Source organism: Heteronotia binoei, chromosome 6, assembly GCF_032191835.1.
Source record: "Heteronotia binoei isolate CCM8104 ecotype False Entrance Well chromosome 6, APGP_CSIRO_Hbin_v1, whole genome shotgun sequence".
NCBI lineage: Eukaryota > Metazoa > Chordata > Lepidosauria > Squamata > Gekkonidae > Heteronotia > Heteronotia binoei.
In genome coordinates, this window is record NC_083228.1 from 122,177,199 (window position 1) to 122,238,981 (window position 61,783).

A 61,783-nucleotide genomic window follows, 5' to 3' on the forward strand; every position below is an offset into this window, starting at 1 on the left:
AACGGGGCTCAGGGCAGGGAATAACATTTCCAATAGCATTCACAAATGGTTTAAAAATTCAACTAACAATTTCAGATGGCACCAAAGACGCAGAATTTAGTATCCTTTTACCAATGGGGAACAAGGAAAGAAAGACCCAGGCTAGCTAGAAACCATTGCTGTCCTTAACCATAGACCTGGTGGCAGTGGTGGACTGGGTCTAAAAATATTGCCTGGAGACAAAGGGAGCCCACCCACAACTTTAAGGCTATCATTTCATTTTTATAAGAAATAAATGAAATTTTCAAAAAATACATAAGTGGAAAAAAGGTCCCCACCTGGTAGCTGGCAACCCTAAATACAACGTAACTTTTAGTTGCATTCCAGTAATAATACTGGGACTTCTATTTTTCAAGCTACTAAAAGGATATTAACCTTTTTAACATATTGCCTAATGTTTAAGGGGGGCCCACTTTATCAGGGGCCCACTTGCCATCGGGCAGGCTGACACCCTGGCCAGTCCACCACTGCCTGGTGAAACTGGCTCTGACTGAGGACAGCCAGAAACTTTTGGGGCCAGGGCCAGGCTTTCCATTCCCCAGACAGGGGTGGAGGATCCCTTGCTTTTCAGGGCTTCTGCCTGCCACCAGTCAGCTGGGGAAACCCCACCCCCAAACAATACAACCAGTAAAGAGCTCGTTACAGTTCGACTGGTACAGAACTCCATCCCGGTCCAATGAATGTGAAACTCCAATCCAGTCAATAATGTCACAGTCCAGTCAGAGAATTACAGAATTCTGATCCAGCAATTCAGTGACAGGGTGCCAGCTCCTCAACTGTTTCAATACAAAATCTTCAAAGTCTAACAGACTTCGATATATTTCATTGTGAAATTCAAGGACAGCAGCTGTCTAAAAGTTTTTTCCTTAAAAAAAATTGTAAACCTGTTGAATGGTATCTGCATTAAATGATGAGTTTTGTGATCTGGCGGCTTAAGTGTCAGAGCTCAAGGTTTCATGCATATTTTTGGCAATATATTTATGGCTATCGGATTGCCATGTCAGTGCCTAGCTGGGGCACAGCCCTGCCCAGGCCATCCACTGGTGCATCTTGGAGATATGCTAGTGCAGGGGTGGCCAAACTGCAGCTCTTTCACACATATGAAACCCTCACTGCCCCATTAGCTGACTTGGAAAAGGCATTTGTCTCTTTAAATCACTGCTCCAAGCCAAGCCACCCAGCAGCTTGGAGAATACATTTCAAGTTGTTTTCTTTCTCCCTCCCCCATCTTCCTTCCTTCCTTCCTTCCTTCCTTCCTTCCTTCCTTCCTTCCTTCCTTCCTTCCTTCCTTCCTTCCTTCCGTCCGTCTTGTGGCTCTCAAGCATCTGACATTCATGTTTATTCTGTGTAGCTCTTACACTAAGCAAGTTTGGCCACCCCTGTGCTAGTGCATCTTGGAGATACAAGGCATAGCGATTAGCCCCTGTGCACTTTCAGCTCCCAGGATTGCACTGTGAATGCTGCTTCCAATTTTGCAGCCAAAGTCATTGCTCATTGTTTTGGGGAAAAAAATATTCATAATCATATAATAATACATTTGCCAAAAAAAAGCTGTAAGAACAAAACAATTTAAATGAGCAATGATGTCTACAAAGTAAAAAGTGGCCATTCATTTCCTCCCCTGTCCCCACAACTGATAATTAATTAGAGTTACAAGCAGGCCTCAGATTCAGCAGGAGCTCCCAGGACCTCAGCTCCTGAACCTTTCTGATGGTTCCCCCTTTTCCTCCCCACCTACCTTGTCCAATGAATAGTAGGTGCAGCTGCATAACAATTCCTGGATTAGGAGAGTGGGCAGCCAGCCACCAAAGGCTTTGCTATGCCCCCAGCAGCCCTCTTTAACCCCTGAAGAAGCCCACACCACCCTTTAATAATAATAATAATAAACTTTAATTTGTATCCCGCCCTCCCCGCCGAAGCAGGCTCAGGGCGGCTAACAAGATATGGTATCCCATGATTTACATAAAACAATTTTAAAATACAGTTGATACATACATTTAAAATGGTTACATAGAAGTTAAAACTACATAAAAGTTAAAAACTACAATAAATTAAGGTGCTATTCAGTAAATATATTTCAATGGCAGGTATCGTCTTCAGGACTCCTTATAAAGAGGGTAGTTTTGCAAGCCCTGCAGAACTGGCTAAAGTCCCGCAGGGCTCGCACTTCCTCCGGTAGTTGATTCCACCAGTGGGGGGCCATTACGGAGAAGGCCTTTCTCTACTTCCTATGTGATTTTGGGTGGTGAATGGCTTGTTGGCCTTTTGACTGTGGGGGGCAACACAGGAGAGCTTGCTTGAGGCTCTCCTTTCTTGCATCAGGTTGCATTTGGCAGGGGGGGCAGATCCCCTCGTCTGATGAAGTGTGCTTAGAGAGCACCCGAAAGCTTACATTCTAAATAAAACTTGGTTGGTCTTAAAGGTGAAACTTGACTCCTGCTTTGTTCAGTTGCTTCAGACCAACATGGCTGCCCACCTGGATTTATCTGACTAAAACCACGGTGAAGATAAATTGGAGTAGTTTTGTCTAGATTAAATGGGAGGGACCAAAATCTTTTCAAGAATAATGTTTCCAAAATGTTTGGAACAAGCTTTTCAAGAATAATGTTTCCAAAATGTTTGGAACAAGCTGTTTTTAGGCTATTTTTAATACGCTTCATTGAAGGTACAATTTACCATTCATATTCATCCAACAAGTTTACCTTGTTTGTTTTGCCATCAAGTGACATCTGACTTATGGCAACCCAGTGGGGTTTTCAAGGCAAGAAACATTCAGAGGTGGTTTTGCCATTGTTTGCCTCCTCATCAGAACCCTGTCATTCTTTGGTGGCCTCCCATCCAAATTCTGGCCAGGGTCAACCCTGCTTATTTGAGGAGATCAGGCTAGCATGGACTACCCAGATCAGGGCAAGTTTACCTCAGGTGTGTTCAGTCAGGGAAAGTGAAAGCATTTGCCCAGGTTAATGGTCATATTTTTCATCCCTTTCTCACTAGTCTGCTGGAATTTATGAATGAGATCCAAGAGCTTCATACTCATAATGTTAATTCACAATTCTCCAATGGCCCTCCTCTTTTTTTGCAGTTAGAAGTAGAGTATAAAATGGTTGATATCCCCCAGCTCTGCTACACCACTCCAAGTGACGAAGTCCCAGATACTAACAGTTCCATTGTCGACAGTTTGTCATTGCTACAAGCGTCACGCTATAATGACATAAACAAGAAGCCACAAGAGGAGGTCCTCATTCCAGTGCAGATCACAAATCGAATCTTCTTCCTTGATCTAGCCAATAAAAAACAGACTGCCATCCCATTGCAAGTTTTTGAACTGGAAGACATGGAGGAATTGCATCTGGAAAGAAATATGATTGAGACTGTTCCAGGAAGCATCTGCCGGCTTCAAAACTTGAAAGTTCTTTATATGAATAAGAACAACATCAGAGAGATCTGTGAGGAGCTTGGAGAGCTGAAATCCCTCCAGAGCTTGGATTTAAGCAGTAATCCACTCTCTCCCAATTCCCTGGATATCCTTAGTCAGTTGAGGGCTCTCCGTCGGCTCCGGTTATATGATGTACACCTGCATGAGTTCCCAGTGGAAATCTGCAAACACCTGCACCACTTGGAGCTGCTTGGACTCTCCTCAAATAATTTGAATCACCTTCCCAAGGAAATAATCAATCTGACCAAACTTAAAGAGATTTACTTACAAAGCAACAGATTTGAAGATTTCCCTCCAGAACTTTGTCATCTTTATAATCTAGAAATAATAGATCTGGAAAACAACAGCCTGAGTGCCATTCCAGATGAAATTGTCTCTCTGGAAAATTTAGCCCAGTTCTTTCTTGCGTTCAACAGTCTGACGGCTGTGCCGGATGCCCTGAGCCAGTGCTTGAAAATGGTGATGCTGGATTTGTCCCATAACCGCCTGTACAAGCTCCCTCGAAGTTTAAAGCAGCTGACAGAAATGAAAGAATTTGGGCTATCTGGGAACCACCTGGCTGCGTTTCCACGTCAGATCCGCCGCTGGAGGTCACTCATGGTAGTCTACATGAAGAACTGTGCCATTCAGATGGTACACCCATCATTTGCCAAGCTAACAGCTATGAGGATACTTGACTTAAGTCAAAATCTCCTGGAGGAGTTCCCAAGAGAGATTTGCGCAATGGAAAACTTGGAAGTGTTGTCATTAGATGACAATACGATCTGTGAGGTATGAATCAGTGATGTAATTAGCTGGCAACAGGCAGGGGAAGGGTGACTTACCAGGAGCAGCAGAGAAGCCCATCTGATGTACAGCAGCATGTCTACGTCCCTGTCCATGTGACCTGGGAGTGACATTATCATGTCTGGGATGTTGGGGAAACGTTCTGGTCATTGGGCAAAACTCTCTGGTAAAATTGGCTTCTACCATAGAGGTTTTGCCCAAATACCAGAGTGTTACCCCAATGTGCTGGATGTGATAACATCACTTCTGGGGCATGTGAGCAGTGATATCGACATGTCAGTACCGATCAGATGGATTTCCCTCTTTTTCAGGATAAGTTCCCCTTCTGCTGGCCACCTCATTGGTGGTGGGGAAGTGGGGGTCCATTAGTGGGAGTAGTGTTCCCTCTAAGCTGAGTTAGTGTGAGTTAGTTCAGATTTTTTGCCTCCGGCTCACACATTTCTGTCTTAGCTCAGGAGAACTAGCCCCAGAGCACACTAATTTATGCAGTAGCTCACAACTTTAATGTCCGTAGCTCACAAAGTAGAACTTTTGCTCACAAGACTCCACAGTTTAGAGGGAACATTGAGTGGAAGACCCCTGCCTCTACTAGGGGGGCAACCCTAAACTAGAATAAATTAAAAATCAGTTAAAATCTACTGAAATGTATCAAAACACGGGAACTAAAATATACCTTGTAGCAGCAGAATTATGGCTTTAAACATGAGCCTTCAGTCATATACAAAATGGTTGGGGGGGAGCAGATTATAAGCAAAGCTGTGTTTGCAAGAGGTAATTAACCTTCCTTTTCCCCACCTGCTTTTCTTTCAGTCCTGTTTCGCTCCATTGGAGCCTGTCTGAGGGGGTAGGCAAGACCTTGGGAGATGGATTTTAAGGAGCACAGAAACAGAACGGTGATGGAAAGCGCTGCCAAATTGCAGCTGAATCACGGTGACCCCATAGGGTTTTCAAGGCAAAAGACAAATGGAGGTGGTTTGCCATTGCTTGCCTCTGTGTACCAACCTGGTCTTCTTTGGTGATCTTCCATCCAAGTACTAACCTGCTTAGCTTCTGAAATCTGATGAGATCAGGCTAGCTTGGACAATCCAGGCCAGGGCAGGGATAGAGTAGGGTTCAGGATTCTCCACTTACATGTCTCTTTTGTGCTTTGAATTACCTCAGAGACTGTTTACCAGCGACAGTCCTCACTTTCTGGTCTCCATCTCCGGTAGATAACACTGTCCCCGTTTTGTTTTTGTTTCTGAGGACATCTTTAGAAAAAGTTATAAGTCTTTGGGCTTCAGCTCTATTCCCATAGATCCTAGAAGTTAATTCTCAGATCAGGAAGTAACCATACTGGGGGTAATTCCGCACTCATGTTGGTCCAGGGTGGACTTCCGTTTTGGGGTGGAGCAAGCTGGCGATTTCACACCAGTTGCTCTGCACCGGCATTTTGCACGGGGCAAACCCACGATTTGCCCCGCCGCAGCATAAACCTGAAAAAAACAGATTTACACTGCGGCAGGGCAAATAGCGGGTTTGCCCCACGCAAAATGCCGGCGCGCAGCAACTGGTGCAAAATCACCAGCTTGCTCCACCCCAAAAAGGAAGTCCATCCTGGACCAAAATGAGTGCCGAATCACCCTGGGTTAGATCCTCTGGATCTGTTCCCGCTAATGACAAAGCTTTCCTCTTGCATAAGGCTCCTTGGTATGAGAACTGGAGTGTCACAAGCATGTCCCTAATGATGTCTATGAAATTTTGGGGGGAGGTTGCGTTTACACATGTTTAGGCTTATGTTTAAAAGCCAAGGTCTGCCACTATTGTGTGTATATTGGCCACGAGTAGGGTTTCTAGACTATAGGTGGGGGTGGACAGAAGCCCAAAAACCTGGGGAACCCCCACCTGGACTGGGATACTGGCAACCGTATGACTAACATGAATTTATTTTTAATTACTTTTTTGGGAAACTGTCCAGTTACCTCCAACAGTGGCCAGGCTTTCTCAGTTGAAGTGTCTCAGCCTGACTGGTAACAAATTCTTCTCATTTCCTGAGGAAATCTTTCTTCTCCAGTCATTAGAGAAATTGTACATGGGGCAAGACCTTGGGACCAAGTTTACAGAATTACCCACTGACATCTGCAAGTTACAGGTAAGAAAATAAGGAGGGCTCAGATCTCAGCAATAGTGGAGTGATGCAAAATTGATGGAGGATAGGAGGGTTTATGGTAACATTACAAAGAAAAAAGGCTATAGGAACTTGTTATCCTACATAACGATACAATGAAGCCTCTCCCATTTCCTTTCTGTCTATATGCATTTATATTTTTGTCTACTTTCCTACATTTTGCTGTTGATATTGTAGATTTGTAATGATTGCACATATTGTATATCTTGTATACGAAATGTATATGGAATATGGTATTTATTCATGCAACATATAGCATTTACGCATACAGCATATGGCAGGCGTCCCCAATCTTTCTGAACCTGCAAGCATCTTTGGAATTCTGACAGAGCATGGTGGGCTTAGCAACAAAATGGCTGACACAAGAGGCATAATGGCTGCTACCAGTGGCTGTGGCCAACCACACAATGTCAGGGAGTAAGGTTATGCAAATCTATAGTAAAACTCTGTTTAACAAGATGCTTTTAAAAGAGAATATATAAGGGGTTTTTTATATATACATACAGCTTACCTTCAGTCATACCATGAAGATCCTTGTGCTGTGGTGGCAGCTATTGCCAAAGCAACATTTTTAAAAACCTGCACAGCCAATTAGATCTCCAGTGGCCGTTTAGAAGCCTTGCTGGGCAAATGCTCTACTTGGCCCTGATCACTTTCTGGCCGTTTTCCCACTCACGTTTTACTGGCGCCACGACCATCCTGACGCCGGCGAATCTGCCTGGATTTCGCAACAGAAGCGCCGGCGCTCCCAGAAGCGCCGGCGCTTTCCGTCGCTAAGCCAGCGCAAACGTTTTCCTGCATCTTTGCGATTTCCGTTTGCGCTGGCTTAGCGACGGAAGTAGCCGGCGCTTCTGGGAGCGCCGGAGCTTCTGATGCGAAATCCAGGCAGATTCGCCGGCGTCAGGATGGTCGTGGCGCCAGTAAAACGTGAGTGGGAAAACGGCCTCTAAAAACACTTTGACCGGCTCCAGGAAAGGTGTCAGTGGGTGCCATGGCACCCACAAGCACCACAATGGTGATCCCTGCAGTAGCCAACTGGCACCCATCCACAGCAATTTTAATCTTAACCAAACAGACCAATTCCAGAAAGCTGCAGAACAGCTTTCTTCAGAACTTGGCATAGGGGACAGATATTTGGCTCTCTCAAACCAGCCCACTAAACAAAATGGTACCAATATCTTCACCCTCAGATAATCAGTAGCCAAGATAGATACTGGAAAGGAGGGTTACTGCAAGCACACGCTTGTGAAAATACACGTGTATTTTTATTCCAGAACCTGAAAGAGCTGTACCTTGAGAACAATGAACTGGAGTATCTCCCATCAAACATAGGCCTGTTGAGTAACTTGGAAATACTGGACTGTCGTGACAACTTTCTGATTGAGCTGCCTGACTCCATATGCCAAATACAAGGTAAAGAAAATGATGGATGTCCTATGCCAAGGCAAGAGTGCTCAGCGATTACGTCAGAAGTCCTCCTCTCAATCTGTTCCCTTGTTTGTAGGCTTCTTGGGTTCCAGGGCCTGAATGGGGAGGGATGGCTGGATGCCTTAATGGCACATGCTCATAAGCCTCTGATTCTTAGTACTGGAAGTCACAGTGCAATAAGTGCGTGGATAAGAGCCAGAGAGGGAAAGCAAGTGAGAGAAGAGGGATTTGCTGGATCCCATGCCAACCTGAGATGCTCTGAAATATGTATAGAACTTGCTTTTCTTAAGAAAATGAAAATTTTGGTTCTCAGGGCACCCAATTCTTCTTCCCTCCCACCTTCTCTTAACATTTGTTTTTTCTTCTGTGGAGGAAAAAAAGACTGGGGTAGGATATTCCCTTTCCTTTCTTTCTGACAAGAGCCCAGCTTCTGCTTTAGCCCTATTGCGGAGGGCTGAATAAAGGAAAAGGCTGAGAACCGGCCAAAGGTTTGTTTTAGCTTTGCTGGAGTAGGACACTGTAAATGGGAAGCCCACAATACTGCCTTGCATTTTTCAGGCAGTGGGAAGGAGCTAACTCAAAGTTAGGAATACCTGGAGATTTTTTTTGTGGGGTATGGAGCCTCGGGAGGAAAAGGTTATGGAGGAACATGGCCTCAGTGGGGTCAGGGCTTTTTTTTTTTTAGCAGGAATGCACAGGAACACAGTTCCGGCTGGCTTGGTGTCAGTGGGTGTGGCCTAATATGCAAATGAGGTCCTGCTGGGCTTTTTCTACAAAAAAAGTCTTGAGGACTAACGCCATACAGTCCACCTTCTGAAGCTGCCATTTTCTCCAGGGGAACTGATCTTTGCCATCTAGATATCAGTTCTGATTTCCAGGCCCCATCTGAAGGTTGGCAAATCTAGAGCTAACACTGGCCGTAGTTCTCACCTGCCAGCCACATAACTGCTTCTCTGACAGCATATTGTTCAGGAAACACTGTTCTAGGAAGTCGTCAAGCTGCTTGACACTGAAGCCATCTGTTAGTTCAAGTTGACTTTAACCAGGCCTGTTACTGAAAAAACCATGGGCATGGGTCATGTGGGCCATTTCAGTGGTGCGATTCTATATGTTTAGGTTTGCAAAAAATACTGCTTGAGAGGAATCAGCTATTTCAAATCCCGGAGAACTTGGATAGCCTAGCGAAACTGCAGGTCGTTACACTGTATGGAAACCCGATGATGGATCCCCCCGTGGAAGTGTTCACTCAGGGGATAGAGGCGATATTTAAGTATTTGCAGGAGGAAAGGAAACACAAGGCCATGGCAATCAAGGTAGGAATCCCCAAAAAGCCACAGAAGAAGCATGCGGCACACCCTATTGAGCATGTGCTGAAATGCCGCGGGATGCCCTTAGAATATTTGGAAGCAGTGGGCACAAACCAGCAAATGCACCATGCCAGTGCTTTTATAGGTCTATATTAACACAGGGTGTGTGGGTGAGGGATCAGTGCTTTTGGGAAGAGGAGAAGGAAGGGTCTGAACAAAATCTCTTCATTTGCCTTAATTTTAGTCCTTCCTGCTGGTGCTCCTAAGTCGCATCCCAGTTCCTACAGGGTGCTACACAAATGACTCCTGTAGTTCTGGGGTCATTGTAAGCTAGGTTTATGAAGACCCATGTACAACAGTAAGACAAATGCTGGGGAATTCCAGGCCCTCTTCTGCTCAGACTGCAGTCGGCACCAAGATTAATCACCTCCTACTCCTGCTGAATTAAACTGAAAAAAGTGACATGTCGGAGGCAAGTGACCTGTAACTCATGCACAAGCCAATGGTACTCCAAGCCACTTTCCTCTGCACTTAAGATGGATTGATATGGATGCCAGCCTCAGGTGGCAATCCCTGGAAGCATTGAAAAGGGCAGAGACTACTTGGAAGTCAGGAAGTGACTCCCTTGAGCTTCTGCCACCATTCCATTGAGCGAGCGCAGGGGACTGGGAGTATCATAGGGAGGTCCCCCTCCATTACTGGGTAAGAGGCAACGCTGCTGATTCAATGCCCAGGAAACCAAGGTGAGCGTTGCTGAGGCCAGTGACATGGAGAAAGTGATGAGTATGACTTATGCCTGTCATTCCCTTCCAAACCCATAAGCCTGCTAACCATCTCTGAGATGAGACCCTGAAATGCCAGTGGCAGCAACACTGAGTCTTAGTCTGAGTATCAGAGTATCTGCTTGGCATGCAGAAGGTTCCAAGTTCAATCCTCAGCACCTCCAGTTAAAAGGATGAAACAGCATGTGATGTGAAAAACCCCTACCTGAGACCCTAGAGAGCCACTCCTGGCCAGAGAAGAGTGTACAGGATTAGATGGCTCTAAAACAACTTCATGTGTTCACTGCCTACCGCTACCGCTCACCTTAGGAAGACAGCAGGATGTAGAATCCATTGCTCACCAAGTATTTGTTGTGTAGTTTGTGGTGGGGGAGGAAACCGCAATATAAGTTTTTGACAATTTTAACATCAATTTGGCTTTTCCAGGTTCAGGCTTGTTGGCGTGGCTTCATGGTGCGCAAAGGGATTGGCGTTTTTGCTGAAGTCTTGAAAATGATAAGGAAAGTCAAAAAAGAAAAGGAGAAGAAAGGCAAGGGAAAAGGGAAAGAAAAAGGCAAAGGGAAAGACAAGGGAAAGGGGAAAAAGAAATGACGCATCTGTCTGGAGCCTCAAAAGATGCTAAAAGCTGCGCAAGGAAAAGAGCTGGGGGAATAAACGCATAAAAAGTGAAAAACCAAAAAGTAAATTTACCTCCCCCCCCAAAAAAAAATCATGTTGACAGATCAAGACAACATGCATTTTCCTTGGATATAAAGAATAAGATTTGTGATGATGTCAGCAGGGCAGTTCCTGTTGTGAGAGCTCAGCGGCCAAGCAGAGGGCTAAGCAGGATTTGCGTTGCAGTATTCAATATCCTTTCTCCCTGAAAAAGATACTGTTTTTTCCTTCTTTTCCCCACTGTACTGCACCAGGTCAGGTCGAATGGCATGGAGGGACCACAAAACAAGAAATTCTTAAGCTAGTTCGGCAATTTGGGTCCCAGGCTAAGAGTTGATGTGAACATTTCGTTCATTGTCCCAGTTGAAACTTTCCAGCTGCTTTTGCTGACTTGTGGAGAGAACCCAGCCTTGGAGGTCGAGCTCCAAGAGTCCGGGCAGCTTTGACAAGGCAGCCAATAGCTCGCCAAACCATTCCCGACAGTCACGTAGTAACATTGGCCGAAGACTGACATCCAATTCGGAAAGCTGCTCGAGGGCACCTACACGTTGATAGAACATGGCCCATCCCTGGTCAGAGATGTGGTGGTTGTAGCTCAGGTCCAGCTTCTGTAGTTTAGTCAGAGGGCCATCTTGGATAACCAGGGCTGAAAAGAGACAACAGGTCAGTGGCTAAGGTACACATTTAACAGTATATAGTACACAACGTGTGCTTGCAAATTGTTTTATAGCAGGTTTTTAAAAGGGGTGTGGTGGAGGGTCAAACTATGAAATGTAAAAATGCATGGGGTATCATCACACAATGAGGCTTGTATCTAATGCAAACACTAAAAAACACAGCAATAGTACCTTGATTCCTGGGGTGGCAAATGCTATGCTTGGACTGAAAAGATAATTGAAGGGAGAAGGTAATATTTATTTAGATATGTATACGCGGGGGGGGGGGGGTTGTAGCAGGAACACCTTATATTAGGCCACACATCCCTGATGTAGCCAGTCCTCCTGGAGCTTACAGTAGACCCTGTACTAAGAGCCCTGTAAGCTCCAGGAGGATTGGGTACATCAGGGGTGTGGGCCTATTATGCAAAAGAGTTCCTGCTAGAAAAAAGCCCCGTGTATACCCCACTTTTTCCACCCATGGGGATCCAAAGCAGATGACAACATTATTCTCTCCTCCTCTGTTTTGTCATCACAATAACCACCTTATGTAGCAGCTGAGGTTGAGAACAAGTGACTGGCCCAACACTGTTCAATGAACTTCCATGGATGAGTGGGGATCTGAACCTTGGGCCTCCCAGATCCTAATCCAATACCCAAACCACCACACCACATGCCTATCCTCAAATCATGTTTCTTTTCAAACAAGAGTAGGGTTACACCATTTAATAGAGACTTCTGGAATGAAACAGTCTTCAAGACAACTGACAGAATTTGAAAACCTATTAGCTTCTAAAACAGTGGGTTATAAAGGCCTTATTTCTAAATAATATAGAATGTTGCATTTTATAAAAATGATAACCTGCTTTCTTACATCAAACCATGTCATTAAAACTTCAATAAAATTTTAATTGAAGATCGATGGCAAAATATATTGGACTCTCATATATTAAAATCAAAAGCAGTAGTTATTCGCACTCACTCATATCAATGCAGTATTTAAAGTTAAATTATATACATTCAACAGTACCTCCCCAATGTTGGAAAAACTGTAGTGCAATTGACACTACCACTGTTGGTGGTTCTGCAAATATGTAGAACGATTCTGGCAAAAGATTCAAGAACAAATATATAACATAACATCCTATAATATACCTTTCTCAGCTGACTCACTATTACTAAATTTTTGGGATATCCCAGAAATTCCACCAATTCAGAGAGAATTAATAGTAATTGTATACTCCACAGCAAAATGTACACTAGTGAAGTCATGGAAAACTGCTCATATACCTTCAATTACAGAATGGTTTTTAAAAGCTACCGAATTTTGTATGGTGGCCAAAATAGCATCTAATATCCATTAGTCAGAAACAGATTACATGTATCTCTGGCTTAGATAACCCTACCTGGTTGTCTAATTTAGTGAAACAATTATCCTTATTTGAATTTTAGGGTTGTTTTTTTCCAGCAAATATAGAGAGCAAATTTGTTTTAATCTTATTCTTTCTTTCCTTTTATTTTAGCTATTTTCTTCTGTAATGCTAAGGAGAAACTACAATTTTATAATTTGTCAAACCAATAACAGACTTTATATGTAACTGTTTTACAATAACATGTTTGCATATCAACTTCCAGCCATGGGTTCTATATCAGTACCTTACAACTTTTTATAATTGTCATTGTATATTATATTGTAAACCAAATAAAAATATTACAAAAAAAAAAGAGTAGGGGCTTAGGGGCCTCACTACAAAGCACTTTCTGCAAGAGTTGCCAGCTCTGGTTTGGGAAATACCTGGAGATTTTGGGGATGAAGCCTGAGAAAGGCAGGATTTGGAGAGGAGAGGGACCTCAGCAGAATACAATGCATACAGTCCACCCTCCAAAATAGCCATTTGCTCCAGAGGAACTGATCTATGTTGCCTGGAGATCAGTTGTAATAGTGGGAGATCTCCAGGCCCCAACTAGAGATTAGCAACCCAACTTTCTGCCTTCAAGGAGCATGAAGCACTGCTTTGTATCAGCATTTTAAAATAGTCCTCCTCACACACATTTCTCCCTGCATTCTCGATATCCTGTTTAGATATAATCCAAATCTTTGCAGTGTGAATTATCCCATGTGAGAACCACTAGACATGTCCAGTTCCTTCCTACTGTGCCATGCAAAGATGAATTGTGGTCGTCGAGCAAGCTGGTTGTGAATCACAGTTTTTAAAACACGGAGTACCTGAGGAGGGAAATGCAGTTTTATACCTACCAAGACAAGCCAGATCTTTATCCACCAAGCTGCAGCTGCTCAGTCTTAACTCTTGGAGCTCAGCTTCGAGGTTTAGCGCTTTCAAAATCAGCTTTAGGTTCCCACCAACGCATTTATTCCAAGAAAGGTCTAATATCTTCAGTTCAGGAAGGTGAAGGGCAGCCTCGGCTGAAAAGATTAACAACAGCATCTAGTGCTTACCAAAATAAATAGCCATCCTGCGGAGACGCACAACCTTCTGCTTTGAACCACGTTGCTTTTGTGACGTGAAAAGGCCACTTTCTGACATTCTGTCCCATTTTCTCAGCACTCCATTGCGCACCCCTGTTATGTTACCCAGACACAAAACCCAGGATGGAGCTATGCATTTAGGAGCAGGACTGAATCAGCGGCTGGAAGGTCATTCGAGGGAGACAGAATGCTTAGCAGTCTCACCTCTGTAGAGTCCCTAACTGCACCCCTTTACTTTCACCTATGTCAGTGAATAGTTCCCCTTTACGCCAATGAGAACAAGTAAAGCACTGTGCTTAAAGGGGCAAACTGGGTGTTAGGGGGTTCACAGATCCAACCTGTAGATGCCAGCATCATTTCAGAGAAGAAGTTTGCAAGAGTCCATGGTATGGCAGAACCAGATAATCTTGTTTCCCTGGGCACACCTTTCCCAATGCTGAAATAGCCTATTTTGGAACTTGAAAACGAAACCAGAGGAGGGGGAACAAGACTGCCTGGTCCCCCTATGCCATGAGCCTTTGCAGCATTTGCAAATGGATGAATTCTTCTTTAAAATGGCATTGGTACCTGAGGTGCTTGAACTCAAGAGCAGCACTGACCTATAAATAAATAAAACAATGGGCAATATTAGTTTGGGCACGTAAACTTAAGCCCAGGCAGCTTTATGGGTTCTCTGTGGTTAACAAGCTGTTTTCTCCTTTTGTAATTTGTTTATTCTTTCCACTCTTTATGACACATCACTATTTTTGGCATTGTTTCCAGTTTTTGTGATCCTAGTCCTGTTGCAGTGTTTGTTGGATGCCCCCATGCTATTTGGCTGCATCATCTGACACTCTATTATCCACCCTGAGTCTCAGTGAGAAAGGCAGGCTATGAATTGAAGTTAATACATACATTGGGGAGACTGAAAAGCTGAAGTGAATATTGAGTATCTTATTATATTTTTATTTCATTCTTCCTGCAATAGCTTGGGGCAGCAAATGTAGTTCTTCCCTTTATCTTTAGCCCAGCCCTGTGGAATAAAACCGAAAGAGAGAGAGAGAGTAGCCCAGCATCACCTGATGAGTTCCTTGACTATCTGGAGATTTGACTGAAGGTTTCCCATATTCACACTCTTATCTTGAACACCACACTGACTTGCCATTAAATGTTACAGAGACGGTCATCTTTTTGGGAGAAGAACAGCCAGCAGGGTATATTGGCAGAATGTCATATTAGGACCTGGGAAATCCAGGTTTGAATCCCTGCTTTGGCATGAAAACTCACTGAGTGACCTTGGGCCAGTCACTCTCAGCTAGGGTTGCCAAGTCCAATTCAAGAAATATCTGGGGACTTTGAGGGCGGAGCCAGGAGCAAGGTTGTGACAAACATAATCGAACTCCAAAGGGAGTTCTGGGCCTGGCTATCACATTTAAAGGGACCACAAACCTCTTAAATGCCTTCCCTCCATTGGAAATAATGAAGGATAGGGGCACCTTCTTTTGGGGTTCATAGAATTGGACCCCCAGTCCAATCTTTTAGAAACCTGGAGGGTCTTTTGAGGAGAGGCATTGGATGCTATGCGGAAAATTTGGTGCCTCTACCTCAAAAAACAGCCTCTCCAGAGCCCCAGATACCCACAGTTCAATTCTCTAGTATACCCAGGGCTCTTTTTCTAGTAGGAGCGCCACTGAATATTAGGCCACGCCCCCTGATCTAGCCAATCATCTTGGAGCTTACAGTAGGCCCTGTACAAAGAGCCCTCTAAGCTCTTAGAGGATTGGCTATATCAGGGGTGTGTGGCCTAATATGCAGAGGAGCTCCTGCTAGAAAAAGAGCCCTGATTATACCCTATGGGAATTGGTCACCATTGGGTATAATGGAGTGCCCAGCCGACAGTTCCCTCCCCTCCCCCCTGCCTTCTGATGACTTTGAAGCAGGGGGGGCACCTCCAAACTGGGGGATCCCCTGCCCCTGGGGATTGGCAACCATACTCTCTGAGCCAATATCTGACAGGTCAGTGGTGGAGAGAATAAAATAGAATGGGGATGGATTATTTATTTATTTGTTTTTGTAGATTTATAGCTTGCCCTTTCCTGTAATGGGCTCAGGGCGGGTTCCAACACAATGAAACAATCAAACCAACAGTAAAACAGGCAAACAAATAACAATAAAACAATCGAACAGTTAAAAACAGATTAAAATTTAAACTAATTAAGCCATTAGCTTAGGATTGATTTAAAGCAGCATGGAATGGTGTGGACATATAAATTAAGTGCAGCTTTAGGTGTCCAAAGATGTCAACTGTATCAGCCCGATTTAAGCAACAGTGCTGGGAGCCTAATTTGATGGTACAATAAGAGAAGGACATCCGCCTGCCTCAGCCATAGGCCTGGCGGAACAGCTCCGTCTTACAGGCCCTCCAGAATGGCAACAGGTCCGGCAGGGTCCGAACCTCTATAGGGAGCTGGTTCCACCAGGCGGGGGTCAGGGCCAAAAGAGCCCTGGCCCTGGTCGAGGCAAGTCAGACATCCCTTGGGCCAGGGATGGTCAAAAGATGTTGGCTGGCCGATTGTAATGACCTCCGGGGCTCATATGGGGAGAGACAGTCCCACAAGTATGCCAGTTCCAGGCCACTCAAGGCTTTAAATGTCAGCATTAAAACCTTGAAGCGGATCTGGTACTCAATTGGTAGCCAGTGCAAACTGCACAGCATCAGCCGACTGCTTGCTTGTACAGGCGATTCAGTCAGCAATCGTGCTGCCGCATTCTGCACCAGCTGGAGTTTCCGGATCAGCCTCGAGAGCAAGCCTGCGTAGAGCGAGTTACAGTGGTCCAGCCTGGAAGTGACCATTGCATGGATCACTGTAGGTAAGTCTGAAGAGCTAGATAGGGCGCTAGTTGCTTGGCCTGCCGAAGGTGGTTGAAGGCAGATCGTGCAACAGCTGTAAACGGCTTTGGGTCCCCATTGGGGAGAAAAGTAGGGTACAAATAAATATAAATAGGATTTTTTTTTTAATGGAAACTTATCAATTACTTAGCAGTTCGCTGGCCTAATTTTTATATATGGTAGGATGAAGCACTGGTAGGGTTAGTTTATGTCTAACCCAGTAAAATAAATGGTGTCATAAAGAATGCCCATCTAGATAATCAGTCTTCCCAGGTGTCTATCCCAGCACTTAGCACATTTAACAATCTGTATTGGGAAGACATGGATAATTAAAGCAAGAATAAATTTCAGGTAGAGCCCCGTGGCACAGAGTGATAAAGCTGCAGTATTGCAGTCTGAACTCTGCTCACGACCTGAGTTCGATCCCAGCGGGAGCTGGTTAAGGTAGCCGGCTCCAGGTCGACTCAGCCTTCCATCCTTCCGAGGTCGGTAAAATGAGTACCCAGCTTGCTGGTGCGAAAGTGTAGATGACTGAGGAAGGCAATGGCAAACCACCCCGTAAAAAGTCTGCCGTGAAAACGTTGTGAAAGCAATGTCACCCCAGAGTTGGAAACGACTGGTGCTTGCACAGGGGACTACCTTTACCTTTAATTTCAGGTACAGTCTTACCTAAAGATGCAAATGAATTCTGCTGCAGAGAGCAATTGCTCAGGAGCACAGATTTCAGTTTAGGTAAAAACCGGAATCGGCTAAGAAGGTTATCAGAAGATAGCCCAACGCTTTTATTTGATGATAAATCCAGCTCTTGAAGACTTGACAAAAGAGGTATTATCTGAGCTATAAAGTATCAATAGACAGAACAGAGACATTATGATAAAGATTGATGAGTCATAAATAAAAGTGGTCAAACATTTGGCTATATCTCTTCCTCCCATTCTCCTTTTCCTGAATACAAAATTCTGAAAATAGTTGAAAAACTAATAAGAAAAGTAGGATAGATTGTGTAAAACTTGGAAGATGTAATCTGATTATAGATATCTTCTTTGCTGTCCATTTAAGTAAATTAACCAATAAAATCTGCATACTTTTTCCTATGAATAAATGTGCTTCTATATCTTGTTATCTCAGAGGTGCCACTAGATTCCTGTTTATTCTTGCAGCAGCAAGCTGAGACGGCTGCACTTCTGAAATTCTGTAGCAAAAAGCTTACTTTTAAGTGATGCATGCCCATGTCACTGCAGAGGCCGTCTTGGAGCCAAACAAAACATTACTGTTTTTAAAGAGTTTTAAAGCAGAGACCTCACTCTTAGAAGATGATATAGATCACCTGCAGTTTTTTCAATATGTTTTCTCCTCTGCACTGAGATTGAAAATGTCAAGAGGGTGGGGGGGGGAGCGACTGGCAACCTCTGTAGCTACCATTTACTGATTTAAAAAAAAAACTGTCTGGAGATCTGTTTTCATTTCTTTAAGCATCACATCTGGTTTGACTGTGACCTGTGCAGACCTATTTGTTTTGCAGTTTGCTTTAATACTGCACTTCCCTGTGTTTCTTGTGGACTGATGAGAATTGTGTGAGTTGATTTGTAGGATACTAGGAGTGTGAGTATACAGTCTCACCCTCACATAAGAGGTTAGTTTAGATCAGTGGTCCCCAACCTTTGTGGCATCGAGGACTGGCACCAGAGCTGACCTGCCCACCACGGTCCCAGGGCCAGCAGGGTGGGGCACCAAATTCAGCCCTGCCGCTCCAGGCATCGCGCAGCCTCCCCGCCCCCTGCGGCTGTGCAGCCTCCCTGCCCTGTCCCCCCATGGCTGTGCAGCCTCGCCCCTACCCCCCCAGTGGCTGTGCAACATTGCTGCCCCGTCTCTTCTTGCAGCGCCTCCTCCACTCTCCATTTTTACAATTCTAAGGCCGGAGAAGAGACAGTGAAGCGCCGCCTTCCCTGGCTCTTTAAGGGTCGACCCCGCCCCCCGCCGATTGGCAGGGAAAACCTCCGCAGCCGCAGCAGGCAACCTGCTGAAGAAGTGACTCCACCTTGTCTCCTCCCAGGAAGGAAGTGGAGAGGAGGCAAAGGCAGCAGTGTTTCTTCGGTGGGTTGCCAGCTGCTGCTGCGGAGGTTTTCCCTGCCGATCAGCTGATCAGTGGGAGAGAGGGGTTGGCCCTTAAAGAGCCAGGGAAGGCGGCCGGCCCTTAAAGAGCCAGGGAAGGCAGTGCTTCACCACCCCTTCCCCGGCCTTAAAGTTGTAGAAACAGATTGGAGGAGGCACCACGAGGGGGGGGGGGGATGGCAAGGCTGCACAGCGCCGCGGGGGCAGGGTGGCTAGGCTTCACGGCCAGGTTGCTAACAGGCCACAGACCAGTACCGGTCCATGGCCTGGGGACCCCTGATTTAGATGATTTACTTTTTTTTAAAGGTAGACTGGATGACCCTGGAGGTTCCTTTCAACGATATGATTCTATGATTCTATGTATCATTTCAAGGGTTAGCTGTGTTGGTCTGCAGTAGAACAGCTAGACTGGAGTCTTTAGAGACCAACAAGAATTTTGGGGGTATAAGCTTTCAAGAATCAAAGTCGATGAAGGTATGATACCCCAAAAAATTCTTGTTGATTACTAAGGTGCTGCTAGCCTCTAATCTAGCTGTACTCATATATAAGGTTGTACTGAGTTTCCCACCTCCAGAATTGGTAGAGTCTTCAAAGAGAAGCCAGTACTCAGTAGCAGTGAGTACCGCCACCAAATGTCCTTGAGGTCTTCCAGCAAAATGTTTCTCTGGTTTGTTATTAGCACCTCATTGCATATATATCTTACTTAAAATGGCCATGTCCTCTTCGGTAATGCAGCACTGATGAAGATCCAGGACTTCGAGGTCACGTAGGTTGGCCAAATGAGCATCTGAGTTCCGGAAGCCTCCTCCCATCTCTTTATTGCATGACACATCTAACTTTTTAAGTTCTCGCAAATACTGAAAAGCATCATCTGGATAGCAAAACAGAAACAAGTTATCAAAGATCAAGCCCATCTACCGACTATTAAAGCCCCCTTTTCTCATCTGTTTCTATGACTCTGAGCACAGATATGATGTGAACTCATTTCAGAAATCAGAAATTTAGTAACTCCTCGGCTATACCAGGCTAGCCTGATCTTACCAGATCTCAGAAGCTAAGCAGGATCAGCCTTGCTTTAGAATTTGGATGGGAAACCACCAAGGAAGTCCAGGTCGCTATACAGAGGCAGGCAATGATAAGCCACCTTTGAATGGCTCTTGACTTTTAAACCCTACAGGGTCACCATAATTTGGCTGCAAGTTGATGGCAAAAAAAACCCTCCTCAGAATTTGAATTTCACACATTTTCACATTACATTTATAAAACTTTGTTTTTAAAGATCAGATTGATTGGCAGAGTAGAAGCATATTATGAAAAAAGATTCTCCCCCAAACTTTTCTACCTTGAATTTGCTTTGCAAAAATCTGAACGTGTGTGTTTTTTTCAGTTCACATTTATTTCATATTTTCCAATTATGGACGCCAGAACATCTAAAAGTATAAAATACTGAACTTGACCAGTTGAACTTCATACGTGTGTAACTTTTCATTTCTGTTTGAGAAATTTAATTTGAACTCATTTTATGGATTTGAATCTATACTCCCCAGCTCCTAAATCAACATTTATATTTACCTAAGCACTGGAATCCATCTTGTTTCAAACCGCACATGTGCAAATTTAGTACTTTCAGGCCTGAGACATATTTCAGTTCCTGAGCAATGCTTTTCAGACTCCGTCCTATGTTTTTGTTAATGGACAAATCCAGTTCTTCAAGGCTCTGGATTCTGTTTAGAAGCTGAGCTGGAAAGAAGGCAGACAATGGGCTGGTTATAACATCTAGAAGTTAAAACCTGGGTGTCACCTGCCAGCCTGTCTAAAAGACTCTGGTGGTATTGTCTAAGACAGGGGTGGCCAACGGTAGCTCTCCAGATGTTTTTGCCTACATAAGAACATAAGAGAAGCCATGTGGGATCAGGCCAATGGCCCATCCAGTCCAACACTCTGTGTCACACAGTGGCAAAAAAATTTTATATATACACACACGCTGTGGCTAATAGCCACTGATGGACCTCTGCTCCATATTTTTATCTAAACCCCACTTGAAGGTGGCTATGCTTGTGACCGCCACCACCTCCTGTGGCAGTGAATTCCACATGTTAATCACCCTTTGGGTGAAGCAACTCCCATCAGCCCCAGCCATTGGCCATGCTGGCTGGGTCTGATGGGAGTTGTAGGCAAAAAACATCTGGAGAGCTACCATTGGCTACTCCTGGTCTAAGAGACTCTGCTGGTATTGGATGAGCTTCTGTTGTGTATGTCCAGAGAGAATGTCTCAGGAACTATAATTCTGGCACCCAGTCTACCATGAAGGAAATGATGAGTCTGCTATATCAGTGGGAAAAACTTCACATACAGCATAATGACTGAAGGGGGTATTGTGTGCTATTAGCAGGAAGGAAGTGAACAGATATGAAAAACCTAAAACCAAACATGTTTTTGACTAAACTGTAGAGCCTACAGTTTACAACAGCACTACAGATAAGATTAGAATGTCAATAGCCAATCCATATACAAAAGAAGCCTCTCAGGTAAGCTCCTCCATTAGCATGTCACAGCCCAGGAAGCTCCCACAAGATAATGACTCTGCCCTACCCCACCTGCCCGAGTAGATATAAATTACCTACCTACCAACTTCTTCTCAGTTTGACTCAGAGAGAACTCCAGTTTTCTGGGTTACACCTCTGAGGATGCCAGTCACAGTTCCTGGCAAAAATCAGGTCTCACAATGCCAAGACCATGGCCACACAGCCTGGAAAATCTACAACAACCAATGGACTCTGGCCGTGAAAGCTTCAACAACATATAAAATTGTGATTATTTGCCTTGAGCCTACATAAGTAATGAAACATCATTTAGATCATAATGGTAGAATTTCTACTCTACTACATCTGTTTGGAGTTGCATCAGTAACAGGCTGGGAAATAGAAACTGCTTTGTTGACTCTTCAAACAGAGTTTAAAAATGGAAACTACTAAGATAAAGCTGGTCAGAGAAAGAATCATCAAAGAGTTAAAGAGTTTTGTGGGAGACTGAGAGAGAGGCAGCCAGGAAGTTGAATTCCATATATTAATTTGAATAGTGTAATTATCTTTTGACAGTCTGTAGTGAGTAATTATCAATACTGCTTCTTTATCCTATTCATTATTACAACAAGCTAAGAAGAAAATACTGTTTTCCTATTATACAGATGGAAAACTTGCACAAAGCCACAGAGCTAGACTTTTGAGTCTGGACCTCCTAATTCAACACCCATTATAAAATTATATCTGTGAATAATATTGTGAGGAGCCCAAACACACAAATCAGAGTTAACAAACAGCTGTGCATATTTAGCAACAATACATTAAGCATGATAGGCGAAAAGATGATGAATTCATAGTAACTATTTAATCTGACATCTCAAATATATGATGCAATAATGAACAATGCTGGATGACAATAGGCCCTTACCTAGAGATTTTCCATCTTCCATTGTTAGGCTGCAATCTGTCACTTTCAGTGTTTTGAGATGATAACCTTTGGGGATTTTTTGGGTTAGACTGGAAAGGTTCCCACCAATGTTATTATTCCATGATAAATCCAATATCTCAAGGTAAGGAGTGACTTCAAGGGCTACTCCTGTAAAGAAGCATTTGGAAGTCTTATTATTTTATATACTTGAGTACCAAAGAGGAAAAAGGATAATACAAATGCCATTTAATTGCTTGCATGCAGAACTGCCACGACTGAACACTTGCAGGCCCATATATATACTTTATTCATGCCAGGTGACATCCTAGAACACTGGGTTCATTACTCTGGAGTAAAATTTGCCACTGCTTCCAAATTCACAATAGAGAATGAAGATTAGAATCCCACAAATGTATTGAAACTGTAAGAAAACCTTTCCCCCACACTTTGGTTTGGATCCAGACTAGATGTTCCCACATGTGCAAGTACTTCCACCTGCAGAGTGTGATTTTCCCACCTGTTCCCTCCAGTAGCACACCAAAATGCTCCCTGAAATCCTGTTCCTGGGAATCCTCTCCCCCCTCTCCCTGAGACTCTGACAGACGTGGTTCTCCATGATCTCAAGCCAGAAGACTTTCACAATACATTAAAACAAAACAAAACTGGAGATGCTGGGGATTGAACCTGGAACCTTTTATATGCACAGCAGATGCTGTATTACTAAACTATACAGCTCCTCCCTTAGTAGTTCCCTTCCTCTTCATATATATTCTAATTAAACATTATAAGTAGAAAGCCATTATAAGTAGAAAGTCATTTTGCTATCTGCAGGCCCATGATGTTAGTAAATGCACCATCTGTGTCTTTAGCAGCACACACACAAAACTAATTGTGGCAGACCAATTTTAGCAATTATAGAATAGGTAGATTTTTCCCCATCCACTTTAGCAACATGTGGGTACCCAGATAATTAATCCAAATAACAGATTAGAGCCTCTGCCCTGAAGCTTGATGTCATGACAACATAATATATTATGGGAGCCAATATAAGTTATGGAGTCTTGTGAGCAAAAATTCTACTCGGTGAGCTACTGGTATTAAAGTTCTGATTGAGCAATTTGGCTAGTGTATAAATCAGTTTGCTCTGGGGCTATCTTCCCTGAGCTGACAAAAATGTGTGAGCCAGGGGCTAAAAAACTGTGAGCTAGCTCACATTAACTCAGGTTAGAGGGAACACTGATGGGAGCCATGATTTCTTTCTTCCTTACAAATTTTTATCATCCCTACAACCTTCATCACCATGAATTAAGTCTACCTGCCCATCCCTAACACTATGGTTAAGTAACATAAAGTGGGAGCCTAGAAAGAAGAAAGAACAATGCAGCAAACTTTTGCAGACCTCTGAGGGAAACCTTTGGGACTGGACAGGCTGCCTAAAAATGCACATATTAAGCTGCCTTATACTGAATCAGACCCTCAATCCATTAGAGTTAGTATTGTCTAGTAAGACAGGTAGTAGCTCTCCAGAGTCTCAGGCAGAGATCTTTCAAGACACCTACTGCCAGACGGTATGATTGGGATTGAAGCTGAGACCTTCTGCATGCCAAGCAGATGCTGTACCACAGCCCCTCCTCGAGTCTGAAATGGATCTGCAGGCTCCGTCCATGCAAGTATAAAATCTGGGCATTTTTACTAACATCTCCAATGAAATTGCCCATTATCATACTCCCATTAGAGTTGTTTTAAGGAACTGCTGGAGGATACCTAAAGAAGTTATGTCCTTGGCTGTAAGTCTGCAATTATTCAGTCGGAGGACTGTTAGCTTCTGCGTGTGGCTGAATTGAAGAGTAAGAGGTTGGAGAGCCCCTCGTATTAAATCATTCCAGGAAAGATCTATCTCCTCCAGATCTGGCAGCAAAGGTAGAATAGCAACTAGAGGGGGAGAAAAAGCAGAGCAAGAGAATGGCAGGGACTATGTTTTTTATGACACAGACTATACAACACACGAAAACATGTCCTCTACTGAACTTCTAAATCTATGATGGAGGCTTGTGGTGTTTTAAGGATTAAGCTGCTGCCAATCCAACCAACCTCCACCACACCCTTGGAATGGCAGGTACCAGGGTAAGGTGGGTAAAAAGCTGGTGTGTTCAGTAAAGGCAGTGATATACAATTGGATCCTACCTGCTTTTGATCTTGGTTGGTTCTTCTTCTCCCACACCAAGTGGCTTTTCTCCATGTGGGTCCTTCAGTCACTGGCAAAGCCTTTTGAGTGGTCTGAAGGCCACCTCTGAGAAAAGCTGGAAAGACCCAACTCAAAGAAATTGTGGGATGTTAAACAAGGCTGTGCTGCAGAGGCTTAAGCTGCATTCATACATTGTTGAATATTGTGCTGTTATTGTGCTACAGCAGTCATTCACTTCTTGGATTGTCTTGTATGCACCAGAGAATCCAGGTGCTAATGATTGCTGCAGTGCATCCAAAGCACAAGGATAGGTGGATGCAGCTCTAAGATCCCTTTCCAAGCACAGTGGAGTATGAGACCACTGAGCTGCATTTGCCTGCATGCCTACTCCTGCCACCCCCTATCTCTCCCTCATCTCTTTCAAACTTTATTAATATACAGCAGGGCTGGCCAACGGTAGCTCTCCAGATGTTTTTGGCCTACAACTCCCATCAGCCCCAGCCATTGACCATGCTGGCTGGGGCTGATGGGAGTTGTAGGCAAAAAAACATCTGGAGAGCTACCGTTGGCCATCCCTGATATACAGCATAAACTAGAAAGTATTCAATACATGTAGTTTATAGATAGGTGATAATAGATGGGGGCAGGGCTTTTTTTGTAGCAAGAACTCCTTTCCATACACCACCCTGATGTAACCATTCCCCCTGGAGTTTACAGTAGGCTAAGAGCCCTGTAAGCTCTTGGAGGAACACACTTTCAGTTCTCACTTGAGTCCGCATACATTACAATTGGCTACATTAGGGGTGTGTGGCCTAATATGCAAAGGAGTTTCTGCTACAAAAAAAGCCCTGGATGGGACTCTTAAGGATGGGATTGAATAGAAGCATCTAGATGAGCTGAGAGATGGAGCCCAATAGGTTGCATGGCAAAGAAATGAGGTTGGAAGCTCTAATAACCTCCTGGGTTGGTACAGTACTGCTTCCAGGTTTTGGAGCCTTCATCAAAACACCATCTCTTCCCTGGCAATACAGAAAGGGAAAGCAAAGTGCAGGTGTGGCCTGCTTCTTACTCACCCACCAGTGTGGATAAGCACTGCACAGTCATAGGTCCCTTTCAGTACTGTGGGTCTACTGATACCCAACAAGGCCTTCCCTTGACACCAGCACTGGGTTGGTTGCTTTATGAAAAGTTGTTTCTTTTAGCTTTGTAGCTGAGAAAGCCTAGTACTAAGAAAGTGCAACAAAACAGGAACATACTCAGCTGTTTTATATCAGCTGCATTCAGTGCACAGTTGTTTAGGTCCAAAACTTTGTTACTGGGCGGCTTATCCAGTTTTTCCAGGAACTGCTTCACTCTCCAATGACATGGTGTTGTCTCTGCTTTGGAAATGGAAGACAACAAGGCGATGTGAGAAACAAAAGCCTTAGAAGTGTGGTAACTTGGCTCCTTTTCAGTCATCCCAACTTGCTCCAGTCATCTCAAGCAATGTTTTTATAGTCCACCTATAAATGGCGGACTAAATGGCTTTCACTATGATCAGCAGTTTCTACATCAGCATACCTTCAAGTGGAGCAGCTGCGGTAGGCTTCCCAACCCCCCCGCCCTGGCGGGGGACTCCAGAATTTATAGCCTCCTCCCCCGCTCTTCAAAAGTCCAGAAGCGGGAGGGGGGGAGGGGAATGGCTCCAATTTCATGCCACTCTCCTGGAGAGAGCCTGCCTGATTCCCTGCACCCACCAAAGGCTCGGCACTGGAGTCCAGTCATCACCCAGGCATGCTAAGAAAGAGCCTAAAAAGAAGGGAAGGGAGGGGGGGGGTGTCTGTCCTGTCCTGTTAGTAAGGAAGATTTGTACAGCCTGCGCGATTTGTAGATCTCATTGCTCAAACGGTGGTTGGTGTGTAAATAAACATTCCTTCCAGGCACCGAGAGAGGGGAGATCTAGCAAACATTTTCTCCTCACACAAACCTGCCCTGTGCCTTCACTACAGAACAGAAAGGCATGAGGTGTTCTTGATGAGATTTTGAATGATGCATGAACTGATAAACTGCCTTGCCCTCAACCTGTCAGCAGCAACTTCTGCAGAACTTTGCAGTAGAATACTTATTGAGAACTTTTGGGGTTGCTTTGCTTTTAAGACGAAAAGCCTCTCTTCCAGAACAGGAATTGCAGTGGGTGGGTGTACAGGCAAGGAGTAATCTTCTGACGCTGTTTTGCTCTGCTGCTAAGGTGCTTTCTACAATGATTTAAGGTATTCGTTTAGAGTGCTTAAGTTTTCGTTTTATGTGCTTTTCAGCCGGGCTGGGCTAAGCACAGTCCCAGCCTTGTGTTCTTGTGGAGACTGTTTATTTTTTCATTGTCTTATCTGATTTATTGCCTCCTCTGCTTTTATTGCCTTTGGCTACCCCATGTTCAGCTTAACTTTAGTATATGCTGGCCCGGGTGTCTGGAACATTCTGAAGAAATTTGTCTTAATTTTTAAAACCTTGCTAAAACTTTGAACCCAGTGGCACCTTTAAGACCAACAACGTTTAATTCAAGGGAAAAGGGTAAAAGTCGGATCTACACGGATCTTCATGAATTCATATGATTTTTACATTGAAATGAAATCAAACCACTTTAATCCTATAGATCCTGTCTTAGACTATAGGCAGGACCACAAAAATCATGCCTCCACGAATTCATGGAGCCTCAGCAATGCAAAAACTGGGTTCCAAAGCACGGATCCTCATGAATTCATATGATTTTTATGGCAAAATGAAATCAAACCACCATCATGTTGTAGATCCTCTCTTAGACTATAGGCAGCACCAGAAAAATCATGCCTCCACGAATTTGTGGCGCTACAGCACTAAAAAAACATGTTTCCAAACCACGAATCCTCGTGGATCCTCGTGATTTTTGCTTTGAGCCCACCCCAAGATAACCAGCCAATCACATATCATGTCCATGGGCAGATGTTGCACCACAGAAATCGTGGATCCACGGCTTCGTAGCAGCGCCAGGGACCAAAAACTTGGTTTTGAACCACGGATCCTCATGGATCCACATGATTTCTGCTTCGAATCCCCCCAAAGCCCTCAATCGAATCACATATCATGTCCATGGGCAGATGTTGCACCACAGAAATCGTGGATCCACAACTTCGTGGCAGCGCCAGGGACCAAATACTTGCTTTTGGACCACGGATCCTCATGGATCCACGTGATTTTTGCTCCGGATCCCCCCAAGCCTTCCATACAGCCACATATCATGTCCATGGGCACAGTTTACACCACAGAAATCATGGATCCACGGTTTGATGGCAGCGCCAGAAATAAAAAAAACTTGGTTTTGAACCACGGATCCTCATGGATCCACATGATTTCTGCTTCGGATCCCCCCAAGCCCTACATCCAATCACATATCATGTCCATGGGCAGAGTCTGCACCACAGAAATCGTGGATCCACAGCTTCGTGGCAGCGCCAGGGACCAAAAACTTGCTTTTGGACCACGGATCCTCATGGATCCATGTGATTTTTGCTTCGGATCCCCCCAAGCCCTCCATACAGCCACATAGCATGTTCATGGGCAGAGTCTGCACAACAGAAATTGTGGATCCACGGCTTTGTGGCAGCGCCTGGGACCAAAAACTTGCTTCTGGACCACGGATCCTCATGGATCCACGTGATTTTTGCTCCGGATCCCCCCAAGCCTTCCATACAGCCACATATCATGTCCATGGGCACAGTTTACACCACAGAAATCATGGATCCACAGTTTGATGGCAGCGCCAGAAATAAAAAAAACCTTGGTTTTGAACCACGGATCCTCATGGATCCACATGATTTCTGCTTCGGATCCCCCCAAGCCCTACATCCAATCACATATCATGTGCATGGGCAGAATCTGCACCACAGAAATTGTGGATCCACAGCTTCGTGGTAGCGCCAGGGACCAAAAACTTGCTTTTGGACCACGGATCCTCATGGATCCATGTGATTTTTGCTTCGGATCCCCCCAAGCCCTCCATACAGCCACATACCAAGTTCATGGGCAGAGTCTGCACCACAGAAATTGTGGATCCACGGCTTCGTGGCAGCGCCAGGGACCAAAAACTTGCTTTTGGACCACGGATCCTCATGGATCCACATGATTTCTGCTTCGGATCCCCCCAAGCCCTCAATCCAATCATATAACATGTCCATGGGCTGAGTCTGCACCACAAACATCGTGGATCCACTGCTTCGTGGCAGCGCCAGGGACCAAAAACTTGCTTTTGGACCACGAATCCTCACGGATCCATGTGATTTTTTCTTCGGATCCCCCCAAGCCCTCCATACAGTCACATATCATGTCCATGGGCACAGTTTACACCACATAAATCATGGATCCACGGTTTCGTGGCAGTGCCAGGGACCAAAAACTTGCTTTTGGACCACAGATCCTCATGGAGCCACGTGATTTTTGCCTTGGATCCCCCCAAGCCCTCCATACAGTCACATGTCATGTCCATGGCCAGAGTTTCCACCACAGAAATTGTGGATCCATGGCTTCGTGGCAGCGCCAGGGACCAAAAACTTGGTTTTGGACTACGGATCCTCATGAATCCTCATGATTTTTACTTTGGGCCACCCCAAGCTCACTATCCAATCACATATCATGTCCATGGGTAGAGCTTGCACCACAGAAATCATGGATACACAGCTTCGTGGCAGCGCCAGAGACCAAAAACTTAGTATTGAACCATGCATCCTCCAGAATCCTCATGAATTTTGCCTCGGCTCCCCCCAACCTCACCATACAATCGCATATCATGTCCATGGGCAGAGCTTCTACCACAAAAATCATGGATCCACGGCTTTGTGGCAGCACCATGGAAGAAGAACTTGGTTTTGCACCATGGATCCTCATGAGTTTACACCCCGGAAATCATGGCTCCTTGGCATCGTGGCAACATCATCAAGCGAAAACATGGCTTTGAAGCACATATCCTCATGGATCCTCATGATATCTGCATTGGCTCATCCCAAGCTCACCATCCAATCTCATGTTGCGTGAGGATCCGTGGTCCCTGGCGCTGCCACACAGTCGTGGATCCACTATTTCTGTGGTGCAACATCTGCCCATGGACATGATATGTGATTCGATTGAGGGCTTGGGGGGATCCAAAGCAGAAATCATGTGGATCCATGAGGATCCATGGTTCAAAACCAAGTTTTTGGTCCTTGGCGCTGCCACAAAACTGTGGATCCATGATTTATGTGGTGTAAACTGTGCCCATGGACATGTTATGTGGCTGTATGGAGGGCTTGGGGGGATCCGACGCAAAAATCACGTGGATCCATGAGGATCCGTGGTCCAAAAGCAAGTTTTTGGCCCCTGGCGCTGCCACGAAGCCGTGGATCCATGATTTCTGTGGTGCAAACTCTGCCCATGGACATGATATGTGATTGGATGTAGGGCCTGGGGGGTTCCGAAGCAGAAATCACATGGATCCATGAGGATCCATGGTCCAAAAGCAAGTTTTTGGTCCCTGGCGCTGCCATGAAGCCGTGCATCCACGATTTCTGTGGTGCAGACTCTCCCCATGGACATGATATGTGGCTGTATGGAGGGCTTGGGGGGATCCGAAGCAGAAATCACGTGGATCCATGAGGATCCGTGGTTGATAACCAATTTTTGATTTATGGCACTGCCATGAAACCGTGGATCCATGATTTCTGTGGTGTAAACTGTGCCCATGGACATAATATGTGGCTGTATGGAGGGCTTGGGGGGATCCGAAGCAGAAATCACGTGGATTCATGAGGATCCGTGGTTGATAACCAATTTTTGATTTCTGGCACTGCCATGAAACCGTGGATCCATGATTTCTGTGGTGGAAACTCTGCCCATGGACATGATATGTGACTCGATGTAGGGCTTGGGGGGATCCGAAGCAGAAATCACGTGGATCCATGAGGATCCGTGGTCCAAATGCAAGTTTTTGGTCCCTGGCGCTGCCACGAAGCCGTGGATCCATGATTTCTGTGGTGCAAACTCTGCCCATGGACATGATATGTGACTGGATGGAGGGCTTGGGGGGATCCGAAGCAGAAATCATGTGGATCCATGAGGATCCGTGGTCCAAAAGCAAGTTTTTGGTCCCTGATGCTGCCTTGAAACCGTGGATCCACGATTTCTGTGGTGCAAACTCTGCCCATGGACATGATATGTGATTGGATGTAGGGCTTGGGGGGGTCTGAAGCAGACATCATGTGGATCCATGAGGATCCGTGGTTCATAACCAAGTTTTTGATTTCTGGCGCTGCCACGAAACCGTGGATTCATGATTTCTGTGGTGTAAACTGTGCCCATGGACATGATATGTGGCTGTATGGAGGGCTTGGGGGGATCCGAAGCAGAAATCACGTGGATCCATGAGGATCCGTGGTTGATAACCAATTTTTGATTTCTGGCACTGCCATGAAACCGTGGATCCATGATTTCTGTGGTGGAAACTCTGCCCATTGACATGATATGTGACTGGATGTAGGGCTTGGGGGGATCCGAAGCAAAAATGATGTGGATCCATGAGGATCCATGGTTCATAACCAAGTTTTTGATTTCTGGCGCTGCCACGAAACCGTGGATCCATGATTTCTGTGGTGGAAACTCTGCCCATGGACATGATATGTGTCTGGATGTAGGACTTTGGGAGATCCGAAGCAAAAATGATGTGGATCCATGAGGATCCGTGGTCCAAAAGCAAGTTTTTGGTCCCTGGCGATGCCACGAAGCCGTGGATCCACGATTTCTGTGGTGGAAACTCTGCCCATGGACATGATATGTGACTGGATGGAGGACTTGGGGGGATCCAAGGCAAAGATCACGTGGATCCATGAGGATCCGTGATCCAAAAGCAAGTTTTTAGTCCCTGGCGCTGCCACGAAGCCGTGGATCCACGATTTCTGTGGTGTAACATCTGCCCATGGACATCATATGTGATTGGCTGGTTATCTTGGGGTGGCCCAAAGTAAAAATCATGAGGATCCATGAGGATCCGTGGTTTGGAAACATGTTTTTTCACTGCTGAGGTGCCACGAATTCGTGGAGGCATGATTTTTCTGGTGCTGCCTATAGTCTAAGAGAGGATCTACAACATGATGGTGGTTTGATTTCATTTCACCATAAAAATCATATGAATTCATGAGGATCCGTGCTTTGGAACCCAGTTTTTGCATTGCTGAGGCGCCACGAATTCGTGGAGGCATGATTTTTGTGGTCCTGCCTATAGTCTAAGACAGGATCTATAGAATTACAGTGGTTTGATTTCATTTCAATGGAAAAATCATATGAATTCATGAAGATCCGTTTAGATCCGACTTTTACCCAGACCCTAATTCAAGGTATGTTTTTTCATGTGCAAGCATACTTATTCAACTCATTTCCAGATTACAGAAGTCATTTTCACTTGAGAAAATGGGTGTTAAACTAACCTATTTTTATTTGCTAGCATTGTTTAGCTGAGTTAATTATCTTGCTCTCCTTCCCCCCCCCTTAAGATATAGCAGGTTTTTTTTTTATCACAACAAACACACCAAACAAACCAATCCTATAACAACTGGGGGGAGGGATTTTCCAGGTAAAGATCAGATAGTTTGACAGGAATTGTATTTTTTTGTGAAAAAGAAGCAATATAGTTTATTGCATTATGAATATGTTGGTTCTAGATGACATTTAAACATATTTTTGAGCAATGTTTCCTCTAAGCTGAGTTAGTGTGAGCTAGTTCAGTTTTTAGTCTCCAGCTCACACATTTTTGTCTTAGCTCAGGAAAAATGGCCCCACATGAAACTAATTTATGCAGGAGCTCATGACTTCAATGCCAGTAGCTCACAAAGTAGATTTTTTGCTCACATGACCCCACAGCTTAGAGGGAACATTGCTTCTGAGTCTCAGGTGTTCTAAATGCAGTACTGCAGATATTGCTTTGATATTGTGTTCTTTTCTAATCCCACTAAATGGAAAGACGAATAACTGATACTTGAAAGTATTTCCTGGAATTATGGCATATCTCCAGATTACAAAGTCAATTTCTACTGGAGAAAATGGATGCTTTGGAGGGTGGCCTTTGGGAGCATTGTAATCCCCTGAGTTCTGTGTCCTCCCCAGGTTCCACCTCCAAGTCTCCAGGAATACCCCAACCTGGAGCTGGCAACCCTACTCCTGCCTCTGGTCAGTGACAGGTCCTGGCAACCCTAGAGCTATTCTATTACATGATGGTAACCAGAGCTGCTTATTAGGATTTTTGGTAGGGGTGATATATGCAAACCTCCACTCCCAATTGCTAGACATAGAGGAGGACATAATATGCTCTAGTGTGCATATAAGAATTTTCTCTGGTGTGAATTATCTTAAGCTTCCAAATTGCCAAGTTCCTGAAGCATAAAGAGCTACAAATTCTTTTTTGTGGCAAAGGGAATGCAACTGAGAAATACCTGACCACAGAATTACCAGAGGTATGATAGAGCTACTTAGCCTTGTAATTGTGTTTGACCTGAGAAGACAGCAGTAACTAAGTCTTACTAGGTTGGGAATGGCTTCCACTGTTTAAGGGGGAAGCCCATATCTGTTTTGAATTAAGTGACATTATTTAGCAAGCTTTCATCCAAATTTGTCAATTAGAATCTTATCATTTGAATTGAGTCTAGCACTAAAGTCTCTCCCCCCCCCCCCTTTAGAATCAGGTGTGCTGGAGTATCTAATAAAAGTTCTTCAATAAAAAATTCAGATTAATTACAGCACCTTGCTATATCTGATCATTTTTGCTGGGGAGGGATATATACATTTAGTATTAGAAGAGACCCCATTTTGAAGTGTAGGAGGATAGCCATTGCCCATGGGTTTGAATTTTTTAGATGGACACATTCAATTTAAGTGATGTAGAAATTAGGATTCCTAAACCCCCGTGAAGGGTTTTAGAGGTGGGGTTTGATGCAGTGTGCTGGAAGTGATATAGAGGAGTGAAGCTCAGGAAGTGACATCACTTGACCTTTGACTTGGAAGTGATGTCACTTCCTTGCTCCTGGCTCCACCCCCAAAGTCTCCTGGCTCCACCCCAAAGTCCCCAGATATTTCTTAAATTGGACTTGGCAACCCTAAGCTGCGGGGGCCTAGAAGAGCAGCTCACCACTGCCAACCCCCCAGCATGCCTTTTCTCTGCCTGCTCACCTGTAAGTGCTCTGCCACTCATGCTCCAAGCTGCATCTCCTAACCAGTACCATCAGGGAAGTGCAGATCCATGGGCAGTGCAGATGGCTGTGAGCATGGCCAGTGGAATGGCTTGTGAACAGGGCAGGGAAAGGACGTACAAGACAAGTAGTGAGGCAGATGGGTGGGTGGGGGGTAAGGGGACCCCTAGGAATTCTCTGCCCAGGAACCCCATAATCTGGAACCAGACCTATCTCAACATATAAAATGATTTGTGAATCTTATCTGCAGTATTCAAAAAAGTAGAAATCTAGCTGTATAAAAATTAACTCAGAAATAAGTCCTACTACTTTAAATGAACCTTTCTCAGCAGCATCAAATAAGTATGCGAAGGATTGTATCCAGAACTGAGAAAGAGTGACTTGCAGTGCCATTGTAAGCAGAGAGTTACACCCTTCAGTGGGCTTAGAAAAGTATAGTTCTACCTAGGATAGTACTGTTAGCCATCTGCTATAAATATATTTCCACTTATTCAGTCTTCAGGCCAGAGAACCCAGCCAAGCACTCGAAGAAAGCACTTGGGGAATTGTAATGTTTTTAGAGCAATGGAACTAGTTTGGAAGCCAGAATCCTTAGTGTACCCTGTATAAAGGTAAAGGTAGTCCTACCTTTTGTTATTCCTGGATAAGCTCTAAAATGCTGGTTTGATAGTAGCAAAAGACAGCCATGGAGGACTCCAGTTGGCTAGCACCCATCATGTCACCACTGTTCATACAGTGGACTATGGTTTTATGCACTGTTTTTTTTATGGAGGCAACTCATCTGAAATATAAGGAGAGGGCCAGACCAAATTCGGTTTTGCTGCCAATATGTGTATAAGCCGAATTGTGAAGCTGGGATGAAGAACTTGCTGGGAACACTATTTAAATGGCACATCTGTCTTCACCTCTGGAAGCACAGGCTTCCTGTGCAGACACCCCATGTGTTTCAAATGCAGATACCCTGCCCATCACTGTTACCTGCACCAGGAAGAGCTTGCTTCACGGTTGGCGTTTCTGCTCTAAAAATGCTCATTTTGGGCTCTAGGGTTCTTTTTCTGTCTTCATTATTGGATTTTCTTCATCTGAGCCCAAGGAAAAGATTTTCAGTGGATGCTGATGTTTCTGACGTTTCTCCTTCTCTACAGGGAGTTTCTTCTTCTTGTTCCAACTTATCAAAAGGCTGGTTGAGGATCTCTGGGAGATGCTGCCTTCATAGCTTTCCAATCTTCTTCACTTTGAGTCTTTCAAAAGAAAGAGACCAACATTGTGATTTCCATCTCATTTACAGTTGCCCGGTTCTTTGGGAGATAAAGAGTGCCATCCCCAAGAAGAATTACATCTTTCTAAGTTTATTGATGGGGGGTAAGGACACATGGTATAACCTGACATCGTCAGATTTTGGAAGTGAAGCAGGATCAGCACTTAGATGGGAGGTGATCAAGTAAGACTCTCCAGAGGAAGGCAATGGCAAACCACCTCTGGTCCTCATTTGTCTTGGAAGCCCCTTGCTAGGAGTGGCATAAATAAGTTGTGACTTGACAGTACGTTACACACACACAAGTCCATTGATTGTTTAGGATGGAGGTTAAAACCATGTAAATTATGAAAAACTGTCATATATAATGACATTTAACCATAATGGAAGCTGCTGAATTTATTGCAATTCTTGACCTTCATCATTGTTCTTTTCTCTCCTTTGCAAAGGGAAGGATTTCTTGAAAATATACCTACACAGCAGGGTATGTAATTGACCTAAAGGTTCTTAGAGGGCTATGGATTGGCTTCTAGCAGGAGCCCACACAAAATCCAAATGGAACTTTGCTGTTTTGAGGCTCAACATATCCAGGCATAAAAGCCAATATAAAAACAGTACATTAAATAGATTGATCAAAGAAGCAGATATGAATCATAGGCAATTACCAACACACTTCAGAATCCAAGTGTTCACTGAATGTTCTAAACTGGTTTTTCAAACACACCCTTGCACTATTACCTGGTAATAATAATTATCATCATATGATATTGTGTGTAGTATAGCCAGGAGATCCAAAGATTGTCTGGTAGCCTTAAGTTCTAACTCTATTAGCATTATGAACCACTAGGTGAAAAGCTAGACTTATTTTTTGGGCTGAAAAAGCTCTGACTGATCCAAGGTCACCCAGTCAGCTTCATGTGGAGCACAGAATCGAACCCAGTTCTCCAGCTAAGAATATCTTAACCATGCTGGCTCTCTACTATTACCTGAGAACTATGCTCACACATGGACATAGTGAACATGGAGTGCTCAACTCAAGAGAAAAATGGCATTGGTGGGCAAAGGAAGTTCCATTTGCAGGGATTGCAACCTCACCAGTACATTGCTGAAAACCCATTTCTGAAGGATGTACATATGTATGTATGTGTATAATACCATTACAAATGATGATGTATAAGAAATGCCCAATACAGGAAGGAGATCCATGTAGGTTCACAGAGTGTGTAGTGGATAAAATCAAGTTCCTAAGCAGCATGAGCCTTTGGGGAAATCTGACATTGTGGTGTCAAATAGATTATAGAATAGTTTGTAGTTGATTTCATCTGATTTTAAGTGTTGCTTGCCGAGTTCTTGGGATGACTATCCTCCAAAAATGTAAAGGCATACATACAACAACTATTGTCAGAAGCTTTTAACAAATAAAGCAACCTACCTTCTCTATCCACTGTGGGTTTTTTTTAATGCTAGGATGTTAAACCTTCCAAAGAACTTTCTTGGCTTGTGAAATAAATCAGCTTTGATCATGAGTGTTCTGCAGGTTCAATCTTTCATCAGTTCCAAGTGCTCTGTGAAGCTTTGTTCTTTCAGGTGGGCAGTAGCGTTGGTCTGCAATAGAAGAGCAAGTTCTGAGTCCCGTAGTAGAACCTTAAGGAAGAACTCCAGAGAATAAGTGTTTGAGAGTCAAAGCTTCATTCGCCAGAAGCTTTATCTCTTCACTGCAGAGAGTTCCTGAATTTGCAAATGCTAGTTTCCAGTGCAAAACACTGGATGCAGCCTTCCGAAGAAAAACTTAGCAGAGTTCAAAAGTTTTCCGTGTCTACCAAGAGAAAAAGACAGAGGCGTCAGTCCTATGCTAAATATTCCCTTATCTTCTTTCCAGTGCATCCGGCACTGGCTTGCCACAGACTTAGCAAATAGTTTTGTTCAACGTATTCCCTTAAGCAATGTATTTGGCCAGTCTCATTAGCTTTCTTTTTTTTTTAATTCCAAGACAAAAGAGGAAGTCGTTGTGTAGACTTTGCTACTGGAGCAGTCTCCATGTGACAGATTTCTGGCAATGGGTTTTTCTTGGGAGGGCTTTGTTTTATAGCTCAAGTTACAAGGCTACCTGTAAAAAAAAAAAAACAGTCCATTGTGTTCTCCCCTCCGCCTTGGTTACACTTTGAGTAAACCACAGACTGCTGGGAAAACCAAGAAAGAGAACAACCGGCATGCACCTGTTAGCCGATCTGTGGGAAAGACTTTGCTTACAAAATATTTTACACTTCTTGTGATAGTTGAGATTGGAATGTATGACTGAGTATTGTTCAGCACTGCTCTAGTATGGCTCATAATGAAATTCAGTCTGCTAGAAAAGGTGAGTTGGCAACTTCTAGGTGAGTAATGAAGAAAAAAATGCCAAGAAAAATACTGGGCTGCAAGCAGGAGGCAAAGCTGGCTCAGGGCCTTTAAATGAATGGGGGGCTATAGGCAAGTGTTAATCCAGCCCTGACAGGGCCCTCCTTGGATCAGAGCTCATCCTCCTAGCCAGCATGCTGTACCAGCACTACTAGGAAGTGATACCCAATGGCTCGAAGCCAATGAACAACCAGAAAGAGCATAGCAAAGACTTGGGGAGGTTTCAGCCTAGACCAACCCAGATGTGACAGGCCAGTGTAAAGGTGAGTGTATAGCACACCAGCTGACAGAGAGGTGACGTTGGGTAAATACATCCTTCTGCAAATATACAAAGGGCGTGAACACCAAAGACAAGAAGGACTTTCTCTGCGGGGATGTACATAGCTGTGACATAACAACAACCTTGATAAAGATCAGTCAAGAAGATGGTAGCTGAAACAGCTGGTATGAAAAAATCCACTCTCTAGCCCACTACTGAAGCACGTGAGAAGGCAGCATTACCTTCCGTTGGATCTAGTTCATAAGTGTGGCACTTGCAGTGCCCTCCAAAATAGAGTCATGCCCTGTTAAACCCAGTGGTTTCAATGGAGTTAGAAGAATGTAACACTGCCGAGGATGGCACTGTTAGGGGCTCCTACAGTCCTTTTGCTGTTCAGGGTATGGAACATGCATTACTACAGTAAACATTTACAACAGCATGGGAATACTTTTGACCTGGTCTGGAGTAGTAGCCTGTAGCCTGTTTCACACAGTAGCTAACCAGGTGTCTTTGAGGGGCCTACATGTGGGGCACAGAGGCCCAAGCTTCCCTTTGCCTTTGCACCCCTCCCAAACTGGTATTTAGACAGTTACTGCCTCTGAATATGGAGGTTCCATTGAGTCATCATGGCTAATAACCATAGTTGGCCTATCCCTCCCTGAATTTGCCTAATCCCCAACTAAATTCGCCTAATCCCCAACTAAAACTATGGCTATAATGGAGGGACTTCTGTGTTTTAGGAAGAGAAATGGACCTGTCCTGGTTTTGGTTTTGTAACAATGCAGCAAGCTCTTCATGAAATAGACACAGGTTATCATCAATTCAGATTAGTAATGTGTCAACCCAGTGTGGCTCACTGAAGCATTTCTTCCCAGCCTGGCCCTCTATAATTCCTCTCTGTGCTGTTTTGCACTCCATACAGCGTTGAGGGCTATGAGCAAAGACCTTGGGATCCTAAGGGTCTTTGCTCGGTTAGCCTGAGTTTATCAGAGCTTGAAGCTAAACAGGGTCGGCCACAGTTAGTACTTGGATGGGAGACCATCAAAGAAGGCTAGGGTTATTATGTGGATGAAGGCAGCGGCAAACCACTCCTGCTGGAACACTCCATCACCATGAGTTGCTTGTGACCCAATGCCAAGTTCTTCTTCCTCATCTTCTTCTAAATCCTCCTTTGTAATAGGCACTCTGTATTATCATTGGTTCAGAAAAGGAACTTTTCACTCATGTAGAACCTGTAGGAAAGGGGGGCAAGCTTTTGTCAACCTGGCAGTCTTTTGCCAAGTCCAAGTGCCTGCTGTGGGGTGGGGTGAGGCTTTGCTGGTCCATCTTACAGGAGATGCAAACTGACCAAGTCAATTTTTGGTTTAACAAGAACTTCTATTTTCTTTTGTTCCCAGTCACCAGTAGTTTTCACCTTTTTGTAGATTTGTCCCCAGAACTAGTTGGTGTCTCTGTGTGTTTCTATGCATAGACACAAAAAATAATATTATTTCCAAGATTTGTTACTTCGACTGCAAGAAACTTTCTGGATTATCTTCCTTACAAACCAGCCTCCCTGGAAACTCACACATATAGCCAGAAGAAAGGGAGGTGGGGATTGTGGACTTTTTATTTTATTTTTATTTTACTTAATTTATCTCCCACCTTTGTCCCTAATAGGGACCAAAAGCATCTAATATTCTTCTCCTCTACTCCATTTATCCTCATAGCAACCCTGTGAGGTAGGTTAGTCTGAGAGAATGAGTGACTGGCCCAAGGTTGCCCAGTGAGCTTCCATGGCAGAGCAAGTATTTGAACTTGGGTCTCCCAGATCCTAGTCCAATGCCCTAGCCACAACACCACACAGGCTCTTTTTCACATACATGTGTTCAAGAGGTGATCTATAAACTAATGTGGAGTAGAGTGGTCCAGAACAGTGAATTCTCCAGGTTGTGACAAGCAAACTGCAGAAACACAAGGCTCTTAATCCACTAGATTCCATGATAATGGCTATTGCTATAATCCTGTGTCAGTCAGCTATACAAGTTACTGGGTGAAGAAGTACTTCTTTTTGTCTGTCATCTGCCCATAGAATTATTTCGGTGCTTGCAAGTTCTACCATTATGGGAAAGGGATTTTAAAAAATTCTCTCTGTCTATGTTCACATGGGTATGTTTCTCCATGCAGATTTCAAAGCTGCTGCAAATGTCTACTGCAGAGGTAATGGAACATTGAGACAGCAGTGTTCCATGAACCAGCTCACCACAGCCACCAACTCCTCCCTGGGCCACCAGAGGGCTTTTTGAAAAACTGGACAGCAATTTAGCAATTACCAGTTCTTTTTAAAAAGGTGCTATAACACTATAAAAGAGCTATATCACTATAGCAATACAGCAATTACCGGGGGGGTTTTAAGCCCTCCAGTGGCAGAAAAGGGGAAATAAGAACACAAGGGAAGCCATGTTGGATCAGGCCAATGGTCCATCCAGTCCAACACTCTGTGTCACACAGTGGCCAATCCCCCCCCCCCCTGCAGCTGGGGTTATGGTAGCTGCTGGGGGCTGATGCCATGAACACTGCACCAATGTGAGCAACCCTTTTAAAATGCACACCTTTCCATCCCTGCAGTATGCAAGTGTGCTTGAACTGTGCTCTTTATGAAAAGACTGTACCCAACCAAGCTTGGAAAAGATCGTAGCAAAGCAAAGGAAAATTTAGAAAGGGAACGATTAGAGAATGACACTTAAATTAAAAAACCTGCTCCAGTTTGGAAGCCCAAGAAAAGAAAAGTTGTTGTGTGGCTGCATCCCCTCTCCACTTTCTCCATGCCATGCTTTATGCTGTGTTCTTCATAAGTATCTTGCCTCTGCTCTGTACTTTGTAAAGTTTGGTTCTGATACTATGGTCCCCTGCCCAGGGGCAGGGTGCTTATTCAGTGCTAGATACATTTGCCTTTGCCTGTACTAAGGGATCTAAAGAGACAGCCCACAAGACTATTGGGGCATACATTTTTAGTAAATATGATGTAACGAGAATGTCAGCATCTTTTATTTCTTTTTCCAGGGTATCACAGAAATTTACTTCAGAGTCCACAATTTACACTAATGCATGGAGGTGGGAGTCAGTTCCACAAGTTAATCGTTGAGTGGACCTAATGCTTGTGAGTCTAATGCTTGTGAGTCCCTTGTGTGCACACCATCCACAAACAGATTCTTTCTTCTTTGTCCTCTTGACTTGCCAGAAGGGAGTAGGAGAGCAGAAGAGGGACCGACCCTTCACAGGGACAACCTCATTAGAAGCATCCCACGCAGCATCCTCCATTGAAAGATTAGGATGGATTTTGGGACTTTGCCTCATCTTGACTCCTTAATCCGGCATATATGCTCAAGGAATAATGCCATTAGAGGATTGATGCCACAAGTTGATTTGCAAAAAAGGAGGGGGAAAACAAAAAAAGGATTTGCAAAGCTAAAATCCTATATTGCATGCGCTTAATCATGAAGTATTATTTTGAGGATTTCCTCTTCAGTTCAGTAGTGATTCTAATGCAGCCCAGGTGGTGCTGCTCAAGAACACAGCGATTCAGTCACTACAAGCATCTGTTTTGTAGTTATGAAAGGCGCTGTTCTGTTCCTCAACCTTGTTCCATTGCCGATGTGTTTCTTAGTGCTCAGTTGCTTCTTGAGGCCAGCAGATAACATACAAGAGCTTCTGAATAGAACAAACAAAAAAACAGTAGCTGACTGAATGTCAAAGTGCTGTTCCTGCTGGGCAGGTACATCACAAGTGCATACCCTTGGTGTTGCCATAGACAGGGATAGCTTGGCCGTTAAGAACACCAGGGATAGCCATTGTGATCTGATGGTCTGCCTCCAAGCAAATAAGGCTCTTCTCCGTGGGGCAGGTGGCAGCTATCACTGTAAACTAACATCCTGAGCCCCTTGCCGGGCAGAGAAGGAAATATGAAGCCCAGATAAGTCCTATCCCTTGGTGGGGGGAGGCACCTGGCCAACAACATGCTTAGTTAAGCCTCATGCGGCAAAGGGGTGGAAGAGATGCGTCTGTATATTTATTTATTTATTTAATTCCATTTATATCCCACCCTCCCCGCCAAGGCAGGCTCAGGGCGGCTTACATGCTCATGCGCATGCTTGAGTATAAAACATATAAAGACATAAAAGCCATAAAACCATTTAAAACATAAAAGTTAACATTTTGATGCTATGGTCTTAAATTCAAAGTTGTATTCTCTGTTAACAGATCTTAGATGTTCCTTGCTGCTGCTGCTGCTTCAGGGCAGCTTGCAAGAGGTGGTCCAGATGTTCCCTGAGGACTGTAGTGCCCGACAATCTAGTTTGCAAATGCCTGGTGGACGAGTGCCGTCTTACAGGCCCTGCAGAACTGTATGAGCTCCTCCCATCCACCTTCCTTTGGATGTTTAGGGATGGGGTCAGAGTTCTTTTCCTGGACGATTTTTTCTCCCAGTCCATCCCTGACCATACATACAACCTATTATGGCTCTGAGCTTAGAAACCTCCCCCTGAGGTGGCCATGCACAATGCTAAACCCTTCCCTTTCTTTGGAAACTGAAACCAAATGACATCTCTTCCCTACAGCAGAGTTGACCCCAGCCTTCTTGTGCCTCCTTGGGACAGAAGGAGCTTTAGAAGAGGCCCAAAGCATCACCTTTACATTTGCAGGAGGTGCCCGTTCAGAAACTTACATTGTAGGAGGATCCTTGGCTGGACCCCTCTCCAATATTTTGTGATTGGCCCTGTCCTTGTCCCATTCCCAAACCTCTAACTCTCAGCCCTCAAAATCTAATTGATTAAAGCCTGGCACGGGGCTCAAGATGCTAGTTTACCTGACCTCTCTATGCATTGACCTAATGCAGAGAGAGAGAGAGAGAGAGAGAGAGAGAGAGAGAAGGCATGAGTGATAGATGCTGCCCCTGCTCCCTTTGAGTGATAGCTGGGTTATCTACATGGTGCAAACACAAGGAGGAAGCATCTGCCCATACATGCCTTCCCAGTAATGGACAGCATTAGAAAGCAGTGTCCCTGATCACAGGGAGGAAGCATATGGATGGACACTTCTGCTGTGCATTTGGATAACCCATCTATTACAAGGAAGTGGGGCTAGGGTTGCCAACCTCCAGTTGGGACCTGGAGTTCTCCTGGAATTACAAATGGTCTCCAGATTTCTGACATCTGTTTCCCTGGAGAAAGTGGCAATTTAGGAGGGCAGACTCTATGGACTCATGTCCCTGCTAAGGTCCCTCCCTTCCCCAAAATCCACCCTCTCTAGGCTCCCCCTCAAATGCCAGGAATTTCCTAAACTGGATTGGCAGGTCTGGGGAGTGGGGCAACATACTCATGCTGTCCTTCCCCATGCATTCAGTCAACAGGGCAGAGGGAGAGTACAGGCCTTCCACCTTCCACTGTCAGATATTAACCTTTTTCCAAAAGACAGCTCCCACTGGAAGATTCAGGGCACTGCTGTCTTTGGCTCCCGTTCTGGAAGTGGGCATTTCTGTGCTCCACCTGCCAAACAGCAGTTATATTCTCTTGCTAAATTTCTGCCAGTCTGGAAAAAAGGGGTTTTTTTTGCTAATTTCCATTGCCAATGATTTACTACTTGACACGGTAAGTGATTAAAATGTGGAATTCGCTTCCAGAGGATGCAAACCTATTTTTGACATGTCCCCAAATCTAAGCTTTTGGAGCTGATGTTGTGCACCAAGTATCTTATCCTGTGTCTCCCAGATTTACACTGGCCCTTTTCTATTTGTGACTGTAACAGGGAGAAAAGGTTTTAGCCTTTCCCATCATGCTGTTCTGGTGTCCTGAAACTGCCTTGTGGATGTGGTGCCACTACTAGTTCTGTTGGGAAAACTATGCATAGTCACATAAATCACGTCATTTTTGCAACAGGCCTGACAACAATGCAAGGCACAAACTTTCCTATGCAAAGTCCTGAAAGTCCTTGGACCGTCATCTCTGCAGGACCACTTCTCCTGTATTCTGCCAAGACAGTTTCATTCATCTGCTCAGAGCCTAAATAAATAAATGCATTTGAGTATGCAAACGTGGCACGGAGAGGGGTAGAACCTGATGCTTCCAGTGTCCCACCATGGTCATTAACAGAAAAGGGTCAGCATACATCTGGAGAACAGAACATACATTGCGCATCTGATACAAAGTCTTCATGTCCTCCCTCAATGTACATGAAAATTTTGTAACATCCAGGCTTCACAATTAGCTCACTGGGGTGGAAAGGGCTTTCAAGTCACAGAGACTTATGGCAGCCCTATAAGGTTTTCAAGGCAAGAGACCTTCTGAGACGGTTTGCCATTGCCTGCCTCTCTCTGTGTAGCAACCCTGGTATACCTTGGAGGTCTCGCACCCAAGTACTAACCAGGGCCAACTTTGCCTAGTTTCCAAAATGCGACAAGATTGGGCTGCACCAGTTCAATAGTTCTTAGTGTACCACGTGAGCTCACTACACAGATAGGCAACTGGATGGGTTTATTTGAGTCCTGCAAGTTATGTTAATTGCCAGAAACCTAAGTAAAAACTATAACAGCCAAAATATAAGCACTACTTTCATCCAGTGTATAGATACCTAGTTTTATTTATTTATTTAATTTATATCCTGCCCTCCCCACCAAAGGCAGCTTCTAGAGCCAGCCTGTGGCAGTTAATAAAATGAATAAAGGCTGGGGTTGAGGATCTTTGAATTTTCGATGGAATAAAGTGCAATAAAGTGTAAAGTGCAGTCCAAATGCAGTTTGAGTGCCAGAACGTCATCAAGTGTCGAAGACGGGTTCTCAGTTCACCAGAGCGAGGAGGTGGAAAGGAAAGACCACTTTCCCAACTGCAGCACATCAGATGGAACACAAGGCCTCCACTCCACTCTCGCCCCAGCCGGCTACCAACCTGTTTGCAATCTTGCTGGCATCACAGGGGGCTCCGGAAAAGTAGAGACTTTCCCAGCGCTCCCCCGGCTTCACTGCTCGCCCCAGCCGGCTACCAGCCTGTTTGCAATCGAGCTGGCATCACAGGAGGCTCCGGGAAAGTAGAGACTTTCCCAGCGCTCCCCCGGCTTCACTGCCGGCCCCCCGGAGGCAAGGACGGTGGTGTGTTCTGGAGCCAAGGCCAGGGCCAACGCTGGAACAAAGCCACAACAGCTCTCAGCCAGGGCTAACGCTGGAACAAAGCCACAACAGCTCTCGGCCGCATCCGCTGTTTTGTTAAGTCCACCATGATTTCAGATTAGCAGTTTGCATTATAGAGTATTCATCATAAATATTAATGCCAGTCTGCTGTTATTTCCACTACACAAATCATTAATGAAATATAGCATAATTAAATGTTAATCAATATGGGCATGACTAGAAAACCATACCAGCCACAGCAGTGCTACTTCAGAAGTGTTGTGTGACAACAAATGTTCCTTACAAAAAAAAGACTAGGCCAGGGTACCTTTTAATCAGCACAGCCAATCAGAAGCCTTGCTTGGCAAAAGCCCTACCTAGCTCCACCTTCATTCTAAGAACACTTGGTGGGCACCAGGAAAATTGGCAGTGGGCACCACACTGAGCACCCCTGGATTAGGCAATCCAAAATTCTCCATAGTTGTGATCCAGTTCACAATATAGTTTAGACAAAATACTGATTATATTTATATTGGTTCCAAAACAGGAAATAGTTACCCTCGATGAGGCACAGCTGGTGTAGTGGTTAAGTGTGTGGACTCTTATCTGGGAGAACCGGATTTGATTCCCCACTCCTCCACTTGCAGCTGCTGGAATGGCCTTGGGTTAGCCATAGCTATCGCCGGAGTTGTCCTTGAAAGGGCAACTGTTGTGAGAGCCCTCTCAGCCCCACCCACCTCACAGGGTGTCTGTTGTGGGGGGGGGAGAAGATATAGGAAATTGTAAGCTGCTCTGAGTCTCTCATTCAAAGAGAAGGGCAGGGTATAAATCTACAGTCTTCTTATTATTTACAGTTGCATTTTTTCATTTATTTATTAGCACGCTGATCAACAAAAAAATTAATTGTAGTTTCATTGGCAGAGTGAAGGGTAAAAGACTGCACAGATGTGGCAGCTCCATGTGTCAGATTTGATGAAAATGTAGCTTTAAAAAAAAATTTCCAATTAGGATCCAAATATAGATATGTGGTGGATTCCATGGATCTGTTTTGCTAAAAGCAAAGCTTTCTTTTGGTGCAAGGAGTCATTACCTGAATTGAAGCACCGCTAGAGGAACGTGTCCATGGAATCCAGCCCACAGATTTACAAAGATTCAGTCTTCTGCCATCTATGTTTTTCCATGCCAAGCTGAGACACTGCCCAGCTGAAATCAGTGTTGCATCCTAGAAGCTGCAAGGGCTAGGCAGTACTGGACACCTGACAATCCAATCCTCCTTTTCTTTCAATGAACCAGAAGGCTGACAGGAGATGTGTAAGAGTCTTTGAACTTGTACAAAGGTCTTTAAGACACCTTAAGTAGGTTTAATTATTTTCAGGCAGTTTTAAGCAACTGGACCAGATGTCAGATGTCACACTGAAGAAGTCACCTCCATGGCTTTTTCTTCTTTTAGGTTAACCTTACCAGGAACTAATGCCACAAATACCTTTGAACAAGATTCAGGAGGTGGTTCAGAGGAAAGTAAGAGGTCTAGAAGACACATTATCATACGAGAACAGAACTGAATGATTTGGGTGTGTTTAATCTACGTGAAAAGAAGATTAAGGTATGACTTTGTGAGAGTTTTGGAGTAACTGAAAAAGATATGGGAATGAACAAGAAAGCACTAGCACTTTTAAAGAGTGGGACATGGCATTACAATGTGTGGTGTTGTGGTTAAGAGTGTCAGACTACGGTCTGGGAAACCCAGGTCTGAATCCCCACTCTGCTCTAAAAGTTCACTAGGCAGGGCTTTTTTTAAGCAGGAACGCAGTTACAACTTGGTGCCAGGGGGTGTGGCTTAATATGCAAATGAGGTCCTGCTGAGCTTTTTCTACAAAAAAGCCCTATGTGAAACAAGGGTGATATCAGGGGGTGTGGTCTAATATGCAAATGAGTTCCTGCTGGGCTTTTTCTACAAAGAAAGCCCTGTCGCTAGGTAACCCTAGGGCAGTCACTCTTTCCCAGCCTAACCTACCCCATAAGATTGTTATTGTGACAATAAAATGGAAAAGGGGGAATGCAGTACATTTCCTTGAGTTTCTTGGAGGAAAGATGGGAGACAAATCTGTATCAAATAAATAAATACATTGCTCTTATAGAACAGTGATTGTCAGCCCCACAGGTTGGCATTCCCAATTGAGCTACAGAATAGATAATATGTGATATGTCTTTAAACAACTAGGTACACACAAGGAGAGGAACTGACTGAACATGTACATCAATATTTAGGTATGTGCATCTGTCATTCTCACATTTATTTACTTACATTATTTGTAGTCCACCTTTCTCACTCAGACCCAGAGTGGGCCACACAGTGTAAGTCAATACAATCAACAGGATGGGAGATACAATAAATAATGCAACAGGATTTGAACTGCAGAAATCTGAAAACAGAACTGAAAGAATGCAGTAGCCTTAACAAGACACATTAGACAATGAAGAAATTACATAGTAGGATCATAACCACAGCAACAGACAGTACATATTATCAGGGGGGGGGGTTAGCAGGAACTCATAGGAACGCAGTTTCGACTGACTTGGCATCAGGGGGTGGGGCCTAATATGCAAATGAATTTCCACTGTGCCTTTTCTATTAAAAAGCCCTATATGAAACAATGGCGATGTCAGGGGGTCTGGCCTAATAATGCAAATGAGTTCCTGCTGGGCTTTTTCTACAAAAAACACCTTGCATATTCAGGGGTGGCCAACGGTAGCTCTCCAGATGTTTGCCTACAACTCCCATCAGCCCCAGCCATTGGCCATGCTGGCTGGGGCTGATAGGAGTTGTAGGCAAAAAAAAAAATTTGGAGAGCAACCGTTGGCCACCCCTGTTATACATGGTATATTCCAGAACCCTGCCCTCTTACCAGAGCACATTTCTGAACCATTAAGTAACACTACAGCCCTATTATCTGGGTAAACAAAAAGAAAGAAAAAGCCCTCCTGAATATGAGTTTCCAGCTTCATGCAACACCAGTGTACCTACAGCAAAGACAATTGCTGCATAACGTCTGGAGCTGCTTTAAAAGGAGGCAGAACTGAATCTCCTAAAGGATATTCCATATAGGATAAAGGCAAAGACAAAAATTTGGACAGAGAATGTCACTTCCCATGTAGCGCAATGGCAGGAACCCTAGAGAGAGGTGTGTGCATGTGTATGCAGATATCCAGGGCAAGGATGGTAGAGGGCACAAAGCTCTTTAAATAGCCACAAGGAAAATGTGAACGGAGATGGGTCTTGTGCAACAATAAAGGCTGTGTTTAAAGCTCTTTCCTTACTACACTGCTGTATCTCCACTGTGGTGTTCCGGTTTGAGCAGAAGTTAATTGACCTGGACAGCATAAAGCCGAACAGAAAAGGACGTAATTCCTTCTGGGCATTTAAGATGTGATTAATTGCAGGTCTCCAGACAAGCTCAGCCACTTGACATCCCCACCCACATACATGTTTGAACTTAAGAGTATTGTGGTCACAGTTGCCAAGCAGCTTGACAAGGTTTACCCATTGTACTGGATCCTGAGCACCACCTAGGATTAGACCAAGAGTCACCTCTGCTCTTGGAAGTCCCATAACAAACTACTTCAAGGCACCATCGCTTATTATATCTACAAACAGAACCTCTGCTGAATGATTCTCACATCACACCATGCATGTATGAAGACAACTGAAAAAGTTTCACAAACTCATAATATTGGCCTTGGTGTTAAGATACTCCATATTGGACAATTTCATATTGGTCTGCAGTAGAACAAGATTTAAGTCCATTAGCTTCTTAAAAACCTAAAAGATTTCCAGGATTTTGAGAGTCAAAACTCTCTCTGTCAGACTCTCAAGTTTATACCCTGGAAATCTTGTTGGTCTTTAAGGTGCTACTGGACTCACATCTTGCTCAGCATATTGGATGTACAATTTTCAAATGCTGCACTCCATGTATGAAGCTGCCACCATCTTGTGCCATCTTTCTAATGCTTCAAATGGAGGAAAAAGAACCCAGAAGGGCTGTGGTTTAGTGGTACAGCATCTGCTTGGTATGCAGAAGGTCCCAGGTTCAGTCCCTGGTATTTTCAGTTAAAAGATCTGGCAGTAGGTGATGCAAAAGACCTCTGCCTGAGACCTTATATTGCTGCTGCCAGTCTGAGTGGACAATACTGACTCTGATGAAACAAAAATCTGATTCACCATAAAGCAATTTCATATAGAAATGTCACTAGGTGATATTACCTCAACTTGGATTATATTGATTCTTTACTTACTGCACAAACATAAATGAATCTCCAGCATTGTTAATATAAGGACTACTGTGTTTTCCCCAAGCTCTCAGCCTTTAAAGCCATTCAGCATCAGAGAGACATTTGCATCAACTATTCATTGTTATACTTTTAAATAGATGGCACCCATTTTTGCTTCTTCTTCCCAATGTACTGGGGCACACCCAGCAAGCCACACCTGTGCCTACTGAAGTAAACAAAGCATCCCTCTTGGGATGCAGATAAAGATGCCTTTACACCATGGCCTGAAAGCTATGCCCCCCCCCCCCTTTTTCCCTTGCTATTCTAAACACCTAACCTGCTGCAGAATTCAGAAAACATAATTTTAACAGATGTTATTGCCTGGCATATCAGTGGTCCATGTCCTTCTTCTGCTGTTCTGCAATATTGTTCTGCATGTAATGCCCATGCAACATTTTAATATTTATATTACCATTATTAAGGTCAAACAGGCAAATTAGTTACTAGATCACAATGATCATTTACTAGTCCACCTGTCCACACATGATCATGTTAATGATTTTCTGAGTTAAAACAATTGAAATATTTTTTTCTTGAGTTTCCTCTCTCCTGGTCACCTGGAAAAAGATTATTACTTGCCAAAGGCTACTGGCCAACTGGCTACTTACAAGCCTGTTTTAAGAGTCTTTTACAGAGTATGCTTTCTTATCTGACACTTAAGCTGATTTGGTTCTCTGTAGTTTGGATCCTACCAGCTTTTTATGCTCCATCCCCTCTAAGTTCCCTCCTCACTGTAGTCAATGTCCTTTGTGGCTTTTGTCCAGGTGGGTTTTGCAGTCCTTGGCATAGCATTTTTGGTGGTAAAAGAGGCCTCTCCCTTTTTCATCAGTGGAGAAGCTGTGAAGACACAGCCCAATGTATTGTGTCTGTGTGCACTTCCCTCCTCATATTGCAGCTGCAAGATTTAAGTTGCAAGTACTTGCCTTGGTCCACAAAAAAAAGAGGGGGGGCATCTCACTCCAAAATGTATGTGGGAAAGCACCATGGCTGGGGAGGGGCTATGACTCAGTGGTATAGCATCTCATTTGAATGCAGAAGTGCTCAGTTTCAATCCCTGTCATTGCCATTTAAAAGAATCAGGAAACAAGTATGTGAAACACCTCTGATGGAGACCCTGGAGAGCTGCTGAGTAGATAACACTGACCGTGATAGACCAATGGTCTGATTCAATACAAGGCAGTTTCATGTGTTTATGCATTTCTGGCATCTTCACTTTTTTTTTTTAAAATGTATTTTAATAATTTTTATTTCAAACATCTTAACAACAAAATGAATTCCAACATACATCTCTCTCTCTCTCGGCTTGGCTTCGCGAACGAAGATTTAAGAAGGGTGCAATAGTCCATGTTTGCTGCAGGCTCGCTGATGGCTGACAAGACCAATGTGGGACAGGCAGGTCCGGCCACAGCGGCTGCAGGGAAAAGTCTGGTTTAGGGTTGGTCCTGTAGCAGTGCGATTCTTCCTCAATCTCCTTTTGTCCTCAAGACCAGCTATGCGTGTGTTCTCAAAGGAAGAGACAGCCTGGTGGATGGTGTGCCTCCATGCTTTGCGATCTGAGGCTAGGTCAGACCACTGGTGATGGTTGATGTGACAGGTGCTAAGGGATTTCTTCAAGGAGTCCTTGTACCTCTTCTTTGGTGCCCCTCTATTTCGATGGCCGGTGGAGAGTTCGCCATACAGGGCAATCTTGGGAAGGCGGTGGTTTTCCATCCTAGAAATATGCCCTGCCCAGCGCAGCTGCGTCTTCAACAGCAGTGCCTCGATGCTGGTAACCTCTGCCCGCTTGAGGACTTCAGTGTTGGTCACAAAGTCACTCCAGTGGATGTTGAGGATGGTGCGAAGGCAGCGCTGATGAAAGCGCTCAAGGAGTCGCAGGTGATGACGGTATAAAACCCACGATTCGGAGCCATAGATGAGGGTTGTCATCACAACCGCTTTGTAAACATTGATCTTAGTGCCTTTTTTCAGATGCTTGTTGCTCCACACTCTTTTGTGCAGTCGGCCAAATTCACGGTTTGCCTTTGCCAGCCTGTTGTCAATCTCCTTGTCGATCTTGGCATCTGAGGAGATGATGCACCCCAGGTAGCTGAACTGCTGGACTGTCTTCAGAACTGATTCACCCACAGTGATGCAGGGAGGGTGATAATCTTCCTGGGGTGCAGGCTGGTGGAGAACTTCTGTCTTCTTCAGACTAACTTCTAGGCCGAATAGCTTGGCAGCCTCTGCAAAGCAGGACGTCATATGCTGCAGAGCTGATACCGAGTGGGAGACGAGTGCAGCATCATCAGCAAACAGTAGCTCTCGGATGAGTTTTTCCATTGTCTTGGAGTGTGCCTTTAGTCGCCTCAGGTTGAACAGGCTGCCATCGGTGCGATAGCGGATGTAGACACCATCGTCCTCATCTAGATCTACTGCGGCTCTTTGAAGCATCATGCTAAAGAAGATCGTAAAGAGAGTTGGCGCGAGAACGCAGCCTTGCTTTACACCTGTGCCTATTGGGAAGGGCTCCGAAAGGTCGTTGCAGTGTCTGACTTGGCCTCGCTGGTCTTCATGTAGCTGGATGATCATGCTGAGGAACCTTGGGGGACATCCTAAACGTTCCAAGATTTGCCACAGGCCTTTCCTGCTAACGGTATCGAAAGCTTTGGTAAGGTCGACAAAAGTCACATACAGACCCTTGTTCTGTTCCCTGCATTTCTCTTGGAGCTGCCTGAGAACAAATACCATGTCGGTGGTGCTCCTGTTAGCTCTGAAGCCGCACTGGCTCTCTGGGAGGAGTTCTTCTGCAATGGTGGGCACCAGTCTGTTCAGGAGTATTCTGGCAAGGATTTTGCCTGCGATGGAGAGCAGGGTTATCCCCCGGTAGTTGGAGCAGTCTGACTTTTCCCCTTTGTTCTTGTATAGGGTGATGATGATTGCATCGCGAAAGTCCTGTGGTAATTTGCCTTGTTCCCAGCAGGTGACAAGTACTTTGTGAAGTGAGCTATGTAGTACTGTGCCCCCATGCTTCCAGATCTCTGGTGGAATTCCATCAACTCCTGCTACCTTGCCACTTTTCAGTTGCTTGATGGCTTTAACAGTCTCTTCTAGGGTGGGGATCTCATCCAACTCTGTTTTCACCGGTTGAAGTGGGGTGAGGTGGATTGCTGAATCTTGAACTACGCGGTTGGCACTGAAGAGAACCTGAAAATACTCCGACCACCGGTTCAGTATGGATGCCTTGTCTGTGAGGAGCACTTGGCCGTCTGCACTATGCAAGGGACTCTGAGCCTGATATGATGGACCATATACTGCCTTCAGGGCTTCGTAGAACCCTCTTAAATCACCAGTGTCTGCACACAGCTGGGTTCTCTCTGCAAGCTTGGTCCACCACTCGTTCTGAATGTCTCGAAGCTTGCGCTGGAGGTTGCTACATGCAGCGCGAAATGTTGCTTTTTTCCCAGGGCAGGAGGGCTGAGCAAGATGTGCTTGGTAGGCAGATCTCTTTTTTGCCAGTAATTCTTGGATCTCTTGATTGTTCTCATCAAACCAGTCCTTGTTCTTCCTTGTGGAGAACCCGAGGACTTCTTCAGAGATCTGCAGGACGGTAGTTTTTAGGTGTTCCCAGAGTGCTTCTGGAGAAGGGTCTGTGGGGCAACTGAGGTCCTCAATTCTTGACTGGAGTTTTGCCTGGAAGGCAGCTTTAACTTCGGCTGACTGGAGGCTGCCAACCTGAAACTTCCTCCGAGGGATACCTCCTCTCCTGGGTGTGGGTTTAAAGTGAAGACGGAGATTGCAGCGTACAAGACGATGATCCGTATGACATTCTGCGCTGGGCATTACTCGGGTGTGTAAGACATCTCGAAGGTCTCTCTGGCGCACCAGAATGTAGTCGATAAGGTGCCAATGCTTGGACCGTGGGTGCATCCAGGTTGTCTTCAGACTGTTCTTCTGCTGGAAGATAGTGTTGGTGATGGTGAGCTGGTGCTCCATGCAGAATTCTAGCAGGAGGCGCCCGTTGTCATTGCAGTTGCCAATGCCGTGTTTGCCAAGTACTCCTTTCCAGGCTTCCGAGTCTTTACCTACTCTGGCATTGAAGTCGCCAAGGATGATCACCTTGTCCTCTGTAGGGGTCTTCCGTACGAGGTTGCGTAGATCAGCATAGAACTTGTTCTTTTCTGCAGGATCTGCTTGAAGGGTTGGGGCATACACACTGAAGAGTGTTGCATGCTGCTTGTTTTGAAGTGGGAGGCGCATGGACATGATGCGATCTGAGTGACCTGTTGGAAGGTTTTCGAGTTTGGAGGCAATGGAGTTCCTGACCATGAAGCCAACGCCAGAAAGGCGGCTCTCAGCCTTTGACTTACCCGACCAGTAGAGGGTATAGCCAGCACCGTGTTCTTGAAGACTACCTTCCTCAGGGAAGCGGACCTCACTGAGAGCTGCTATGTCGATATTCAACCTGAGAAGTTCGTGGGCAACTAGAGCAGAGCGTCGTTCAGGGCGACCACTGCCTACTGTGTCAAGCATGGTTCTGATATTCCAACACGCAAGCTTTAGTCTTTGCACACTTTGTGAGGCAGGTGCATGCCTTTTCTTTGTTGTTATTTTTCGACCGCAAGTAAGGATGCCCGTTGACCGCGGCTAGCCAACTGGGGTGGGGGAGACGAGCTTTGTTTAGGCCACCTTTTCTAGGCCCCTCTCCGTGTGGAGCAAGCAGTGCTGTCCCTAGATAAGGCTGCTTGGTCGTTCAGGGTGCTGCCGAAAGATGCTTTCGTCTCCGGGTTAGCATCAGGCGACCAATATCCTGAACCGCCTACATGCAGGATCGGGACTGCGGCTTCCAGTGGCACCTTCCACCTGCCGTTTCGCCCCTTGCCTATCGCTGCAGGACTTGATGCGTTGTGGGTTGTGTGTGTGGATATGCCCTTCAGGCCTGCGCAGAGGAATTTTTTAGGTGAAGCGCAGTGTGCGCGGTACTGGCTCCACCCTTTCACCTGGGGGTCATCTGCCATGGCCCAGTAAGCCGGGACGCCGGCAGTGAGTCCTCCAGGTGGTAGGTGTTACATTAACGAGCTCTATCTGCCCGGGTTTGATGTTAGAGTTTTCCTTCTCTTAGGCTGACGAAGTTGGTGGGCCCAGCCTGCCCATCCGGTTATACCGCCGGACAATTCGGTCGCACCATGACGTAGCAAACTCTGTGAAAACGGGGGGGACCAGCGAGAAGGTGTTGCTACGGATGCAGTAATGCAGGAGAGGCCATTGCAGTGACCATCTGCCAGGCATAGCCAGACAGTGACCACGCGGCGTTCACTACACCGGGAGAGGAGAGGCTATGTATTGCGCATGCACTTTCCCTGGGGGGGTAGGATTCCCAGAGGGAGCCCACCCCCCACCACCACCCAACATACATAAAATAACAACAAATATAACAAAGTGAAAACTATGGACCTGATGTTAAGTCCTATACTTGTTAAAACATGCAAATAAAATACACGGACCGATTTCGCACTAACCTTGCTCCACAGCAGGCTTCCCTTTTTCTCCAGAGCAAGCTAGTAATTTCGCATAAGCTGGTCTGTGCCGCCATTTTTCTTCGTGGCAAACCCCTGATTTGACATGCAGCAATGTAATAATAATAATAATAATAATAATATTTAATTTGTATCCCGCCCTCCCCGCCGAAGCAGGCTCAGGGCGGCTCACATAGCATAGCATAATATACAACATTTCAACAGTTAAAAACAAAGTGTTTACAAAACATGACAAATCATATATACATGTTATTATCATACATTAAAACCATCAAATTAGTTTGGTGCTAAAATCTCGATGTTACCCATCTTACAGTTTTTCCGTGGTGATGGTATTCCTTCTACAGTAGATTCCACATTAAGTAAAAGCCAGCTGAAAGAGAGTAGCCTTACAGGCCTTGCGGAACTGGGCAAGGAACTGGGCTCCGCAAGGCCCGTATCTCCTCTGGCAATTGGTTCCACCAGTGGGGAGCTGTAATGAAAAAACAGGTTTACATTGCTGCGCATCAAATCGGGGGTTGCCACGATGAAAAATGGTGGCACGGAACAGCTTGTGCAAAATCACAAGCTTGCTCCGGAGAAAAAGGGAAGCCTGCCGCGGAGCAAGGTTAACGTGAAATCAGTCACAGTTTCAGGAAATATAGACTGAACAATCATGAAGGAATACAGGGAATGCTTATTAAGTTTGCAGATGATACTGAATTGGGAGGGGTTGCAAACACAGAAGACGGAAACAGGATACAGGATGACCTTGACAGGCTGGAAAACTGGACTAAAACCAATACTATGAATTTTAACAGGGATAAATGTAAAGTTCTGCATTTAAGTAGGAAAAATCCAATGCATGGTTATAGAATGGGGGAGACTTGTCTTAGCTGCAGTATGCGCGAAAAGGATCTAAGGGTCTTAGTGGATCATGAGTCAACAGTGTGATGCGGTGGCTAAAAAGGCAAATGCAATTCTGGCCTGTATAACAGAAGTATAGTGTCCAGATCACGTGATGTGATAGTATCGCTTTACTCTGCTCTGGTAAGACCTCATCTGGAGTACTGTGTTCAGTTTTGGGCACTACATTTTAAGAAGGATATAGACAAGCTGGAACAGGTCCAAAGGAGGGTGACGAAGATGGTGAGGGGTTTGAAGACCAAGTCCTATGAGGAAAGGTTGAAGGAGCTGGGGATGGTTAGCCTGGAGAGGTGATATGATCACCATCTTCAAGTACTTGAAGGGCTGTCATATAGAGCTTCTCCCACGCCAGAGGCTAGGTGTCAATCTTCAGCTACAGACGTCTTTCAATGCAAAAAGAAGTCACAGCCCTCATATCCCAAACTAGCCAGATCTCATCAGAGTTTGGAAACTACACAGGAATGGCCATGGTTAGTGCTTGGAGGAAAGCTGAGGCTGCTGTGCAGAGGAAGACAGTGGCAAACCACTTCTACTTGTCTCTTGCCTTGAAAGTCTCATGAGGTGGAAAAGACCATGAACCAGTCAGCCTTGGATAGAGCAGCAATTGTCAAGACAATAACAACACTCCTTCCCCCTCCACTTTTAATGCACCAACAGCCAGACTGCAGGCTCTCTTTGGTGGACAGTGTTCCCTCTAAGCTGAGTTAGCGTGAGCTAGCTCACAGATTTCTATCCTCCAGCTCACACATTTTTGTCTTAGCTCAGTAAAAATGGCGCTAGAGCACAATCATTTACACAGTAGCTCACAACTTTAATGCCAGATCCCAGTAGGGTGCCGTGTTGGTCTGAAGCAATAGAACAAATCAGTAGACAAGTGCACCTTTAAGACCAACTAAATAAAATAAAATAAATAAGACCAACTGAATAAAACTTAGTTGGTCTTAAAGGTGCACTTGTCTATAACTTTAATGCCAGTAGCTCACAAAATAGAGTTTTTACTCACAAGACTCTGCAGCTTAGAGGGAACATTGTTGGTGGATTCAAAATACTTCCTTGGTTCCAATTTACATTTTCGGGGAAAGTGAGATTGAGTGTGACCATGAAGATGAGACTTTTAAGAACAAAATTTGAAGCCAGTGGCACCTTTAAGAACCAACCAAGTTTTATTCTGGGCATCAGCATTTGTGTGCATGTACACTGTTTCATTTAGATTGCACACACACTTATTTTATCTGACATGAGCCTTTTTTTGGCTATTAATCATTGACCGTATTTATTGTTTTGCTGCTGTTGGTTTTATGATGTGAGCCATCCTGAGACCATTTTGTGGGTAGGGCAGGTTATGTTGAATACATGAAATGAAAGTTTGATTTCTGAGTATAAGTAAAAACGGAATGATTTAGGTGTCAAGCCCCAGTATCAACAGCAGCTCTAAACCTTGCCCAGTTCCACAGGGCCTGTAAGACAACCCTCTTCCGGCTGGCCTATGACTAGCTGGTACAGGAAACCAGGTGTAGTTATATTAGAGGTTGCTGTCCCTAATGTTTTAAGTGGTTTAAATGTCTTACAATTTTAAATATTTTATAATTTTAAATATTTTATAATTTTAAATGTATTAATTAATTTTAACTGTTTTATGCTTAAATGTTACTATGTGAAATCTTGTGCTGTGAGCCGCCCTGAGCCACTAGTTGGGAAGGGCGGGATATAAATAAATAAACAAACAAACTGTAACATATACTGAACCCAACATATAGTTGGTGACAGCCAGTTTGGTGCAGTAGTTAAGTGCGCGGACTCTTATCTGGGAGAATGGGGTTTGATTCCCCACTCCTCCACTTGCAGCTGCTGGAATGGCCTTGGGTCAATCATCACTTTTGTAGGAGTTGTCCTTGAAAGGGCAGCTGCTGTAAGAGCTCTCATAGCCCAGCCTACCTCACAGGGTGTCTGTTTGGGGGGGAGGAAGGTAAAGGAGATTGTGCTTCAGGGTCATCAGAAAACAGTGGGGGGAAGGAAAATGTTCCCCTAAAGCTTTTCTGTATTGCCTTTTACTGTCAAATTTGTGACCATTAGTTTGTCCTATGCACATGATATGTATATTTGCAGATCTTAAAGTGACTAATCTTGTAACGTACTCGACGCGGAGACGAGAGTAGGGCAACATTCTTTAATGGGAGCACGTTGCAAGAGAGAGAACACGCGGGCCGGGCCCCGCTTATATACATTTACCCGGTTCAGCCTCCTGTACAGGTCAGGCCAATCCTGACCTGTTAAACTTCCCGCCGCGGATGTGGTAGGCGGGGATTCCGCGCCCCGCGCTAGAGATGCCTGGGATAACCCAGCCGCCTCTGCACGTGGGCGCGTATTTCAGCCAATACATTACACTCCTCCCCCCCTAGTTACGAATATAGTCTTTCAGATGCGCGGGCGGTCGGCTCTCCCTGGTGGACCGTCTGGGAAGGTCCTGTGGGGGGGCGCTGCTTCCCTGGCGGGCTCGTCTGGGGGTTGTGGTGCCGCCAGAGGCGGCGGGGCTGGTTCCTCGGGTCGGTCGGGCTCGGTGGGCCCCTGCACTTCGGGCGTCGGCACTGCCGTCGTCGGGGGCGCGTCGTCTGGTCGGCCTCTGTTTGGCTCCGCCTCCTCTATGTCCGGTGGGTCCTCGGGCAGCGTCCGGCGGCGTAGCTGGTTGATGTGCCGCCGTAGGACCTGGCCCCCCTCTGTCGATATGTCGTAGTGGCGGGACCCCGTTACTCGTAACACTCTGCCCGCCACCCATTCGGGTCCCCTAGCGTAGTTCCGGGCATAAACTGGGTCGCCTGCGAAGAACCCCCTTGCCGCGTCCCGGACCTCGGGGCTTCCGCTGGGGTCAGCGGTCCTGTCGGGGTGTAGTCTGTCCAGCCGTGTTATGAGTTTGCGCCCCATGAGGAGCTCGGCCGGACTAACCCTGGTGGCCGGGTTGGGGGTGACCCGGTTATCGAAAAGGAACGCAGCTAGTCTGTGGTCCCAGTCTCCCTGAACGATGCGGCTTAAGGCTTCCTTGGTTGTGCGGACCATCCGCTCCGCCTGGCCGTTGGTGGCCGGGTGAAAGGGGGCGGAGTGAATGTGTTTAATCAGGTATCTATTGAGGAACCCTTGGAAGTCCGCCGATGTGAATGCTGTCCCGTTATCTGAGACTATGGTATCCGGAATACCGTGTGTGCACAAGACCCTGCGCAGCGCTCTGATGGCGGCGGCCGCTGAGGTGGACCCTACGGGAATGACCTCTAGCCATTTGGAGTAGGCGTCCACAATGATCATGAAGATTTGACCCTGGAATGGCCCCGCAAAATCTATGTGGAGCCTCGACCAGGGCTTCCGGGTGGACTCCCAGCGTGTGGCGGGGGCGCTGGGAGGCTCCGGCCTTGACTCCTGACACGTTTGACACCTGCGAACCCACGTCTCGATCTCCCCGTCCATTCCCGGCCACCAGACGTAGCTCCTGGCTAACGCCTTCATTCGGACTATGCCGGGATGGGTCTCGTGTAGGGATTCCAGGACTCGCTTTTGCAGCGGAGGCGGGACCACCACCCTGCTTCCCCATAATAGGCACCCCTTATGCGCGGCTAGCTCCTCCCTCCTGGTCGTGTATGGTTTGAATTCTTCTCCCATGTTCCCCTCCGGCCAGCCCCTCATCACCCAGTCGAGCACCCTCGCCAGTGTTTTGTGTTTCTGTGTTGCCTTGGCGACCTCCGCAGCGTGGAGGGGCTGCTCCGGGAGGCTCTCCATCATCATGACCTGGTGTGCGGGGGCGGGGTCTGGGCCTACTTCTGGGAGCGGCAAGCGGCTGAGCGCGTCCGCGTGGCCCATGGCCTTGCCTGCCCTGTGCACCAGTGTGTACGTGTAGGAGTTGAGGAATTGGTTCCACCTCAACACGCGCTGTGAGAGAATTTGGGGGGTTTGCCGGTCAGGGGCCAACAGGCCTAGGAGGGGCTTGTGGTCGGTGGCAATAGTGAACTTCCGCCCGTACAGATATTCGTGGAACTTGCGGACCCCCGCCACGATTGCCAGTGCCTCTTTGTCTATCTGCGCGTAATTGCGCTCGGCTGGAGTAAGCGTGCGGGAGTAGTATGCCACCGGGACCTCTCTCCCGTCCGGGAGTTGGTGCCCCAGGACTGCCCCCACTCCGTAGGGCGACGCATCGCACGCCAAGATGACGGGGAGACCCTCGTCAAAATGGTGGAGCACCGCATTAGATACTAGGATGTCCTTGACCGCCTGGAATGCGGCGGCTTGCCTTTTTCCCCACACCCACGGGGCCTTTTTGTCCAGTAACCTGTGGAGGGGCTCAGCGAGGGCTGCCTTGTGGGGAAGGAACGAATGATAAAAGTTCAGCACCCCCAAGAAGCTTTGGAGCTCCGCCTTGCAGGTGGGAGCCGGGGCCTGCAGGATGGCTCGAGTTTTTTCTTCTGTTGGGTGGATTCCCGCGGAGTCTACGGCGAAACCCAGGAACTCCACCCGTGGGACCCCCAGCAAGCATTTCTCCCGTTTGACCTTGAGCCCCGCTGTCTGGAACCGGCGGAGTACCTCTCTCAAGCAATTTCCGAACTCTTCGGGGCCGGGGGCGGCGATTAAAACGTCGTCGAAAAACGGCTGCACTCCGGGGATCCCTTTAAGGAGAGCGTCCATTATACTCTGAAAAATCCCCGGAGCGACGCTTACCCCGAACTGTAGCCTCTTCACCCGGAAGGCCCCCCTGTGTGTCACTATGGTTTGGGCTTCCGCCATCTTGGCGTCTACTGGGAGCTGTTGGTAGGCCTGGGCCAGGTCCAGCTTCCCAAAGACCTTAGACCCCGCTAGAGCAGCCAGGACGTGGCTCACCACCGGCACTGGGTAGGGGTTGTCCTGTAGTGCCTTGTTTATCGTGCACTTATAGTCGGCACAGATTCGCACATCCCCGTTTGGCTTGATTGGGGTTACTATGGGGGTTTCCCAGGGGGCGTAGTCCACCGGCTCCAGGATGCCCTGGGCCGTGAGGCGGTCTAGTTCCGCCTCTATCTTCGGTTTTAAGGCAAAAGGGACCCTCCTCGCCTTGAGCCGAATCGGCCTGACCGTGGGGTCTAGTGGTAGGGAAATTGCCGGCCCTTTGTAGCTCCCCAGGGACCCATCGAACACGTCCGGGAACTCTCGGCAAATCTCCCCGAACCCCTTGGGCGCTAGGGTCTGCCCCACCCCCTCCACGCGGATTCCCAGGGGCTTGAACCATGCTAGTCCCAACAGGATAGTCAGCTGTCGCTTCACCACCAGGATGTCCAGCGGGCCGCGGAAGGGCCCCCGCTCGACTTGCACCCGGGCCCACCCCGCGATTTGTACTGGGTTTCTCTGGAAGTCCCTGAGTATTAAGTCCGCCGGCCTGAGTTGCAGCCGCCGGCCGGGGCACAGCCCCCTCAGGGTGTCCTCGGCTATTATGGAAAGGGAGGACCCTGAGTCCACTTCCATTTGGCAGGGGCTTCCCTCTATGAGGACCGCCAGTTTGATTTTGCCGGGGCTGTTGAGGGGCAAGTTCAGTACCTGGGGGGTTGTTGAGTCCGCTGTGTGGAAGTCCGCCGACTCATGGTGCGTGGTCGGCCTCCGGCGGTTGTCCTTAGCTCGGCAAGCCCGAGCAATGTGGCCGGTCTTCCCGCAGCTCCGGCAGTCCCAGGTCCGATACTGGCAGTTTCTTCTGTCGTGGGGGTCGCCACAGCTGGCGCACTTGGTTGCCGGGGCTCTCTCTGCCGCTGGGGGTCGCTCGGGCGCTATCTGCCGTGGTGCCGCTCTGCTAGGTGGCCCCGCTGGGCGGCCCAGCTGGTGGGCCTCCCCCTCCTCCTGGCGGTCGTAGTCCAGCTCCTCGTGGTGGACGGCGTCTGTCCGGCCCTTGGGGAAGGTCCGGGCCGTCCGCTCGAACGCCACCGCTTCGCTGAAGGCGCTCTGGAGGGTGAGCTCTTCCTTGGCGAAGAGCTTCTGTTGGAGCCTCTCGTCGCGGAGGCCCCACGTGAATCGGTCGGCCAGGGTTTCTTCCAGTTGGGGGAAGTTGCAGCTCCCGGCGATTTTGCGGAGGGCTGCCAGATAGTCGGCGGCCGATTCTCCTGCAGCCTGGTCCCTCCTGTGGAACAGGAACCGGCGGGCCACCCGTGACGGCTGAGGTGAGAAGTGGCCGGTGAGGAGCCTGATGATCTCCTCGTAGGACTTCTCCGTGAGGCGGGCGGGCGCCGAGAGACCCTTGGCGATCTCGAACGTGGCTGCCCCGCAAACGCTCAGGAGAACGTCCCTCTTTGTGCCGGCGTCGGTTATCTTGTTGGCCCTGAGGTAGAACTCGACCCTTTCCGAGTAGGACTCCCAGCCCTCTGGATTCGCTGGGTCAAAGGTCTCGATGGACCCGGTGGTTCCGCTCTGGCTTGCC

The 61,783-nt window shown here is 45.9% G+C and overlaps 2 protein-coding genes across 3 annotated transcripts; one reads left to right on the forward strand and one right to left on the reverse strand.

Annotated features, from left to right (window-relative positions):
- The first annotated feature begins 3,139 nt into the window (after positions 1 to 3,139).
- On the forward strand, positions 3,140 to 10,536 carry LRRIQ4 (leucine rich repeats and IQ motif containing 4). The gene is made up of 5 exons (XM_060242711.1): positions 3,140 to 4,246; positions 6,219 to 6,392; positions 7,703 to 7,841; positions 8,973 to 9,169; positions 10,372 to 10,536. Exons 1-5 carry the CDS (start codon positions 3,140 to 3,142, stop codon positions 10,534 to 10,536), a joined length of 1,782 nt encoding a protein of 593 aa, XP_060098694.1.
- A 366-nt stretch (positions 10,537 to 10,902) lies between these two features.
- On the reverse strand, positions 10,903 to 36,956 carry LRRC31 (leucine rich repeat containing 31). Of its 2 annotated transcripts, XM_060242500.1 has the most exons (10): positions 36,265 to 36,956; positions 34,556 to 34,818; positions 25,619 to 25,738; positions 23,942 to 24,109; positions 22,178 to 22,345; positions 20,300 to 20,467; positions 19,431 to 19,598; positions 17,285 to 17,452; positions 13,516 to 13,683; positions 10,909 to 11,248 (listed from the first exon to the last, which is right to left on the reverse strand). In XM_060242500.1, the coding sequence occupies exons 2-10, from the start codon at positions 34,608 to 34,610 to the stop codon at positions 10,929 to 10,931; spliced, it is 1,503 nt and encodes a 500-aa protein (XP_060098483.1). In that variant the 5' UTR covers positions 34,611 to 34,818; positions 36,265 to 36,956; the 3' UTR covers positions 10,909 to 10,928. The 2 variants fall into 2 exon arrangements, with proteins under 2 accessions (XP_060098484.1, XP_060098483.1); XM_060242501.1 differs by lacking the exon at positions 17,285 to 17,452 and having other exon boundaries at positions 10,903 to 11,248; positions 25,619 to 25,741.
- Between the last annotated feature and the right edge of the window lie 24,827 nt (positions 36,957 to 61,783).

What these genes read in the sequence shown, in the direction of transcription:
- LRRC31 (XM_060242500.1), bottom strand. Translation starts at nt 34,610, where the DNA reads ATGAGCATTTTTAGAGCAGAAACGCCAACCGTGAAGCAAGCTCTTCCT. An exon ending in AGATGGATTCCAGTGCTTAG is followed by an intron (nt 19,599 to 20,299) that starts GTAAATATAAAT and finishes TTTGCTATCCAG; the next exon opens with ATGATGCTTTTCAGTATTTG. An exon ending in GAATTCATTTGCATCTTTAG is followed by an intron (nt 13,684 to 17,284) that starts GTAAGACTGTAC and finishes TAATCTTTTCAG; the next exon opens with CCGAGGCTGCCCTTCACCTT.
- LRRIQ4 (XM_060242711.1), top strand. Translation starts at nt 3,140, where the DNA reads ATGGTTGATATCCCCCAGCTCTGCTACACCACTCCAAGTGACGAAGTC. An exon ending in CTGACATCTGCAAGTTACAG is followed by an intron (nt 6,393 to 7,702) that starts GTAAGAAAATAA and finishes TTTTTATTCCAG; the next exon opens with AACCTGAAAGAGCTGTACCT. An exon ending in CTCCATATGCCAAATACAAG is followed by an intron (nt 7,842 to 8,972) that starts GTAAAGAAAATG and finishes CTATATGTTTAG; the next exon opens with GTTTGCAAAAAATACTGCTT.